This window comes from Echiichthys vipera, assembly GCF_963691815.1.
Source record: "Echiichthys vipera genome assembly, chromosome: 4".
Lineage (NCBI taxonomy): Eukaryota > Metazoa > Chordata > Actinopteri > Perciformes > Trachinidae > Echiichthys > Echiichthys vipera.
The window spans coordinates 9,060,151-9,132,239 of NC_139829.1; the positions used below are offsets into that span (position 1 = coordinate 9,060,151).

General features: G+C 41.8%; 3 protein-coding genes across 3 annotated transcripts; 1 reads left to right on the plus strand and 2 right to left on the minus strand.

Annotated features, from left to right (window-relative positions):
• Window positions 1-16,508: 16,508 nt before the first annotated feature.
• LOC310946024 (transcriptional regulator protein Pur-beta) lies at window positions 16,509-19,714 on the minus strand (the record flags this gene model as incomplete). Its single annotated transcript, XM_083912308.1, has 1 exon — window positions 16,509-19,714. The coding sequence occupies one exon, from the start codon at window positions 19,712-19,714 to the stop codon at window positions 18,776-18,778; it is 939 nt and encodes a 312-aa protein (XP_083768434.1). The 3' UTR covers window positions 16,509-18,775.
• Window positions 19,715-20,489: 775 nt separating this feature from the next.
• On the plus strand, window positions 20,490-23,757 carry h2az2a (H2A.Z variant histone 2a). Its single transcript, XM_083912309.1, has 5 exons — window positions 20,490-20,606; window positions 22,225-22,302; window positions 22,422-22,535; window positions 22,660-22,789; window positions 22,910-23,757. The coding sequence occupies exons 1-5, from the start codon at window positions 20,604-20,606 to the stop codon at window positions 22,969-22,971; spliced, it is 387 nt and encodes a 128-aa protein (XP_083768435.1). The 5' UTR covers window positions 20,490-20,603; the 3' UTR covers window positions 22,972-23,757.
• Window positions 23,758-30,556: 6,799 nt separating this feature from the next.
• hs3st1l2 (heparan sulfate (glucosamine) 3-O-sulfotransferase 1-like 2) lies at window positions 30,557-58,775 on the minus strand. Its single transcript, XM_083912251.1, has 3 exons — window positions 58,450-58,775; window positions 32,823-33,225; window positions 30,557-32,017 (listed from the first exon to the last, which is right to left on the minus strand). Exons 2-3 carry the CDS (start codon window positions 33,075-33,077, stop codon window positions 31,352-31,354), a joined length of 921 nt encoding a protein of 306 aa, XP_083768377.1. The 5' UTR covers window positions 33,078-33,225; window positions 58,450-58,775; the 3' UTR covers window positions 30,557-31,351.
• Window positions 58,776-72,089: the final 13,314 nt, after the last annotated feature.

Sequence of the window (72,089 nt, forward strand, 5' to 3'; positions counted from 1 at the left end):
CTGTATTGCTCAATACCCTAACAACACTTTACACTTGGTTTATGAGGCTGTGGTGCTGTACAGTAACTTATTAAACTGTGAAGATTAAACACATGCGTGATTCAATTGTCACTCCCAGGAAGCAGATTGTAGCCCATGCATCCATGTAAACAAATGATAGGATCTTTTTTTTTTGCCGGAATGTCCATATACCTAAACGCCACTTGTGTGTGTGTGTGTGTGTGTGTGTGTGTGTGTGTGTGTGTGTGTGTGTGTGTGTGTGTATGTATACACACACACATCGAACGTTTTTGCCTGTCTCCGGCCACTCAACTGCTAGGACAAATAACACCCCTTCAGTGAGGCTCCTAAGCAGCTGCAGGATTGGCAAACTCCATTTCACCCAGTGCCAGCCTACAGTAGCTGCACCCAACAACAGACAACCCTGGCAACACGCAATGCCGTCCGCTATTGACTGGTACAATGTAAACAGAATGTGAAAGAAAATCATTGTCAAACCCATAATCATGTACCCCTCAAAACTATGAGTGGGTTTATTATTTTTGAAAAAATATATAGCTTTAATAAAGATTCTACATGTTCAACCTTTAATGGTTGGGTTTTGATTGATTTTTAAATGTTACGTTTACTGCAGGCCAAATCAGTAAACTGTAATTTGTTATTGGGATGTACTAACATACTGTACAACAAGGAATTCAAGTACGAAACATGAGTTTTGTGGTGGGCAACTGGACTGGTGTGTGTGCCTCAGCTTTCTGACCCAGGTCATATCTGAATTGTCATGACCAGGCTTGTTTGAGTTTGCAAAAGGAGGCTTGAATAAGGGTCAGTTAACCTTGGTCTGACTCAGGTCATTGATGTGACGCAGATATAATAATTTACCAAATGAAGCCTCTCTGAGTCTGACTCATATATTAGTTATGAAATACCAGCTGGGGGAGTTCTCCAACTAGCTGGTTCCTCCCTGATAACAGCTCCATGAAAATCCTCTGCATACAAAATCACTTACCTCGTTGAACAGTATTTTTTGCTTGTTTTTTAATCGACATTTAGTGTTATTTTTCTGTATTCAAACTAAAAGCCCAACTTTATTTTCTAATCGAAGCTTTTAATGTATGTAATCTGTGCCACTGAATAGATGTGGTGGATCTATCTGCAGAACTGAAGTATCCACCGCATCAACAATGATTTTATTACACACAAGCTTTGATTCTCCCTCTTTACAACTTAATGTATCACTAGTTTAGTTTTTTATATCTTACTCATGCTACTCAACAGATCATAGTAGCTACAATTGCTTAAATGTTGGTCTGAGCCAAGAGCTGTCGGAAATGCCAGAGCTCCACACTTCAATACACTAGCAGCTATATCTGTCACTTCACATTAATTCTAACAAACAACTCCTTAAATGGAAATCACCAAAGGCTACATAAGCACCGGAACTCCTCCAAAATGCATGCATTGGGAACATAGACAGGGGTTATCTTCTTGTGCATGTTTCATATATTTCTTGTCACTTCGTCATGTCAAGTGCTGGAAGGATACACTTTTATCAAGTGCAAACAAACCTCCACTGAAAATGTGATCTTTCTTACTTCACAAAAGACTTTACATGGTAAAAGAACAACGTAATTTGTGAAGGGAGGAGGGTTAGGGTGGTGGATGGGTCCCAAAGCACAGGACTTTCATGGTGTTCGTGTGGTCAAACCCCAACTTTTTTTATAATCTTAACCAAATCATTTTTGTGCCTGCACTTAACCATTGTGGTCACATACTGGTTGCTGTTTCACAGAGCCGGCTCGTTCGCCACAACGTAATCTGCATCATGTCCTCCCTTCTGCAGACTCTGAACCCTGCGCCTAAGGGGCTCAGGAGGTAGAGCGAGTTGCCCTCTAATGGAAAGATCTGAGGTTCCTCGGGCGGGACACTGAACCCCAAATTACTCCTGAAGGCTGTGCCATTGGTGCTTGAATGTGTGTCTTAATGAATAGATTAGATTCTGATGAGCCGGTTGCACCTAGAGGCCACCAGTTTGAAGCTGTGGGTAAATGTGGCAAATAGTCTAAAAGCGCCTTGAGGTAGACTAGAAAGGCGTTATGTAGTACAAGACCTCATGGGATGAAAGGGATCTCTCACATTTGACTACCCTACAGAGAATTATTGGTTGAATTTGCTGCACTCCTCAGTTTTATTGGGTTTTTATAGTTCATTTCTGTTCGTTGTTTATCTGTCCAGGCCACAGGTTTACTGTTTTGGTTCACTCTCACTGCTCTCATAAGCCGTTCACACATGCAGTCTATCCCTGAAATATTCAGCAAAATTTGTTGCATTGGGAAAATGTGAGACCAATATTCAAGGAAATCTGTCAGCCAATTTCCCACCTAAAGACATGCTACGTTTCAGGGAAAATGCCAGTAGGGCTGTGTTGTGAATGCAAGCAGTAACATTGAAGGGACAAGCATGTAAAGTGTTTCGTCCTTACACTTTCACATGGAGCGACCGACAAGACTCTGTTGACGACATATTTAAATCCACAACTTCTTTGCGGTTAATGCTTTTGCAGGTTATGTGATAGCTAACAAGCAATACAAGAACATCGGCACTGGACAAAAGCAGCTTCTTGCCCGCATACATTTCCGTCTGGTGTTCCTCCATCTTCTACAGTTCAGTTTTATGGTGTTTGGCATCCCCAATTGTTGCATTACCATCATCTGCTGGACTGTCCCTTGCCCCCTCTATTCCAGCATCGCCGTGGCATTTGTGGAAAATGTGCATGATGGAAATGGTCCTGAATGTAGTGCATGTGTGAATAGTGAAATACACTACCTGTGACTGAAAGGTTACAGTAAGTGTGTAACAAGCCTATTGTGTCGTTGTTTTCTGTAAAAGCTATACAAATCCACTGTACACTGTACCTGCTAAGCACCAAATTGCAGACAGACAAAGCAACTAGCTGGTGAACAGTATTTACTGAGCTATCCATCTCAGCTGAGACTCCCAGGGAACAAAAGGGTTCTAGCTTTTGTTTTATTGCCACAGTTTAGTTCCAAAGTAAACATTCATACATCCTGTAACACTGTGTGTGGGTGTTTTAATACAAGAAGGCAGGCATTTCTAGTTTAATATTTAATTTATGATGGTAAAGTATGCCCCAGATGGGCTGGGCAGGGCACGATCATTTTCAATAGTTAACTCAGCTCTGATTTAGGCCCTGTGATCAGAAAAAGCACAAGCATCTCTCTACTTTGAAGAAAAAAAGTGGTTTACTCTAAAATCAGTGCCACCAGCTTTATTTAACAACCAAAGCTGGCACAGGCTGCATCATTGTATGTAATGCTGCCTTTGATAACTAGAAGATACTGTATGTTACAACAATACTAATTTAAGAGCATTGAATTACAATAAGTTCTATTACATTCATGTCGCCAGCAATACAGCCATGATTTAGAAAAACCTTTAGAAAAATCCTCTAGTTCTCCCAAATAAATGATTGAGAGGGCAACTGTAGTGCTGTTGTGATTGTAGAAGGTATCCTCAGGTCATTGGATTCACCTAATTCCCTGAAACAATACAGAGGAAATGACCTCGGTGTCCTCAATGTTATGCCCCTCTCAAAATCAGAGGTGTATCCCTTCTGATCGATCAGCTACAGTGAAAAAGAGTTGTATTGAGTATTTATAGCAGAATTAGCACTAAACACAAAATCAAAGTACATCTGTTTAAAGTGGGTGCGTGTCAAGTAGCAGGGAAATAATTCCAATGCAAACAATCCAGGCAAACTGAAGCAGCTCAGTGATTAAATACTCTTGTGTGTCGTAAATACAGACAGAAGAAATCCACGTGGCAGGTGTGAATATCAGTCAAGGTTCTAGACCAGCCAAGGCATGCAGCAATAGACAATATGGCACTGACTGGAGAAAAGGGGCTGGACTGACTGGGAAATGAGTGGACAGAGCAGGAGGCAGTGAAAAATGGAAAGAGGAGAATTACAGTAAAGCGTAATAGATTTTATTACACACAAGCTTTGATTCTCCCTCTTTACAACTTAATGTATCACTAGTTTAGTTTTTTATATCTTACTCATGCTACTCAACAGATCATAGTAGCTACAATTGCTTAAATGTTGGTCTGAGCCAAGAGCTGTCAGAAATGCCAGAGCTCCACACTTCAATACACTAGCAGCTATATCTGTCACTTCACATTAATTCTAACAAACAACTCCTTAAATGGAAATCAGAGGTGTATCCCTTCTGATCGATCAGCTACAGTGAAAAAGAGTTGTATTGAGTATTTATAGCAGAATTAGCACTAAACACAAAATCAAAGTACATCTGTTTAAAGTGGGTGCGTGTCAAGTAGCAGGGAAATAATTCCAATGCAAACAATCCAGGCAAACTGAAGCAGCTCAGTGATTAAATACTCTTGTGTGTCGTAAATACAGACAGAAGAAATCCACGTGGCAGGTGTGAATATCAGTCGAGGTTCTAGACCAGCCAAGGCATGCAGCAATAGACAATATGGCACTGACTGGAGAAAAGGGGCTGGACTGACTGGGAAATGAGTGGACAGAGCAGGAGGCAGTGAAAAATGGAAAGAGGAGAATTACAGTAAAGCGTAATAGATGTGTGTGGGGGTGAAGACAGAGGCAGATGGAGTCATACAAAAACTGGCAGATGTTGTGACAATATTATTGTTAAGTTGTGCAGATATTTGCTCATACCATACTGGGCAAAATTCTTTTTTTTGACCTGCTGGTGACGCTAGTTGAAAAGTAAGGGGATCATTGAAGTCAGTAGGATTTATCTAATCGGACCATTAAAGGCTCTCTGTGTAACTTTCAGAAAACCCTCGTAATTAGCGACACCTGTGGCCGCTAGCGGAGTGCAGTCAGCATCCTGTTGCTCGCACCTACATGCTCAAGCACTCCATTTCCGCGAGCAAGTTCTGGTCAAAGCTGCCAGTTCGGCTCAGTAGTAGGATTTTTATCTGCACCAAGGGAAAGGGGTTTGTTCAACCACTCAAACACGGGGTCTGACCCCGGACAGCCCTGAGTCCATGTTCCCGTTTGCTGCAGAATGTTAAATGGAAGAGCAGTCCACAGGCTGTTATAGTAAGTAAGTCGGTAAAGGTCTCAGTTTTTATGTTAGGTAACAACCCTTTTAATACATGTGAAACATTACACAAAGTACTTTTAATGATTGTACAAAATGAAATTGCAAAAATTATTATTGGGCATAGTGGAAGGGAAGAATAACTCCCCCAGTGTAAACCCGAAAAACCAGACAAATGTGGGCAGTTAAGGAAGTCAGATCATCGTAGAGCAGAAAGACCACATATGGGAGAGGCTGGGGTGGATGTATAGATCCACAGAACTTTGGACTTCAACACAGTAGACAGCTGTTCATTTCCTGTTTCCGACAGCAGTAAGCTTTTTTTTTTTTAATCGTGTGAACCTGCTGACACCTAAACTTTTGTTGCTTAACCTAACCGCACTTTAATCACACAGATTCATTTTGTTCTCCTGCCGATGAGGGCGTCACATCACACATTGTTTTAATGTGTTGATCTAGTGGGTCATTTTTACCAACTTAAGCCTTTGGTTGTTAGTGTCTAAACGCATAGAAAGTAACACATTAAGCAATAAATTCAGAAAATGCATGCCAACAATTGATTCTTTCCAGTCTTTAATACGGTAGGAATTATGCCCACATTGCTACCATCTCTGTGTTACATATATTTACATAGTATAAATATATTTAAATCTGTAGAGTTGCTTGATGCTTTTTCTGTTTCTATCAAAGCTCTGAAATGATCTGATACACTTGTAAATCTCCCAAAACTGGTTTAAATGGTTACTGTACTGTGGAGGCGTCACCTTTGCTACATAAAGTATTTGTCTGTGGAGAAGGTTTCCACAACTCTTCACTCTATTAACCCTAAAAATAACATCATATCAAGTCTGAATGTGTTTGCTGTTATCAGTGTAAAGATATATATAAAAAGTTATGTTCAAGTGTTGGGACAACATGATAATAAAAGACAGAACAAGGAAATACATTTATTATCAATGGTTCTGCAGTTTGCAGAAACATACAATACCAATGACTGGGCTGCTCTTTGCCTTTTTGGCATTCTCGAGACACCCTGACGTTGATGTTGTTCCAACCACACCCTGTAGCATCAAACACATGGTAACGACGAGCTGAAAACTTGGCTTGGTTGTGGGCCAACAAAAACGCTGAGGCTAGCTTTCTCCTTGTGGTTAATCAGGGATTGCGATCAGGTCATAATGTTTCTATGATATTGGTGGTATGGGCTCCCATTACTGTGCATTCCTGTTCACTCCCTACGTCTTGTTTCAGAATTGAGTAATGAAATGATATTTAATGGGTATATGGGTGCAGCATAATTCTTCAAATTCATTTGAAAAAGCATCCTTTTAGCTAACCTGTATTTACACTATTCTTACACTTACACAGAGACATAAATAAATAATACACTGTGATGCATCTTGTGCAATAGATGTGTGCACAAGATTGCTGGATGATTACTGTATATAATAGCAATAATAATATTAATAATAATAATAATAATTATTATTATTATTATTATCAGAGAAAGTGTGACTTGTTGCTGCTCATGGGGGAATTGTTTGCTCTCTGTACTGTAAATCATGAATAAGTCATAGAGTGTGGTCTCCACCTACTTTATATGGAAAGTGTCTTGAGATAACTTTTGTTATGATTTGGCACTATAAATAAAATTGAATTGGATTGAGTTAAACTAAAGAAAGCAACATTGGCTGTGGGGACTCAGCTCATCATGTCCAGGGGGGGGAAAGTGCCCTCTGGGATATCCCTATGGTAGATAAAACATTATAACGTTCCCTCTATGGTGGCCTAATGTGCCAGAGTGATAAAGCACCCTCTGTACATAACTGTAAGCCTTAATGTAATTTAACCGGACGGGTTATATAAAGTACAGGTTAAATCATCGTCAACGGGGAAATTATCTATAGCGACCAGAATAATTTTTTTATACCAGGCTGTAAACATGTTTATTTCTGCTGATAGTTTGCACATTTTAACATTGAGGGTCTTAGAGGTTTGACCCCTATTCTGGAGCCAGCCTCATCCAAACTCCAATTTTGGCACTCCCGCGTTGGCTTTATTGGAGTTTGCTGCTCGGCTTAAAGTAATAGATAAACTGCTGTAGTGGTGACCTTACCAGCCTTAATATTGACAGTTCAGTTGTATGAAAACATTGACCAAATCCACTTTAAGTAATGAATAGTGTCATACATTCAAAATAGGAGATGACAAAAGCGAGTTCATCTGACAGGGTTTAGGGTGCTCTTCCAGTGGAGAAAACACTTTGCAGTCTTTCCTTTATGCTAGAGAACGATGAAAACGCTGGAGTGGAGTCCTCAACCTCAATGGCCTCCCTTACTGCACGTGAAATGAACAGGTTGTGTGATGCAAGCTGCCAGCGAGCTCTGCAGTCACTTGATCTCTGCTGCTGACACGTGGCGTTCATGTGATATTGACACTCCGGCTAATGTTTGAATGTGAAGTAGATGCAACAAAAAAGGAGTGAACCTACTATGGGTTTTGCAATTAATTATCCAGTTATTTCTGTCTCTATATACAAGTTATATAGAATAGAATAGAATATAGAATATAAATACTTTATTGATCCCAAGCTGGGAAATTGCAGGTTAAAATAGGATTATAATGGGAAGGTGATGCTGAACAATCAGGCAGAATGTGTTGAGTGTTTATAAGTGGGTTTGAATATTTTCCATTGGAGGATCTGAGTGTTGCTGGACATTGCTAAATGAAACCTGAAGCAATTATTCCCTTGTTTTTTTTGTTTTTTTAATTTATTTTATCCTCAGGACCACAACTTAATTATCATGTTATCTCAGAAGGTCATTTTTTTATTGTAACAAGATCATTTTATAGAATTAATATGCTGTTATTTTAAGAGTTTTTATTTGGGTGTTGGTGCTGCAGTCATATTAGACATATGGAGGATGGAATATCCCCTATAAATAAACACCAATATAAAAAAAAACAATAATATGAACATAATGTATAATCATAGTATGATTGTAGCTATCATGGTAAAGTCAGCCTGTGATCACCATTGCAGCTTTTAGACACGTACTTTCATGGTGATTAAGACAACAAAGAACGGAAGAGAAGAAGGACAAATAGAAAGTGAGACGGCTTTGGTTTGACTAAATCACTTGTCTTCAGCTGACATGCAAGAAAAGCACAGAGGATTGAATTGACATTGAGAGGGAGGAAGAAATACAGAGACAATAAAGAGAGAGTGCGTGATTGTGTGTGTGTGTGCATCTCGCAGCAATTCAGTTCTGTGGAACTGAGCTGATCATTTCCTCCATTCATGCATGGGAATGAGATGACACTGTGTCATGCACATACAAAATGTGGTTTGCCTCAAAGCATTTCTCACTCATGGCAACACGGGCTAAAAATAGCTCTGAAGCTGTTTATACGCCACTATAGGATATTTGCTCGGCAGGCGGGATTCCCGGCTGCTCTGGTCCAGATTCGATGTGCATCGCCATCCGTCCTCCTCAACCCTCCTCTCATCATAGGCTCTGTCCTGTTTTCTCTTTATCACACTTCTATTTTCTGTGTCTCTTTTTGGGTTTTGGGTCAATTCTTTCAGTCCCCATCATGCGTACACACCCTGAACATGTGAGAGTCTTTCTCGGTTCATTGAACTGTGTAGGGCTGGAACAACTCCGAAAGGGTTATTTTGAAATCACTTGACTTTCTGCTGAGTGTTTTACTTTTCTTTTAACACTGCTCATGCACATCTAGATTTTCCACACATAACATATAATATTCTTATGACTGGCGATTCTGCCGATTACTCGATATTAATAAAGCACCAGATCACAAATGCATCCTGGGCATGTTTCGACTGAACCTTATAACAGCAACCTTCAGGCTGAACTCATTTACTGTTTTACATTGCGACGAAATGTAATGCACTTGAATTAGTTTGTAATCCACATATTTATTACTGTGGAAATAACGTCCAGAGCAATGAAAGAAATCATGTCATGTAGTATAAGGGCGCACTCACGCTTGGTCCGGTTGATTCGTGTCGGGCTTAAGGCCGATTGTCTCCCTCTCTCCTCCCCAAGTGTGAGTGCGCCCTAAGAGTGCCAAAATCCACATAGGGGGGGACTTTCACAGTCGTGTCCATAGATGGTAACTGTAGATTGGCAAAACCTCTTGCTTGACTCGCTTCCTGACCACCTATACTAACCTTACCCACTCAAGTTCTATGCCTAACCCATATCATCTAATCATAAAGCTGCAGTCAAAAAGTCTGGCGTATCGAGTTGACTCAAATTTTGAATGTTTACAAATCTCACGCCCCTCCCCCCACCAGCAAGCTTCTCTGCTCTCTTCAATCGAATGCTCGTCAGTGCCCGTGCACCAGATTTCTTTTAACGTGCCCGTGTCTTCTCTCATCGATAAACAGCATGGAGTACATGCTACATGGAGGTAGGCTGGCTAACTCACTCATAGATAGAAACTGCTTACGTCATTTAGCGTATGCCTAGCTTGAGGCGTGTGTCTGTGATATTGTAACATGCGGGGAGGGGGGTCTGTGGCGTGTGCACAAACTGCAATGAGTGGACAGGATGAAACGGGTGCTGTCGATTTTTGCAAAACAAACAACAGGCTATATGTGCACCTAGAGGCTTGTTTTTTTTTCTAAAACTGGATGATTTATGTTGTTCTATCGGAGTGTCGGCTTCAATGAATATGATCAAACAAATTTTGCCGATTGGGACTTTAACCATTCAAAGTTAATGGCTGACCTTAAGCATCTTGCGGGAGTTCGACAAATCATGGGTTACCATCTAGACACAAGTTACTTTAACCCGGGGGACCGGAGTTGATTGGAGGAGAATGCCTCCTGAGCCACGCAAAAGCCTTTATAACTGCTCTGTAAGACAGACTATACTCACAACCATCTGGGAAGACTCGATGTAAAGCATATTTTATTGTACAGAAGTGAAGTGAGCATCGTTTCGTACAATACTTTCTGATAACTCCAGGGATTAAAAATGGTCAAGTCCATATTTTTTAAATCCAATAATGCAAAATTCTAAATGCAGTTTTACCCACTTTGTTGTTTTTTTTTTGCTAAGGTCAGGGACTTTTACACATGATCAGCAGCTAAAGGCTCTTTCCTTGAAACAAGGGGAGTTTGATGATTAATGTGTTCTTGCAGTGAAAAAACATAAAGACAGGATGTGATGGAAATGTGAAAATGGGTTAAAGGGTGAAAATACCAAGCCTTCATGTGTTTCCTTCTCCATTTACCAGTAACATCTTGCATAATCATGCATTACTCATGAACAGTATGGATGCATGTAGCTGAGCACATTCAGCACCCCACCAACTCATAGAGATCCAATCCTCAGTCTTCACTACCTCGCACTCATCGCCTGCTCAGCATGATGGATGGGCAGCTTAGCATGGCCATCAGGACACCAAGGCCATGTTAAATAATCCCCTCTTTCACTGGCACCCGGCTGAGCTTGGTATTACGTGCCCTTGAGCTGTCCTCTCTACACCCACTCTTCATCAATCACCACTCAGAGAGGTCACAGAGGCTGTGTAACACAGGGTAGTGGGTGGTGCTTGTATATGTGAATGAAAATTTGTGTGCGTGTATGTGCACATATGGTGAAATGAACAGTGTTTGTACGGGTGAATCACAAGACTTAGTAGAGGAAGTGGAGTACGCAGTAGAGGATTTAGCATCATCCTCACAGGGCACACAAGAACCACAGAACACACTGATGATGGTGAAACATACACTGTCAAAGAGGCAGTCATGTTATCAGCTCGCCTGGAGCTACTGGCTCAAAGATTATTATTGTAGCTGTACTGCAAGGGTGATGCATGCAGATGAATCATGAAGGTCATTCATTTGCCTTGTATTCTCTGCTGATGTCCTTGCAAAAAGCATAAATGTTTCTCATCACATAAAATGTGAAACTTTGGCCATGACCCTTCCTGTTAGCGTCACTACACAGAATTCATGATGAAACCAATTCAGACGCCTTCCTCAGAGGTCTGAGCTGACGTCTTGTCTGTATGAAGATGTATTGTGAAATTGTGTCACAGTGCATTATTTCTTTAATTTATTATTTGTATGTATGTTAATGCCAGCTCAGCATTTGGTTCACCTTCTCTACAGTTTTACAGTCTTATTGACTTTCCCAAACCCTTAAATGTAGTTGAAAAGCACAGACATTGTAGAAAGTTAGGTTTTTTAAAAACATGGCACTCCATATAAATCTTGTCCAGTATGGACGGAATTCTACATCAGAGCTGAGAGATAAACAGGCATTGGATTTATATCCGTGAGACCGAACACACAACACCAGTGGGGTGCAGATGTGGCCCAGATGTTGCTAACAAATTAACTGGAAATCAAAACAGCTTGAATGTTTTTAAAGGCTGTGTTGCTGTGTTTGTTCTGCCCCCTAGTGACCAAATAGTTTTTAAAAAAGCACCTAAATTTGGATTCACATTACTTTTGTATTACTGGAAAGCTCAGTTTAGATTTGTGGATTTGATCCAAAGCTGAGCCAAAATCACTGGGCTCTGAACTAATTAGCGAGATCCGACCGGAGCTGTCTATAGTGGTTTCATCAGGCCTGGTACGGAGGATGTCCACATCCACATCCACCGCCTCAGTGACAAAGTGGTAGTTATCTGTAGTGAGTGGGTTAAGCATTGGACTGTCATCCAGGAGGCCGTGATTTGAATCTAGTCTAATTTAAAATTGTGTTGACTTATTATTTTCACAGTTTGGTTAGGTTTAGGCAACAAAACTACATGGTTAGGTTTAGGCAAACAAAAAGATTGAAAATAACATTGTTGGCTACCGACAACCAGGTACAAATAGAAAACACTGATATTTGTGCCCAGGTGTAAATAGACTTTGCTTAATTATTTTGAGGAATGAGTTGCCTTTGATAAATGTCTCAAAACTTATTTTTTTGCCATCTTTGTACTGGACTTCTGTTCCATTTAACACCAGGAGACATGATTTTCTATGCATTCAATTGCTTTGATGAAGGGTGTCAGCGGTACAACTCCACAAAGTGTCACGTGATGGCATCCTGAGACTTAATGTTCTGATTTACAGCTGATAGGGACACAGTTTGTCAATGTTTGTCTTTATATACAAGTTTTTACCTATTTTTTTTCCTTAGAAAGTTAAATTAAGATTCAACGAGCAGCCGAAATGGGTTTCCTCAGGAGGGGGGCTGGAGTCTCCCTTAGAGAGAGGGTGAGAAGTTCAGCCATCCGTGAGGAACTCGGAGTAGAGCCGCTGCTCCTTTGCATTGAAAGGAGCCAGTTGAGGTGGTTCGGGATCATCTAGTAAGGATGCCCCCTGGGCGCCTCCCTAGGGAGGTGTTCCAGGCACGTCTAGCTGGGAGGAGGCCTCGGGGAAGACCCAGGACCAGGTGGAGAGTTTATATCTCCACACTGGCCTGGGAAAGCCTCAGGATCCCCCAGTTAGAGATGGTTAATGTGGCCCGGGAAAGGGAAGTTTGGGGTCCCCTGCTAGAGCTGCTGCCCCCACGACCCGACCCCGGATAAGCGGATGAAGATGAGAGATGAGATGAGATGAGACAAGTACAAATTCAGTCATTTCCCAGCTTGAGATCAATAAAGTATATCTATCTGTCTATCGATCTATTTATCTGACAAAATGCAGTTCATTTGCAAAAACAGATATCTCTGTCTTCATTTCACTAAATCATGTTTTTTTTGTATCAACTCAACTCTTTATTCATTTCTAGAATGGCTTTTTATAAATTAACTCTTTATATAAGCAGTAAGGGGTACCTACATATGAATATGCTATAAATACAGTATGAACATGTGCAACACAGCAGGCTGATATACAGTGCAGGTATAAGTACAAGTAATGGTAATATAGTAATAGTAAGACATTATACAGAATAAACAGCTGGACGAATGATATGTTGTATGTATTTTCATTTCAGTCCACAATATTAAGCCTCAAACTAAACATTTAATTTAGCAACAGTAGACTGAAAAGGTGAAAGCTGAAGCTATAGTTTATTATACCTTTAACCTTCTTACATTTAGATTATTGGTATAATTTAACTGAGATCAATTAGTCAAAGGAAAAATAATAGAAAACAAACAGAAAACAGATATGTTTCCTTACATTGAAAACACATAAATAAACATGTCACAGGTTTGTATTTACTGTTGATAACCACATATTTCATTATTTTTTGTGAATTGAGTTACATTTTTTAAGTCAAGGTTGTTCCATAAATAAACAGATACACATCTATTTTTTAATATTAGTTCTAACTCTTGCTTTTTTTTTAAATTCCCCGCTCCTCTGATTTGATAAGGACTTTCTCTAGATTCAAACCGGTTCTGTGGACCTTTTGGGAGTAAATGATGCACGTCCAGCTGTTTATTCTGTATAATGTATAAATGATACATTATAGGTCAGATTTCTACAGCATAGACAGTAGTATAAATGTGTATGGGGATGTGAGAGCATAAGAAATGCAGCCGAACAGATCCGATAATTCAATATTTTACTGGTTTTCTTTGTGCAGGGTCATTTAAAGTGCACTATAAAATAATATGTCTATGTCGTCACCAGAAATCCTTGTCTGTGCTTTCATTAGTCGTCAGCAGATTTTTCTGTGAATCATCTTTCCTCTGTGTGTGTGTGTGTGTGTGTGTGTGTGTGTGTGTGTGTCTGTAGGTGTGTGTGTGTGTCTGTATGTGTGTGTGTGTCTGTGTGTGTGTGTGTGTGTGTCTGTGTGTGTGTGTGTTTGTCTGTATGTGTGTGTGTGTCTGTGTGTGCGTGTGTGTGTCTGTATGTGTTTGTGTGTGTGTGTGTGTGTCTGTATGTGTTTGTGTGTGTCTGTGTGTGTGTGTGTGTGTGTGTGTGTGTGTGTGTGTGTGTGTGTGTGTGTGTGTGTGTGTGTGTGTGTGTGTGTGTGTGTGTGTGTGTCTGTGTGTGTGTGTGTGTGTGTGTGTGTGTGTGTGGGTGGGCGTGGGTGGGTGTGTGTGTGTGTTGAAAGACTGCAGACAGCTGGTTAACTTACAGTACCTCTAAAATAAAAGCACACACTGCAACCCGCCCCCATCGGGCCGTTCACATGTTGCCCTGTTGACCTGCAGCATGAAGGCCTGTATACGGCGGGGTATTTTTAGGTTTCAGATAAACCTCGAAGGATACACCAACCTCTAGTCGGCTCAGCTTTCTGGATGTTTGGTTTAACTTATATAGGGATGAAGCCAGTGTTACAATACATATTACATACTTCATATTCCGTCAGTGGTGGAAGGCAATTCAGATAATTACTTAAGTAAAAGTAGCAATTATACGGTGTTGAAGTACACAAGTACGAGCCTAAATTAGGAGTAAAAGTACTCATTATGCAGAATGGCCCATTTCAGAATAATATTTTTTAAACTGGATTATTATTATTGATGCTTTACTGTGGCAGCTGGTAAGGGTGGAGCTTGTTTTAACCGCTTAATATAATGCGGGGCATCTTTACCTATAATATTACATCATCATTTATTAATTTAAGTACCTAAAATTGGTCCTTAAGTGTACTTAGTTACATCCCTCCACTGTGTAGTATTTCTTGATTAGAGGTATATTTTCAGAACAAATCAAGCACTGAGCCATTCACCAGCTGATGAAAAGTATTCAGATGTATTATTAATCCGTGCCATTGACAAAATATCACTGATTATAGCAGCAGATACATTTATTGAAGAGTAATCACCTCAGTTTTAATACCATACTGTACGTATGCACATGTGTTTTTATGCACCTGCTTTCAATGTTATTTTCTTCTTTTCTTTTCTTTTTTTTACTGTTTTGTGTGTAACAAGTACATTTATTGACATATTGTACTTGCTACTTGTACTTTACTTGTGTATTGCCATTTTATGATACTTCATACTTCTACTCCACTATGTTTCATTTCACCGCATGTATTTAATGACTTTAGTTACAAGTTACTTTGGTTTCCACATATAAATACGTACGTAAATATAATTACAAAATATGATGCATGATCATCGATTAAAGTTTATCTTTCAGAGGCTTTATCATTTGAAACATCTGAAATGGGCCACTGTGCTTAATGCGCATCTTTACTTGTTTATACATTTTGCAGGTAATCAACCTTTTTCTGTTTCTCCCTCTTTTCCCCGCGCTTTTGTTTAAATAAAAGCCGTTAAAATAAAGTTTTCTGTCTAATGAAGTGCTTTAACATGTTAACATTTATGTAATCGACCCCTCCAAGTTGCACACTGCATCTTTAACGTCTTCCTCCAGTGGTGGAATTAACTAAGTGCGTTCACTTAAGTACAGTTTTCAGGTAATTTATTATTATTCGGATTTCCAGTTTATGAAACTTTCTACTTCATTACATTTCAGAGGGTGATAGTGTACTTTTTACCCAACTCCACTGCATTACATCTGATAGATTTAGCCACTTATCATTCTTATGCACTTTTAAGTAGGGTTTGGCATACTTCTTCCACCACTGTCTTCTCCTCTGTCAGTATCTGAAACACAAGTAGACGTCTAAGTAGCGCCAAGACGGATGTTTGGAGCCACTCTACATCTGACCTTCTCAGTAAAGGTGTCTTTAACGTGTAGTCTTGGAAAGGAGACCATGTGCGACGGAGCGCCAACAAAAATTAGATTATAGCAAGTCATTTCACTGACACACCTTCCAACCACACAGTATAGGATCTGATCTGTGGCACTCTGATGGTGATACACTTGTCTGTCATTCTTCCCCTTTTAAACTCTGGGAAAAGCAATGAAAATACTGTTTGTGTGAACAAATAATGATGGCCAAATCTGAAAATTAAGTGTCAAAGTTAACTCTTGATTTTGGACACAGCACTGAAAAAAACTGTACGAGGACTCTAGGGTTTATTTTTTATCAAACTACTTTGTGTAGTGTAAAGTAACCAAGAACATTTACTTAACTAGGATGTGCTTGTACTGGCATTTCCATTGTACGTTGATGAAAACTCTTTGTACACATTTCAGAATGAATGATATTGTTATTTTTACTCCACTATGTTTACACACAAAATGCCAAAACATTAGTGGTTCCACTTTCTCAAAAAATAAATATTTGCTGTTTTTTTTAGACTGTTTTATGATGTAAATTGAATATATTTGTGTTCTGGGTTGTTGGTCCAATGATTGTTTGTTAGGAGCATTTTGTGCAATTTTTTTTTTGACAATCTATGGCAGAATTATAATTTTATTTCAAAAATGACCCGTTTAATATATGATAAATCTTAAAATACCTTTTTTTGTTGTCGCACTGATCCTGCAAAGATAAGAGAGACCTCCACCCTGGAGTGGGGAGGATAAAAAGACCACACCTCTCCTGAGCAAAAACCTTTTTTATTTCTCGTTGAAAGGAACTTGGTAGAATATTACAGCAGAACACACATGACTGAAACAGCTGCCATTTAACGTAACACAGTACAGGAAGAAGGATGTAGTTCAATCTCATGTGTAATAGTATATATATATTTATATATCTATATAGATATATATATATATAGTATATTTATATCAATAGAAAAGAAAAAAACTATTGCTCCCATGTGTTTATCTTTTTTTTTCATATGGCATTTTCTCTACTGTGCTGAAGTGGGTAAAGTAAAATTCAACGAGAGATTTACACATCAAAAGGAAGTGGGACAATGAAAGTGACATTCCCCAAAGCCCGGGAACTTTGTGGCTTTTTTTTTATTAGGCTTAGAAGTAAACTTTTAAACTTTTTCCATTGCAAGAAATAAAACTTGAAATCGCTCTCAAAAAATGGATAAATACCATCATACAGCAATCAGAATATGCTAAAGAAAAGAACACAAGGCAGCTCCGCGTAAGAGCACGCATGCAAAAAAATCCATAATTATTTTTTTTTTTAAAAAGGAGCACTAAAGACAAAATGTCGATGATTGCAGGTGTTTATGTTCGCGTCGTATGGCAACTGATGGAAAGCCAACTTGTGACAAAACATGTTAAAATGGGTGGACTGAAACGAGGGGACAGCTCGATGCTATGTAAAGTGAACTGGAGTGCTGAGTGTTTTGCTGACAAACCACTTCAATGAAGTCGTTTCTAGAAATTGCTATGACATACTTTGTTATCAATTTGTTTGTACTCTTCTTAAATTTCCTCTAAGGACTAAAAGAAATGTTAGGAAAAAAAAGCAGGTATGAAATATCACCCTGGACAGATGCATCCAAGTTTAGTGTTTTAAATAAGCCACTTTAGGCAGCAGTATCTAATAAATGTCTCATATTTATGAGACATATTTCAATATATCTCTTTTGAAAAATAATTCTATTTATACTTGATCTTTTTAGTAAGTAAATCTCTTGCAGTATATACTTTTTTTTTCTTCTTCTGGCGCACCCTAAATAAGTCAACAGGGTCAATTCCCCTTGAGACTATTAGCTCAAGCTCTGCAATATTAAGCTTTAACGCGGAAAAATCGTGACCAGTGCTGGAGGCCTGAGCTCGCCGCGTCCCCTTTGACAAAAAAGGTCACAGGGGTCAAACGTAGGACTGCGCCATATGAGACATCATCAGTTGCCACAGACGTCTCGACTGCAGCAACTGGCTGACCAGATCTGCACCCAGAACCTCTTAAGGATGATGCACAGGCACAGGTAATGCTGATATACCCCAAAATACAGATTGGACTAGCCAGCCCTGAGACAAAACAAGTCACGTGTGTGTGTGTGGAGGCCTCACCACGTGTCAGCTATAGGAGCAGGAGGTTAGCACCTGAGGGATGCCCAGGAGAGAGAGGGAGGGAGAGAGAGGGAGGGGGAGAGAGAGGGAGGGAGGAAAGAGGTAATTTGGACTCGTTTGGATTGTCCAGAGAATCCAAATGAGTCGTGTGCTTGTAACAGATCACCTTATGGGACCTCGCTGGGCTGAGTGGATGTCCTGAGATGCCAAGGATGCCTCCTTATAGCTGAGACCGTGGCTCTGGGTGTTTGTGGGTCTGTCTGGACAAGCCGTTCGTTACAGGTCATTTTAGACAAAAACACACAGCCATAGTGAGTGACGCAGGCGCTCTGTCTCACTCCCACTCTGCACCTGCTGGTATGAGTATGTCAAACGTTTCCTTATTATTATTATTATTATTATTATCATCATCACACAGACTACAGGTCAGCACCAGGTGAGCTCTTACCATTGGATATCAAGCAGGAAGTGGGTCTGGTAACCTATAAGTGTATCTCGAGCAGTCAAACTTAATTTGCTGGGCTACATGTGAGGTTATCAAATAGAAAATCTATCTATCTATATATATATATTTATATAGAGAAATGTATATAGATATATATTTATTTTTTTTATATCAATGGGGGATCTCATACAGGAGCTGACTACTGCAGTCCGCACTCATTTAGCTATAACATCCACCTATACTTTAGGACATGATTCTCTTATATAGACAGTAATTTCTCAAGTCAAATATATATTTTTTTATATTTTACTCCGTTTTAGCATTTTAAAGTTCGATTCGTCATGCACAGAACAGTCGTTCCTCTCTCTGTTTAACGCCAGGCTTTTGCATCATGTTGTCAGCTTCATCATCACAAGTAACCACCTCTCTCCATCTCCATCAATCGTCGTCCACGTCGTCGCCCTCCGACTCCTCTCCGGCTCTCCTCTCGTACATCTTATCCCGGTGTCGCTCCTGGATCTCTTTCATCTCCTCGGCGTAGCGGCTGAACGCTCCCCCGAACTTGCCCCACGCCTTGAAGGGGATTGTTATAGAGTTCCTGTAACTGGGCTTCACTTCGCTCACCCGCAAGAAAACTCCGTATTTGTTGGACCCCACGTCGAAGAAGAACCGCTTGGAGTCCACCATGATCGAGGTGCCCTCCGGGAGCTCGCTGTAGCCGCCGGCCCCTCCAGCACCGCCGGCCAGCTCCTCCTCATCTCCCCCGTAGTCGTCTATCAACTTGGCCAAGGCATCGCGGAACTCTATCAAGCCTTGGGCCGGGAGAGCGATGGTTTGTCCCGCCTGCAGTCCAGCCCCGGGGATGCCACCCGCTCCGACTCCGAACCCGGGGCCTCGGTTGACGGTCTGTCGGATCCGGAGAAAGCGACCCCGCTGGTTCTCCTTCAAATCGAGGTAGTATTTTCGGTTCTCACGCACCAGGAACTCGCTCTTCAAGGCCCGTCTAGGCCCGGTGTCATCTCCACCGGATGACTGAGCGATCTGCTCCGGGGTGCTAGGCCCGAGCTGGGCGTAGTGCTCTATGAAATCCCCCAGGTAGTCGCGGAACTCTGCCGCAACTGACATAGAGAGGGTCAGTCGACTTTTCGAGCCCCCGGCGCCGACCTCGGCGATTTTGATGAACCGGCCTTTGGCGTTCTGCTTTACATCAAGGTAGAAGCGTTTGTTCTGAATGTCCAGTCGCTTCGATGCCAGCTCCTGGGTCTCCGCTTCCCGCTGGTAATGCTGAAATCCGCCGCCGCCTCCTCCTCCCCCTCCACCGCCGCCACTACTGCTGCCTCCGCCGCCTCGCTCACTGCCACTGTCCCCATCCGCCATCTTCGCCACCAGCAGCCCGTTCTCTGCGTATCTTTGACCCCCACCCCTCTTGCTTGCCTGAGCTCGCAGAGGAGAACCGGACGCTTCTTTCTGGGCTGCGATTAGTCGCTGCTGCTGTCAATTACAACATCAGATAGAAAGGCTCGCGTTTTCATTGGCCAGTTCTCCTGCCTGTCATTAAAACGTTACCGCCCTTCTGTATGACATTCAAGTACATACTGTATTTACAGTCCATAACAGCTCTCGTTCGTCAGTATCAAACGGATGTACAACGACCTAGATGTTGTTGAATTTGCTGTCACGCGTGTTCTAATGCAGTCAGTGCACATGTATTTGGATCTGGAGAAGTAATGAATGTCCTTTGAATTTATATTCAAGAGTTAGTTCCAACTATAGCCGCCTGGTTATGTATTTTGCACATTTTAGGATAGATGCCCCTGGAAGGACACCACACACACACACACACACACACACACACACACACACACACACACACACACACACACACACACACACACACACACACACACACACACACACACACACACACACACACTCACCCTCACAATCACACTCACACTCACACTCACACACACATACACACACACACATAGAGTCCCACACAGTCCCGCCTACTTGTTGGTTCCGTGCGCAAAAGGCAAGCAAGATGAGAGTGGGGGATGGGTGAATGTTCTGTAAGTCTTTCGGCGATTGGTCGAAACAGGGATTCGAAGTAACAAAACACAATCTGATTGGCTGTCTGGGTTTCCCAGGTGGGGGTCGAATGCAAAAAGATTTGCGAAAGGGGGTTTATTGTTTCTTTGCTTTCGGGAGCCAAAATTGTTTTGCTATCTGTTCGGTTCTATAACCAAATAACGAGACGGGAAAAATGGTATGTGCACTTCGGCTTATTCTTAAATGCTTTACCCGGGGATGCCCTTACATTTGTACTGTAATCAACGTGCAACTGTAGAAAGTGCTGTTTGGAAATTCGTCCAGAGAACGCGTGTGTGGTTTAAAAAAAGCTTGATAAAGAGCTAACTGTCAGCTAACATGTTAGCATTAACCGTTGGCGTGAAAAGTCCCGAGTTTTGTTATTTAACCGGCAACGGTGACATTAGTCTGAGCTGTGTTTCGGATAGTTAATGTTTTACATTAGTGGAGATTAAACTGAAATTCATAGCAAAGTGTTTTTCGCTTCGGTGTAGCATCTCTTAGCGGTGGATTAGCAACCGTTGGCGAGCTAAGTGTAGCTACGCCATTAGCTCAACGGTTGGTTAGCTGTCGGTAGTTGACCGTTATTCTTTCAAGATAAGCTTTTGTACGAGACAAAAAACCCGACTGTGATCTCCACGCGCACAGGTGGGCTCCGTGACGTGAACCCTTTTTTAACTTGTTTGAAATTTATGAATGAAAACTAAAACCGCGTTAAAGTGGCGCGTGTGTTTTTGTGTTTGTCGCGTGCAGCATACCGTTGACAGCTTCTCAACGGCCCTGTATTAGTTTTCTTATCTTTTATTCGGTTTATTTCGAGTCGTGTGAATGTTTATTTCACTTGACGTTAACCGCTGTCGTTACAACCATGTCATATGATTTACTTATGATTGGCGGGAAAGCGACACCAGTTTAACCGGGCATCTGTGACGTTAACGTACACATTAAGCGCTAATACTGGGCATCTGTGACGTTAACGTACACATTAAGCGCTAATACTGGGCGTCTGTGACGTTAACGTACACATTCAGTGCTAATACTGGGCATCTGTGACGTTAACGTACACATTCAGCGCTAATACTGGGCATCTGTGACGTTAACGTTCACATTCAGCGTTAATACTGGGCATCTGTGACGTTAACGTACACATTAAGCGCTTATACTGGGCAACTGTGACGTTAACGTACACATTAAGCGCTTATACTGGGCAACTGTGACGTTAACGTACACATTCAGCGCTAATACTGGGCATCTGTGACGTTAACGTACACATTCAGCGTTAATACTGGGCATCTGTGACGTTAACGTACACATTAAGCGCTTATACTGGGCAACTGTGACGTTAACGTACACATTAAGCGCTTATACTGGGCAACTGTGACGTTAACGTACACATTCAGCGCTAATACTGGGCATCTGTGACGTTAACGTACACATTCAGCGCTAATGATGGGCAACTGTGACGTTAACGTACACAGCAAAGCGTTAATACTGGGCATCTGTGGCGTTAACGTACACATTAAAGCACTAATGGTGTGTTTTTGGGGTTCGCCTTTCTCATTAGTTGAATTTTCTCTTTGTAATTTAACCACATCCTGCTCTTAAAGTCAGTTTTGCAAAGTTCCCTGCTTGCTGATTTGAAAATATGTTGCAGTGTTTACCTTTTGTTATGCAGGAGGTATTGTGCTAAATCTAAAATCATTTATTTCTGCCTCAGTTTTTACTTCTCTTACTTTCCACTAAGTTCATGACCTATGTTGTTTCTTGTTGACATTTACCTAAAATCACCCCAACAGGCTGGTGGCAAGGCAGGAAAAGACAGTGGCAAAGCCAAGGCAAAAGCAGTGTCTCGCTCCCAGAGGGCTGGGCTGCAGGTAAACACCCTTCAAGCTTCTGTGGCTTTATCAGCATATGTTAAGTGTCACAGACCTTTTTTGAAGTTTTTCCCCTTTCTGTTTTACTATAACCATTTTTTGTGTCCGTTTCCTGCTAGTTCCCAGTGGGTCGTATTCACAGGCACTTGAAGACTCGCACAACCAGTCACGGTCGCGTAGGAGCCACAGCGGCTGTGTACAGTGCAGCTATCCTTGAGTACCTTACCGCTGAAGTAAGCGCTCGCCATTCCGTGCATGTTTGTGATTAACAGTGGCACTGGAAGCCATATCGTGCAGTGTTTCCATGTGGGATGGTGGAGCTTGCATTGATCTGTTTGGGGTTTATTTTGTTCTCAGGTACTAGAGTTGGCGGGCAATGCCTCCAAAGATTTGAAGGTGAAACGTATCACTCCCCGTCACTTGCAGCTCGCCATCCGTGGTGATGAGGAGTTGGACTCTCTTATCAAGGCAACAATTGCTGGAGGAGGTGAGCTTACAGCTTTGCAAATACATTGTTAATAATAATTTTATGCTCATTCAGTAAACATTTACGACTACTTTTGCATGAAACAATTTAATCTTTACCAATGTTTTGTTTGTTTTTTAGGTGTCATTCCCCACATCCACAAATCCCTCATCGGGAAGAAGGGGCAACAGAAGACTGCATAGATTCCATGTTGACCAGAAATTTCAGGGCTTGGGCTTTGATTGGACCAGGAGTTCACATTTGTTCTTTTTTACTTTTAATATTATAGCAAACAAGGAGGGATTGTTAGGATTTGTGTTGTAATATTTTCCCATAACTAGAAAAAAAAAGTACAGAAAACCCCTTAACAACAAAAAAAATCCTTTGTATGTTATTGTAGAACGTTTGACTGGTGGTTTCAAATGGTTACAGTGAATTATTATAATTTTTTTTGATTGGCCTGGGACTCTGTAATGTTTTATACTGAAAAAGAAGTTGTTAAAACCGTTTTTATATAAAAAAAAATCTTGCGTTGTGGTTATTTTCTTGAAGTTACACTTGACTATAATACAAGTTTGTTTTTGTTTTTTCAGGAGATTTTTTGGGACAGCAAATTGGGCAACAATTTGACTTGTAGTATTGAATTGCACACAGATATTGATGTATTAAAAGTGAAAATCACTGCAACCTTCTGCTGCAGCGTTCTGTTTATGGCACTCCGACAAATGTGTTAAACTTTAAAGTGTGATCAGGTGACAGTGATCGGCAGTTTCCACCTCACTGGCGCACCTGTCAACACATCCGTATAGTTGGCACCCTGATGGAGTAGATGGATTGAACATCTGCCAGATCTGAACCAGTGCTTTAAAATTGTACCCAGCGTCCCTAAATGTGTGAACCTTATGTCCATTACGTTTTTCAAGTAAAGAAGTTAGATTTTTTTTTTTAAAGCTGTGTGTTCAGGTGAAATACATACTTTATCTTTGAATAAATACCCATTTCATGTTGTCCTTGGTTTGGAAGAACTACTTGAGATTATTTTTGAAGTTACAAATATACACTTTATTAGGCACACCTGGTGCTTAATAAAGTGTCAGTGTGGTCTTCTGCTGCTGTTCCCTTTCTGCTAGAAGTAGGTGGTGTGTGTTCACAGATGTTACCAGTGAATATTTGAGTTACTGTTGCCTTTGCCTTTGCTCCAACCAGTCTGGCCATTCTCCTCTGACCTCTGGCTAAAACAAGGCATTTGAGCCCACAGAACTGCCGCTCACAGGATCGTTTCTCTTTTTGGGTGCATACTCTGTAAACCCTAGAGATGGTTGTGCGTGAAAATCCCAGTAGATCAGCAGTTTCTGAAATACCCAGATCAGCCCGTCTGGCACCAACAACCATGCCCCGTTCAAAGTCACTTCAATCACCTCTCTTCCCCATTCTGATGATCGGTTTGACCTGCAGCAGATCCACTTCACCATGTCTACATGCCTAAATGCACTGAGTTGCTGCCATGTGATTGGCTGAATAGGAATTTGCGTTAACGAGCAGTTGGACAGGTGCTCCTAATAAAGTGGTGTGTAAGTCTTACATGTAAGGTGCTGTGACTGTTCAAAATACATAAAACCGTTTTTTTGTGTTTGGTTTTTAAATAGTTTACAATTTGGGAAATCATTAAGCACGGGATGTGGCACCAAGTGAGTTTCTGCATTTGACAGTATTGTTGAAAAGTACATTGTGTATATTAAGGTCTGCTATGTGGAGTTTCCGTTTAAGCGTAGCCCCACGTCCGCACCCCTGACCACACATAGATTCAGCCTTTTGTGCAGTTTACAGCTGAGCAGCAGAGGGAGCCACTGACATTCACAATAACGTCTCTGTTTGCCCGAATGGTCATAATGCATTAAATGGTGCGAAGAAAAAAGGACACAACTAGATTTTTTTCAGAAATATTCAGGGAATAAAGTTTTGTAATGTGTGACCAATCTTGTTGCACTGGCATTTTTTAGAGAACTAGTGAGCGTATTTAAAATTCCTGTTACATAGCTTTTTTAATACTGCTATATAATATATAAACTTTCATACAGTTTAGATTATATATCTGCTACTTCCAACACTTCAGTGCAGCTAGAGAACGCGTTGAGTTAGTGAATCAACTCACATTCGTGTGGGGATCCAGGATGGGAAGTTGGCTGTGAACCGTACTCATTGGAGACTGTACTTGGCGTTTCCTCTGCAGTTGGTAGTTTGGTGGTCGATACAAAAGCAAAAACCCTGACCATCATTAAGGATGGAGATGGTATGTCAATATATTCATTTCTCATTAGTTAAGCCGCTTAAAATGCGGAAAAAAATGAGTTTTACCGAGAAACACAAGTAAATTGTGACTGAATTAGACACATGGTGTTAGAAACTGCTGCGGAGACCCTTAAGTGGGTGTTGTGTGAGCAGCTGTTGGTTTTCAAGTACATCTGGTCTTTGTTTCCACAAGATGGTGCAAAGATTTAACATGGAGTGATCTGCAGCTCCACTGGGCTTTGACACTCAACTGTACAGAGAAGGCTTGATTGCAGTCATCTGAACAACTTCCAGTGATGGCCTGTGGCAATTTGAACAACATGATCAAGGACATAACATAAACAATTTCTTGCTGGTCTGTGTTTTTTGTTTGTCATAATGCACTGCTCACACGGGGCATAAACTTAGGTGGGAAAAGCGATGGGTTTATGGAGTAATAGAAGCCAGATTTTCAAAAAACAAAGATGTTTTTGTATGAATTCAATACTGTATGTATGGATATTTTCAAAATACTGTAATAACCTAAACCTGTATGGTAAATATTGGTATCACCTATTTTAACTTACATCGACTGTCATTATGACAAAAGGAGTCACTGGCTATTACACCTACCCACATTATTTATGTATAAAAAATGTATTTTCAAGGCTGAAATATGTCAGTTGTGTCGTTGCTGTTTGCTTTTTGTTATTCATTTTGCCAGATTGTGTTGCTTGTAGTGATTTTTCTGAAGGGCATTAGGGCAAATGTTAACTACACAGCTCAACAACAAGGGCAACATTCATCCCTTAGACCCTGTTTGGGAAGGGAACAGTCATGGAAGGTGAATTAAAATCCTTAAATTTGTAGTTGAAAATGACTCCTTTACAATTACACATGGTAATAATTTCAGTCTTCCAGGTGGAACAATGTGTCTTTTGTCCAGACATTCAGCAGAGGGTGTAATTAAAAGTGAAGTATTGACAATACCCACAGTATTGTGGTGAGAGTTTTTGAAAAGTTTTCTCATTTAACCCTCTGCAAGAAAGCAAACAAGCATATTTTCCTTCAAGGGGAAGCAATTAGCAATCAAACCCCTTTTTAAAAATGTCTTTAACAACCTCATTTTTGCAGCAATCCTTTTTTCTGATTAAGTTGTGTTCCCCAACAGAGACCCGAACAGAGATTAATTATGGCTTTCTCTATCCCAACAACACCTCGGCGTCATGCTCATCTCATTACTTCCTTTTTCCGTTCCCACTGACTGAAGTGTCAGAAAACTCTTTATTACATGAGCTGCATGAGTGATGAAACCGCAGAAGAACAAGCTGCGCCGAGGGTGACAGGAACAGAAAACTGGTTTATTAAAAGTTTTGTTTACTCGTGTCTGACTCAGAGGTGTAATGACTCTGAAATGATAAAACATGCTGTTTCAGCTACATGGTGGCTCACAGCCCGACGTTGAAGCGAGGATCTTATTACACTAACAAGCCTGACCTTTACGAGAGCCGGAATATTTCCACGATCGCCCTGAGGCCCACAGTTTTCTTTTTATGAGAAGACCTCAGATCTGAGTCATACTGTTGTAATATAAACATTTTTTCCATTTATCATCCACAAATGGACATATTTTCGACACAAATGGGCATTTATCTTCTAAATCCCAGTCAGACTACTGCTGTTTTGCTATATTTCTGTGTTTGCATTAGATGTAAGGTAGATCTCCTGAAAAAATGACCTGTTTTACATTTGCATCAGCAGCTGTTTGTTCCAGAAGCAAGAGTGAACAGTTAAGATAGGCTCTGTGAGTAAATGCTGCTGTTTAGCATGTTCGACGAACTCAATCAAGTCCAAAGCCAGTCGAGACCAAGTTAAGACTGAGTCCTGAACAAATAAAGACCATAATGGGTAATAGTTTCCTTCCAATGTTAATATAGTGATTGTGGCGTAAGGATGGATCTATAAATGAGACTAATACATCTTCTAACATCAAACTAATCAATGCGCAGAATTTATGCAACGTTCTGTACAACTGATCCTGGATCAGCAGCAAAGAACAACTGGACCAGTTCTTAATATCCGAGTCCAAGACAAGTCCGAGTCCAACCACCAGGCACAAGACCAAGACAGGTGCAAGACTTCACAACAAGTGGACTCGAGACTCGACAGCTACAGCGCTGATGTTCACCGTCATAGTGAGGTGACATTTGTTAATACACCCTTTTCACAACAGACATTTTGACTTGTCAAAGCCGGAAAAGCCCAGGTGGAATCAATACAATAATGATGCTCGCTCGCTGACACGGCTTTACTGGAACACTTAATGGAATTGAGCCATCCTTAATGCGGTTATCGACACCTGTGCGTTTCCTGCTTTGACAGGCCGAAATGTCTGCTGCGTCTGCAACGTAAGCACAAAGTACAGCTGACATGCAGGTGCATGTGATGGCGCAGGGCAGAGAAATACAACGATATGAATCGACAAAACAATATAAAAATGTTGATTGTATATCTTATTTCTCTGTGTTGATTCTATCACAATGTAGAAAAACCAGCAGCCGACCTGCGTAACGGCAATATTTTCATCATTTGGATGATGCTTTATATTCTGATTCTTGCACATTCTGTTAATTTTGCACTAAAGTTCTTAATTAAATGAGAAAATACTCACACAAGACTGAATAAAATAGGGTTTTCCATGTGGTTATTTCATATGGACAAGGGATCTTTAACGTGGCCATGGACCCCTTGGCTGAAAGTGAGACAGACACCCTACTATATATAATATATAATAAGTAAGTTTTATATTAAACAGGGTTTACAATAATAGCTGTTTCATTTTACTCCAACAACAAATGTTAGTCTCTTGGTGGTGCTGGAGGAAGAGTCAGGGAATCACCCAAGGACTCGCAGGACTCGTGTTCTGGGAACTATGAATGTTTGAAACATAAAAAAACATCTAGTCCTGCAGGTGAAGCTGACGCTGAGAATCACTCCGAGACAGAGTTGGTTATGAAACTGCTGCAAACTTAGGAGCCCCCTACACACAAACTAGAAATTCCTCTGATCAAATATGACACGAGATGTATTTGTCCATATGAGCGCCAGCCTCAGCGGGAACACATGAAAGACGCAGCTGCCTCACATCTTCAAAGAGCCAGAATCATTTGTTTATTCTTACAGCTCACTCTCCCTCTGTCTTTTACAGTCCTCTCTTGAGGACGGTGGGAGGGTGACAGCCAGAGGTCAGCCTTCAACTCCCATTCTCTTCTGCCTGAAATGCACCGCACAAAACAGCCACAAAGTTTAAGGTAACCCAGAAATACTTGTTTAACTAATTTACATCTGTGGCTGATGTAACAAGAGTAACCATTTAACCTGTCAAAACAAGCTTTTCTTTTTTACTCCGATCTCTTCAAACAACAGAATGGCCGCATTGAAGACATACAAGACTTTGTATCTTCCGAAACATATTTTGAAAGGGATTTATGTCACGACTTAACAGCCTGATAGGTCGATTGTACAAGCAGCTTAGTATGACCATAGACTATAAAAAATTCTCTCAACTTGACCCAATCATATTCGCCTCTTGGAGCCGCCATCTTGTCAGACTTTGACTCCTCATTTCCTCTTACCAAAAAAGGGCATTGATATGACTTCTGGGGGATTTTCACAGAATTAGCCACATTAGCTAGGCTAACAGAACACGTTACTAGATAAAAGGGAGTGGGAGTCGCATGTCTCTAAGAGAGACTACACCGGCTCTGGGAGTGAAGAGCAGGCAGCCAGCGTTTATGATCTATGATTTAAACTGTTATTCAACGCAGTACCATGCTCATAAACACCGACCCTCACAGCCTGAATCCTCCCACTGCTCCAGATTAGTATCTAGTGTATGTGCCATTGATAGCAGGCTGTAGTGCAAGTAATGGTGCAAGTGCAGCTATTTAATTAGCAAAGAGCAAACCATCTTGTATCTTATAGTAACACCACCACACGAATGACCACAGTCCAGGTCGAGATGACGGAGTTAGCATGCTAATCCTGGCAAATAGCCTCCGAGGAGAAGTGAGGGCCAGCGGCTAACTGTCACTCAAGAGGCCCCGCCCCTAATTATTCATAAACTTTAACCTCCATTAAAATAAAAACTAGCCTGTTCCAAAAAAATTCACCCTCCTAAGTGTTGTCATGGAGATATGACCTAAACATACAAAATAGAATGTTTTTTGTAAATAAGCCCTAAAAAGGTAGTGCAAATTTCTCCTACTGGACACAGCAAAAAACTGCAGTTTTTGGCACTTCCTTATTGGATCAACCAGGAAGTCGCTGTGGTGGGGGGGTTGAATACGACCCATATTTATGTTTGTTGTTAGGTGGCGCCGGTGACCTCTACTGGCTGCAGTAATTAACGCGGAGAGAAAACAAATAAGTTGTCAGAGCCCCAAAAAATGTTCTAAAAAAGGTAAGGTTGGGGTATAGATCAGGTTATCATCATTCACTGTTTGTAAGTATAACTATGAGAAGTAATGCATAGTCATTCGTATGTATTCCACATATTTATGACTGTAGAAATGACATCCGAAGCAAAGAAGGAAATCAGGTGATGTCGAACAGCGACAAAATCCATGCAGGGAGGATTGTCAGAGTGGGGGATGGGTCCCAAAAAAACAGGACTTTCACCAGGGGGACCGGTGTTCGTGTCCTGAGGTACTAAGGCAAACTGCAACCTTTTTTTGTCGAATCTTAATCGTAGTGGTTTTGGTGCCTAAACCATCACATTTGGTTGCTTCAGTTTAACATGTCATGAAACGTTAGTTTTCGAACAAAAATGCCCCAAAAAACCTTTTGGACTGTTAAAACAAGACAAAACATTTGAAAGGCGTCACTTTGGGCTTCAGGAAACTGTAATGGGCATTATTCACTATTTTCCAACATTTTATTAATGAAAAAAGAATGCCCAGTAAATGTAAACAATCACGCAGCAAAGCTAGATTCAAACCTGTTTTTAGAGGCGTAAGAGAGTGTCCCATTCAACTGGTTTAACTTTACACCCCGTCGAGTGGATTGAGTCTCACTTAAAAACCAATGTCTCTCTTAAAAAAATCAACTTATCCTTTAATTCTATAATTTAACCTTTTTACTCCGATGCCATGACATGTCAGTCTGATGAAGCTCCTCCAGATGAACTGAATCAATTAAAAACCTATTCAGGGAAGACAGGATTTAAACAGCCCTTCAGATGACCTGCAGGTGTGATTTGTTACAGTGTGGTGGTGAAACGGGAGGCAATTCCTTGACAGTAATAACTTCACGATGAAAAGAACGGTAGGCGTCCTTTGATCCTCGATGTAAAGAGTATGTTAGACAGACACTGACAGAGAACATCTTCATACACTTTGAGAGAGAGGGGCTTCGGAGAGGCCTGTCACTGACTCTGTGTGTCTTTATGCTTGATGTTTTTAAACCCATACAACCTTAAAGCTGGCTTCAATGCAGTCTGGTAAAAGGCAGGAGACTATAAGGACTCAACACATTTATTAGGGCGTCTTTAAAAAAAAATCTACAACACAGACTAGCGATACTTGAGCTTTGAAAGTAAAAAGAAACCAAAAATCATTTTTCTAGGTGTCTGCTTTCAAAGGAGCTAAAACGAGATAGAAAAGAAATCACCGAACATCTAAAAGTCAGCCTTGTAAACGACAAAATAATAATGTCTACATGAAAACATTTTTACAGACACACAAACTTGATACAACAGTTTAGAAAAATCAAAGAAAGAAGTTGGTTTCTGTTTGAAATTGTCTACATTGAACCTCGGTTGGCTTTTTTTTCTTTCTTTTTTTTTATAATGCAATTTGAGTTCATAGTGCAACAATTCATCAACTTCACCACAATTTCTACATCACTTCAAACATCTGCACCTCTTCTTTTAACACCCCACAAACGAGCACTAACATGTTAGTCGTGTTTTCGGTTTCAAACTCGTGTATGGCACGTTTGTTGTTCAGCTTTGTCAAAGGGAGTCTATCCATCCAAGGAGACACCGGTATGGTCACGGTTAAGGTTTGTGTTGGCCACATGTTCAACACTTCAGCTTCACACACTTCAACGTGCTGCTTTTGTTGGCCACATTTATACCTGAGTAGGTATCGTCGACAACGAGATGTTTATGACTTCAACTGAACTAAATCTTTCCACTCAACTATGAATAAAAAAACACACAAACCACCATTTTCTTTCTGCCCCTGTGTCCCTGAATGTGTCGGCATTGTGCAAGAAATGTTTGGCCTCCACAGTTTCCTTTCCACCGGTGGATCAGCACCAGGAAAACGACCTCCCCACCATTTCAAAGAATAGCTTGTTGGGCTTCCGGAAGTAACGACAAAGCTTCTTAAAGGCCTGGGTGCTCAGGGGCGCATGTGGCCTTCCTTTCGACTCGTCCAGGCACTTGTCGTGTCCGGCAGACAAGAGGCAGTAGAAGCCCTTGGTGGTGTTGTAGTAGAAGTTGTTGGGGCTTATCCTAGGTGGCAGGTCCAGAAACCTCTCAGCCTTTCTCAGCTCGGGGAATGGATCCCGAATGAGCGCGTCGCCGTCCACCACGTGGATCTGCTCCCTGGGGAAAACCTCTAGCCAGCGGGACAGATGCTGGTGGTACAGGCTCCTCTGCAGCGCTTTGTACCCAGGGTCAATGTGGCCCTTGTGGATCAGGAGCTCCTCTAGCGACTGGTAGGGTTTGTGGCGGGTCAGGCGGTTGTGAAGGACCTGGGTGTAGTCGGAGACCAGTCTCTCGGCCGGGTCCCGGACGATGAGCAGCAAGCGGACGGCGGGGTTCATGTCAAAGACACGTGCAGGAACCAGCAGGGATGCAAAGTAGCCCGGGGTTTTCTCCACCGTCAACTGACTGGGGATTGTGAAGGGCATCTGGGCTCGGTACCAGGCCAAGCCTCTGCGGTAGTGCTCCTCCACATTAAAATAGTGCACCTAACAGAGGGACAGAAGGTGGTGTTAATGAAGAAAAGGAAACAAAATGTAACTTCTTGATGTTAAAAAAGCCTGAGACACTGAGCTCTTTTCTTTTTGTCCCTGTCTTGTCCAAACCAATCAACTCCTGCGTGCCAGCTTCCTAACTCTGCACTTCTCACCCTGATTAAAGGTTTCTCTCTCTGCATCTTCTTCGGGACAGGCCTGTCATCATTCATAGTCCTGTACACTGCAAACCTTATACAGTCTGAGCTCATTTTATGTGTGCCTCCCTGCATTAATAACAATAACGGGGGAAAAGTTCAGGCATCAGAAGGTGACGGGTAGGGTTTGGAAATCAAAAAGACTTGTTAAGGATTATAAAATAGGTTGTAGTTTGGTTTAGTACTTCTGGGACACTCTGGTCACTTGGGTCAAAGTCCTGTGGTGGGGGGACCACCACCCTGACCTGTCTCTCTAAGTGATTAGTAGGAGATAAGTGGTCTTATACGTCACCTGATTTTAACATGTGGAATACACACAAATTCCTCTGCGTTACCATTCGTAGATATACTGTATGAACAGTGAATGAGCAAAGAAGAGAAACATGAGAAAATATAAAATCTTAATCTGAAATGTAACTTGTAAATACACCTATGAAATAAATGTAGTTGTAGTGGAGTAAAAAGTACAATATTTCACTGAGAGATGTAGGAGTATAAAGCACACTGAAGTAATTAAAAATTGTACTCAAGTACAGCACTTGAGTAAATCTGCTTTACTTTCGACCTGGTTCAATTATTAGGTGACACTGATGCTCCTTTACCTCGGCCTTTGCCACTTCCACGTCTGGGTGCAGGTTGAGCATCTCAAGCAGGGCTCTGGTGCCGCCTTTCCGCACGCCAATAATAATCGCTCCGGGCAGCCGCTGCTGGGTGGCATTGTAAGAGGAGGAGGAGGATGATGAAGAGGAGTAGGTAGGGGAGCTGGAACCCCCGCTGCGTAATTCCCTTAAGCACACAGACAGCTGAGTCTGCAGCAGTAGAAGAACCAGCAGCGCTAGTATCACTGTCCACAGCATGGTGCCACACACACACACACACACACACACACACAGAGGTGGAGTGGAGGTTATGTGCACACACTCATGAAGCTCCCGCTCTTGTACAGAGTTTTGCCTGTTATCAGTCAGCAGGGGTCCTCAGGGAAAAGCTCTTCAATTGGACAATCTGTGAGCCGAGAAAAAAAAACAAAATTAAGGTTATGTCGATTTTTGCTGTCTCACACTACCTCTGTCTTCTGTAGTACCGGCCGGTGGCAGAAATACAGCTGATAAACAAACAATATGATGTAAATCAAATGTCACTCTGATTCATTTTTTTGTACTCAAATTTTACTGCAGACTTTAGGTCTTAAAACAAGGAAACTGCAGCGTCAAATCATAAGAATCAATAAAAACAAAGATGAAAACTAGCTGCAAATCCAGCTGCTGGGCCTGTTTCCTAACCCCTGACTTTCGGCACCCTTCCTCAGACCTCACCCCTCTTTGAACTCGACCTTCATTTGAATCTCAGCTACAAACCTGTTAAATTTCCTGACCTTAGGTGAGGTGAAATCAGTCGCTGTTGCAGCTGGTAAATAATATCTTCTGTCCGCAACATCATAATCTGTTATTTGTTTATTTGATTAGATCAAATGCCAGTTGCTAATCATCCTAACAACTCCTAAAACGCTAATACACAGATTAAAATGTATTAAAAGAAGAGCAGAAATCAATTAGACAACAAATCAATGCGAACACAAAGCTATCAATAATATAAATCAAATGACCACAATAATATAAACAAAACAAAGATAAAGACTGTGCCAAACAACATACAACTAATAATACAGCTACAGTTAAGCCTCCATAAAATGTATGAAAATCAGAAAGATAATTCTATATATATATATATATATATACAAATATATATATATATATATATATAAGAGTATATATATATATATATATATATATATATAATGTTATATAATGGGTCTAAGGGCATCTGCATTGTTTAAGTGTAAACGCTTGTTTTTATTCCCTAATAATAATAATAATAATAAAATAATGGCAACTTGTTCCACAGAAGAGGTTTTAAGAGGTTAGTCTTGGCTCTAGGGACAACAATTGTCTACATACTGAGTGGGATATGTGTTTGGTCATAAAGATGGAAATTATTCAGGTTTATCTAAAAAAATAAATAGCTTTCCTCGTGAGAAGAAACAGACTGGAATGTAATCTGGCTTCAGCTGAGAGCCATGACAGTCTGTTATAAAACTATAATAATGAATAATGGATATTGAACGATAGATTAATGACTTTGATAGAAGAAATTAAACTGCTTAAACAGCAACTTTAAGCGCTGGAATTAAAACATTATCTCCAGTCAACGATACAGCCCTGTCACTACATGACAGCATGCTTTTGTTCAACTCGTCTTTCTGCATTTCTGCAAGTGAAAGACACACAGTTTTGAAAAACAGGTGTGCCCCCTATACACAATAAATCACCAAACCATCTGCACACAAAGAATAAAGATGTGAAATGTTTCTTTTCAGCTGGGGGAGGATGCGGTGTTGGCATCATAGTGTTTCTTTTCATCTCACGTAGCTACAGCAGTGGCTCCATGCACGCAGGCTTGCTTGACTGATTCATGATCCCACACTCTAATGTGCCATTTTACAAAGTCCCAGTCCAAGCAGTGGTGGTTTCAGCCCAGAATATAGGGCTGTGATGTGATTATGGCCAGAAGATATTGAAATATTTATCTTCATCTAGAGCACACACAGAGGAAATGCATTGAAAATTAATGCCGCTATGAGGTTTAGGGCGTCCCACAGGAGCACTCACACCCCTCTGAGTTCAGCTGAACCATTTCTTTTACAGTATAAAAGACAAGCTACAGTGAATCTACAATGTCTGAATGCCGCAGTACGTCTCACAGAGTTGGGTTTACTTATTCAGGGAGGTTTTAAAATGTTGTGTCCACAAAGTGATTTTTCTTCAGTTGTTCCCAATGAGGAGACATCAACCGCCTTTAAAAAAAAATCACTTATAGTTGACCATCCTTGAACTTTTCAGAAAAGATCTTAGAAAAAGGTGAGTCGAAGATATTACATTCATTCAAGATCCAAGGTTCAAAGTGGTAATTGTCATGAGCACAACAAAGAAACATGTTTCCCTGTAAAATGAAACTCTTCATTTGCTGTCCACAGAATCCAAACAAGTATAAAAATAAAAAATAAAAATACAAAACAAAGCAGGTTTAAGAGGCAGCTTATTCCACTATAGATAAATAAATTAAACAACAATAAAAAAACAATGTAATGCAATTATGAATGTGCAAAATGTGAAGTTGCAGTTGTCTATGATTATACGACTTCTTTTGCCTGGTGGTCCTGCATTTGACTCTTCTGTACCTCCGGCCTGATGGCAGAAGTGAACAGTTATATATGGATTGATGAACAGCGGTGGTAGATGCTCTGCCTCATCGACGTAACCACAGCGGTGCAACTCAGCAATGTATCTGTATCTGTGTCACACGTGTTACTCCACGGCCTCGCCTCTTTAGGAGACCAGCGGCAGGTCCTGAGTGTAGTAATTCCAATGGGTGTGATCGTGAACACAGATTATGAACAATCCCTTTGCCACATAGTCACTGAAGTAAATATTGAACCCTTTGTCACAACTCACATATCTCCAGAATGTTCTCACAGATGGACAAATCAGGATAAACTGAATTTAGTTTGTGACCTGTTACTGCCTCAGCAACAAATTCTTGCGAGATCTGGCAACGCGGCTAAACTACTGTCAACTAACGTATGCGAACGCCTCAGATGACACATTTTTTGTAACACTAAATATACTTAGCTGTTAGTTGGCTGAACATAAACATAGCTAAATGATGCAAGAATAACTTCTCGTCCATCCACGTGACGTTCACCACATTTTCAAATGAGGCCACGCCCACTCAGGAGACAGGAAGTGTGAACCGCATCGTTCCATTGGCGCTGCCTGAAGTGCTTTAGTGTAGAGGTGGGTGCTGACTATAATACAGGTGGAATGACTCACACTAACAATGGCTGCAATGGTGTTGTGGTTGCAGGGCCATCATTAATGTCATTATTTACACCTATAGGAGGTGGAACTGCAGTAAGAGCTGGAGAGTTAGTCACTCCAGTCAAGAGAAGGTAAGAGATTCAATGTATGCCACATGTATCTCATATCATTGGGTTAATTACAAGCAGCCAAGCAGGGAAGGAAAAAAAAATGTTCATGGAAATACTGAGAATTTACTTACAGCTGCACAATTCCCTCCGATCAAAAAGATCTGCAGAAACCACAGTCGTTTATATCAGGTTTCACTTCAACATTATGGCTGCAGTCAGTGGCAGCTGGTTGAATTTATTTCAGAGGAAGCTTTGTGAAAAATGAAGCAGACTTTCCCTCAGAAAAATACTCTGGTTAGAAACAGTGAGAATGTCAATATAATGTGTACACACACAGTTCATACTGTCCCTGTTTGGTTTCTATCAATAGCCTCAAAAACATAGTTTGAACTGAACATAAAGATAATTTGTTCATTCATTCATTCATCCATCTTCAACCGCTTGTCCCTGTCGGGGTCGCGGGGGGCTGAAGCCGATCCTAGCTGACATCAGGCGTGAGGCGGGGTACACCCTGGACAGGACGCCGGTCTATCGCAGGGCACATAGAGACGAACAGAGACAGACTTTTTGCCACTAATTGTATTTAATTTTCAATGAGTGATCTCTTTTATTTTTATTTTTTAGAAAGGTGCTTCGGTCATTTGCTCCAGTATTTAAGGCTTGATCGGTTTCTTTGATTGGAGAAGATCCCTGAGCATCACGACAGGCAGATAGCTATGAAGTTTTTACAAACCTCTTAAACGATCCATCGTATTCTTTTCCTCTCTCGCTATTTGTCCGGTCTACTATAACGTTGCGCCGATGAGGACCAAGTTTTTTTGACAGCAAGATTATTTGATAGCGATCATCTCTCCATCTAATGGTTCGCTCGGCAGTTCTGTTGCAGCCACTTCCTCAAAGGAAAATATCTTTTTGCAGTCGTGTAGCTTTTAGTTAATTGTCTTGCAGAAAATGCACTGCAAGCTAATCGTCAACCACACAATTTTAATCATGGAATTGAATTAATAAAGAAATCAAATGAATTCATTTTTAAGTAGAGCAGGAGAGGCAGTGCACTTTAGTGCCCTCTATGGGCCAGCCGCCAATGGCTGCAATGCATCCTGGTTTATGAAAGCTGCTTTAAAAGGGAGAGAGATTAGTATGTTGACTTCTTATGATTGTTTTATTCCCTGCAAGATGTGGGGAAAAAAAATAATTTTGAAAGGACTGGAAGAAAAATCTGACATGAGAAATGTGACTGAAATGTGATTGTAGCTTCCATGTTAAGTATTGTGTTTTGTCAGTGCCAAATAAGATGATACACCAATGATGGTTAAATTGTTTGCAGCATATAACGTTTTACACCGTTGTTAGCAAGACATCGACCCCTTCCTCTTGTTCCTCTGCTTTTCCTGTTATGGTTGTTGTTGTGTTGAAGCTGCCCTGATGCGACTGAGTTATCAATTAGTGTAACAATGTTCAGGTTCAGAGGAGGAACCCTGTCTAGCGTTGTTCCTGTATTGGAGCGCTAATTGCACCTTCAGGGAGCCTCGCTGCACCCCCTACCTTCTGCGCTGTCCCCTGGCTTGGTGACACTGTCGTCATCGCAGGGGCTTGTTGATGTTGGTGTTCTGGGTGTGGTGACTGTTCGCTCACAGAGTTGCAGTAAGCAGCAGAGAGGAAATAGACTTCAGCAGATTTGTTCTAAGACGCACCTAACACTGAGTTTTTGTGAACTCAATTAAGTTACAGTATAAATCCATGACACAAGATTACTCCTGAGAGGAGGATTAAAAAGGTCCTTCTTTTTCTCTGTTTTCAAGGTTGTGTTGTTGTTGTTTTTTAAATATTTAAAAGCTCCCTGCATTTAGTTATGAAAAGAGCAGAAGGTTGTTTCGTCCCTCCTGACTTTTTAACTGCAACGTCATGGTTGAAAAAGTAAGAGGCTGCACTTGATGACATGAAAAGTTTGTTTTTTGTTCTACCGTGGTAAGTAGCACCAGACACACTTGCAGATATGACATGAAAACTAAATCAAATCCATTTCCATCCTTAAAAAAACAAAAAACAACCCCAGTTTGTAAAAAAGAAGTTGAAACCATGGATCTAACAGACCTTTTGAGTCACTTAAATTGACTATTTCAAGACCTTCCCACAATGATGCTCGCCCCCCACAGTCATCACTCACTGTGGTCTGACGAGGCTCCAAGTGCAGACCGAAATTACCGGAAAACACTTTAATCAATCCGTGCGGCAAAACCAAATACAGCGATTCATTTGAAATGCCACATGTGGCTTGTTGTCATCATCTAAACTGCTCTACATACTTCACTGATGGTCTGGCTCGAAACTGCGCAGCTCAACACGATTCTCAGTGGAGGTTTCCTTCACATTAAAAGTGCTCTGTTTCTCATTCACTTCAATTGAAGCCTGCACGACCACTGGATCCAAGAATGCACGTTGTGTTTCGGTGCAGGCTCTGACCCGTTCCAGAGAAGAACCACTGAAGAACATGTTTCTGGTTTTGTGCAAGCTCCGACAGATGAGCAGTAGAATCGAGTACAAGGTTTCTCTCCTCACCCACCAGTGCATTCACGGACATGCCCCTCTATACCTGAAGGAACTGCTCACCCCCCAGACCTCCTCATGCACCCTTGTTCTTGTACCTCAAAAACCCTCCAAGTCCCAAAAACCAAGGTCCTCATCATGGGTGATCAGGCCTTTTCCTCGGCTGCTCCGAGCCCTCCCTGACCACCCGAGGGCCCTGCAGACCCTACAGATGCTTTTAAAAAAGACCATAAAACCTTCCTGTTCACCAAAGCATTTTTCTAAATGTCTTTTAGATGTTCTTCTTTTAACTCATTTTATTTTATTTATATAGTGTTTCTATTCTGATCTGGAGCCCTTTGAGATTGTTGAATGTAAAGTGCAGTGTCCAATCACTGCACCTGACTACAAACTGCAGCATAATCGACGAATGTTACACTAGCTCTTTTATTTCCCCTCAGAGCAATCCTGAAAATCGACAACTTTACAGTTTTGCTATCGATAAAAAAGTGGCTCACTGAAGAAATAAGTGACCATAACAGGTTCACAGGTTCGACCATTGTTTGTCTAGTTCGACGGAGCGCTTGGTCCCGTAAATAGCATTTTGAAAGGGTGTTACGTCAGACTTAAAGTGGAAATCAGCTGATTTCTTTTTTTTAAACACTTGGGATTTTACAGTTGAAAAAACAACTTCTTAATGCCCTCTAGTGGACAAACTACACAATGGAGATACTGTTTCTTGATAACCTCAAACCTATAGTTCCTTGTTGCATATTGGCCGACATTTACTGATACAGCCAAGTGTACATGTCATTTGAACACTTCCCTGTGACCCAGCGTCAAGCGTCCTATACGTGAACTCTGCCTCATGTACATTTAGCCGCCGGCAGAGAGTACGATTCAGAGCACCTACAGTCATCATTTTGACGTGAAGTGGGAAACTATTTGCTGATGCCAATTACAGCGCGGAGTGTGTACAGTTTGTGTGTGTGTGTGAGAGAGCAACCGAGACAAAGAGAGATCTTTTGGGTGGTTTGTGTATAGATGTGTGTTGCACAGCGAGACACATGTCATGTGTTAAGTGGCTGCGTGAGTCCCTTGTGACTCTTTTTCAAGCTGGAATATTCCCCTGCTGTCAAGTCGCGTCACTTTCACCTCACCTCATGACCTTCCTCTCTCTCTCTCTCTCTCTCTGTCTCTCTCTCTCTCTGTCTCTCTCTCTCTCTCTCTCTCTCTCCTCGTCCTTTTCAACCCTCACCTTTGTTCTCTGTTCCCTCCTCAGCCTGTTCCTGACTCTTTCTTCATGGAGTCGTTTGAATCCGTCTCTGTTTATGTGGATCCCCGACACCACGCTAATGGGGATGCCCTGCAGCAGCCTCTTAGCTGCTCATAAATAAAACACAAGGGCACCTTTCTGCCCTGAAATGTTGTTTTTTTGAGAGAATGAACTTTTAATCTTGACGAACTGGAAATGAGACAAGATTGGATTTTATAAAGCGAGAAACGGCTCCTTGTACATGTCAAAAAGTGACCTTTTACGTACCTCACTCGTAATTTTGCTGCAATTGAAACATTTTCTGGGAGATAAATAGACATTTAAGTATGATTTTTTCTTTCACTGCTTTTTTAAAAAAAAAAAATTTTTTAATTAAAGATTCAAATTTTTTTTGAAGTCAGGCTGTGTATATCCATATATTTATTACACTATAAATTACGTGAAGAGCGAAGAAGGATATCCGGTGACGTAGTATAAGCTTGGTAAACTCTGTGTAGGGAGGAGGGTCGAGGTTGAAAAGCACAGGACTTTCACCTGGGGGGGGCGTTGTTTGTATCCTGGATGTACTAAGCCAAACCAGGACCTTTTTTCATTTTGTTGCCTAAACTTTACCGTTGCGGTCGACTTCCAGTCGCCTATACACGGCATTAAATGACATATTTCATGAGGTAATAACTTGAGTTCGTAAATTTTGTTAACTACACGACAGTAAGCGTCTAAAAAACTCAGATTGCACTTTGTCTAAAAAGCAAGACTATGAACGTTGTCATTGCTGGTATGCTTGTACATGTTTATATTCATTTTTCATTTATTTTAAAACATTTTGAATTGTTTTTGTATGAGATACAAATGATTACAGGTACAACGAACCATGCTTCAGGATCATAAAGGTTTTTAGCATACTTATTCTTGTCTTTGTTTTAAGCGTAAATGGCAGAAGAAGGTTGACTTCATTTGCCCCACTTAACGCTGGATGGGTCATTTTATCATCGCCATATGAGCTGTGAGTTAGCCTCTTAGCCCGCTCAATGAGGCAAGTCCTTGTCTTCCCCCGTTCACCGCTCCTTGTGATTCACATTAGCACTGCACAGATAGGGAGAACAAGAACAACAACAATAATGCCAAGATTGTCAATGATGCGTGAGTTCTCCATACTGACAAACGCGAGTATCTACAGGCTGGAAAAAGATGGAGAGAAAAGAGGGGAGGGTGGAGTGTAATTATCTGTGAAAGGCAGAAGCTGTCATTTGCCTGTTGGGAGAGTCCGCGTATCTTACAAGTTTTGGTGTGTGTGTGTGTATGTGTGTGTCATCTCATCTACATGTGTGCGGCGCCTTTGCCTTTTGTGTGAGCACGCAGCATGCGACCGCCTCCGATCCAAGCCCTTGGAAATATCTTTTTACTGAGTGATGGTATTTGGGGGGTTGGGGGAAGGATTATCCTGTACAGAGAGGCGCAGGGTGGCAGGGAGGCAGGATGGGGCTGAGGTGCAGTTGTGTGTGTGTGTGTGTGTGCGTGCGCTGCAGGAGGGTGTGTGTGTAAGGCAGCAAGGAAGATTGTCCCTGGTAGGGGGTGGCATGGTGAAACGCTTCGGATTGCCAAGCCTGTCATATCACAGAGGCTGTGAGAGTCAGATAAAACTCTCTCTGTCCTCCTTCCTTTCTTTCTTCTTCCATTCATTCCTTCTTCCCTCATCCATCTCTTCTTTCACGCTCTGGACTCCTATTATTTGCTGGGTCTCACCTTCATTCCCTCAGCCATTCGTCTTTCTTTAGATGCAAACTTCCAACTCGGTCGCGTTCTCTCCGTTTTCTGTTTTGTCTCCATACACCTGCTCGTGTCCCGCTCGACCAGTCACGCTTTGCCGATTGCGGTGCACATGCATCACATTCGCGGAGGACGGAGATTGCCTTTCAGAGTAAAAAAAACGAAATGTAACAAGGCTGGTCCTATTTCCCATTTCGTTCCCATTACCCGCCTGGAGAGAAAATGGCTAGCACTCGGAGGGGGGTCTGTAATCAAAATAGATGAAGGCATCTGAGAAAGTCGAGAATCAGTCATGCTTTTCAGATCAGGCCGACCGCGGGCGTTCTTTCAGTGTCCCCTAGTTATCGCACAGAAATGATGGAGGACAATGAACAGTGAGGATTTGGATGGTAGTTTAACATGTTTGATGATGCATGAATATAGACAAGATACTCTACAAGTCCGGTTTTCTCTTACAGAACCTTACCTTTTTAAGTCCAAGGAAGCCTCCAATCTGCTGCCAGATCGAGAGTGAATGCAACTCTCCTGTCTCTATTGAAGTCTATCTGTGTGTGGAGTTCGAGGTACCCTGCACCAGGTACTGGGGCCTGGGGAGACACATGCTTAGTTATCTGCATGAGTTGAAGACTTAATCTTTTCTTGAGAGAGATTCAGAGTAAAGAAGAAAACCCAAAGAGGGCGGAAAACAGATGTAGAGCCTCTTCTCTCTTCATCTCTCTCACTGGCATTCATGTCAATATCTTCTGTGCAATAAAATACTACAGAGATTATTATTATTATTATTATTGAACCAACAAGTCCTCCAAATATCTAATATGTTTGCAGTTTGTCCAACGCCTTAGAATACACATGCAAGCACTTTCTGACGCCAGTGGTCATGATCAAAAAGAAATCCACGTTGGCTGTCTGTAGGGAACTACGCTCTTCTGTGTGCAGCATTTTGTTCTCCTGACCATCCGCTCCAACCCCCTGCCTACATGGAATCCTTGGTGAGTTTACAGTAGCGTCCAATCAGGGCCCAGTAGACTGATGGAGGCCTCTCCTCCCCTCCATGTAATTTTGAACATTTCTTTGTGTCTGTCTGTCTGTCTCTCTGTCTGTGTGTGTGTGTGTTTATCTCGCTCCCTCTGACCTTTGCTGAGTCCTGTCCATCTTTTACCCATCAGCCCCCCGCTGGCTTTCAAATTAGACTCTTTTGGAAGTAAAAACTCTGAGCATCCCTCACCCGCCCCTTTCATCCACTCATCATCTTACTCACTCACACATGCATAACATCCAGATACCCGCCCCCTTCTCCCCTCCTCCCCCTCTTTCTTGCATCTTCAGCCGTGCACGCTCCAAGATCTGGGTCAACCGTATCAAACACCAAAATGCGCCTGCTCCTCTCTGGTGTGTGTGTGTGTGTGTGTGTGCAGGATAAAAAGCGGGGGTTCGACAGTGTTGTTGTTTTATCAGAAAGTGCTCAGGGGGGGCGTCTGATTAGGAAATCCAATTTTATCAAGGGAATCTTTTGTGTGTGTGTGTGTGTGTGTGTGTGTGTGTGTGTGTGTGTGTGTGTGTGTGTGTGTGTGTGTGTGTGTTTGCGCATGCATAAGAAAGCAAGCTGTTTCTGTAGTGTGTGTGTGAGAGAGAGACAGAAGTAAAGCATGCTGACAGTGTGTCTGAATTTTGCTCTAACTAAAAGGGGTTTTGGCCTGAGTGTACGGGCATACATCTACTCTTATGCCTGCGTGTCTGGGGTGTGAGTGTGTGTGTGTGTGTGTGTGTGTGTGTGTGTGTGTGTGTACAGGGCCCAGCACATGCCATTTGATTTTAGAGAGGTGAGAGAGAGCTTGGTCATGCCTTCAGTCATGATGTGGCTTCTTCCTTTCTCAATTTCACTTTTTTGTCGGCCTTCCTCTTCTCTCTTTATCTTTCCTCTTCTTGCAAAAAAAAAGTTTACCAACCATTCAAGGATGAAATTGAAATACAGTCACTGTAAAGCCATAATAGTTCAGTTTACAGCGGTGCTTCAGTCGAATACTTTCTGAAACAAGAAAGAACGCGGAGAGCACATTTCTCCACCAAGGTCACAAAATCTTCTAAACAGGTAAATGTAGTGTATTTTAGCAGCTGGAAATCCCAACAGTTGGGTTTTGGTAAGGCCTAAATTTCTTAGGGTTTTAGAGAATACTGAGTCAAATCTGTGACCACTGAGTTATATCTTACAAAAACATCTGCACATTTGTTATGATATCTTGTGAAACATGACGTTCTATTTAACACTGTGAAAAAGGCAAACGGTACATGACTGTGACCATTATGTGACAGTTAAGTTTAAGCACCAAAACTACTGTTACTACGGTTATGTTTAATATGACCGTTTATTTAACGCAGTGGATGACGACCTTTTCCTGGGAGTGGCCATTATGTAACCGGTTAAGCTTAGGCACCGGAAGAACTTGGTTAAAGTTGTAGTCCATAAGATTTTCATCTCGTTAATTGTCGAAGAAGAAGAAGAATTCCTTTATGAATTTAATTTTTTCACTCCATTATTATATCATTCACACAGGCCTGAAATACACACACATGCACAAACAGGACCTACATACATGCAATCAATGGAGAGATGTCAGAGCGAGGGGGCTGCCAAATGGATTGGCGCCCCGAGCAGTTGGGGGTTCGGTGCCTTGCTTAACAGCACCTCGGCAATGCCCAGGAGATGAACAGCCACCAGTCCCCACTCCATTCATTGTCCACACAGGGACTCGGATCCTACAGTTCCCAGCCGAGTCACCTAGGGACTGAGCTACTGCCGCCCGTCTAAGTTTCATATCCGTCAAAAAGTGAGTTAAAACAATGGTGATTGATCACATGACCCACTAATGAAAGTGCTGCTTTGCTGTGAAATACAGTCTGCGAGTCTGTGGAGACTTTCCTGCGTTAAAATCAAATGCTCCACACAGTTAGAGATGCTTTTTACGTTGTTCACCTTCTCTCTTCAGACCTCCTATCAGTGTGGAGCACGTGAAGGCATCACGCTGCATCACCACTGCAGGAGAGAGCTGCCGATCTACTGACGTCATACAGTCGACACTGTTCGGTTTCCAAAGGAACTCAGGGAGATGAAGTCCCAGAGGCTCGCCTGCAGTTACATCTTACCACCAAAGAGTCGCTAGAAACAACGTATCTCAATTTTTACGAGAACACCTTCAAGGTTTGTGTTTTGGGTTCACATAAGTACTTTAAGTACACGAAAACCGGTCTGCTGGGAGAAAGTCACATATATTTTTAGACCCATTCACCACCCCGACCTCCTCCCCTCTCTACAGTGGATTTTGCCTGATGTCCTTATTTTTCATAATGACTAAAGTTCGCTGCCTTACACAAAACCTCACTATGGGCCTTGATGAATATGTTGATTACGTATGAATTACAGTTAATTTCTTTGAGAGGCACAAAATAAAATCATGTTTTGCAGGATCACCCGGAGTTTGCTTGTGTGCAACCGTCTTCTGCATTTCTGCATTTGCACAACATTTTAAGAGATGTAAAATAGTCCACAATTACAAGAATAAATATAGTAGTATAATATGTCATAAAAAAAGGTCATAAATCTGATGATTCTATTTTTGTGAGGTAGGAAAGTTGATAAAGTGTTGTTTTGCAAAATCTGGGGAAACATCTGTTGTGGCCTAAACAGTAGAATTGTCCTGAAGGAAAGAATCCAGGAATATATTTTCATTCTTGGTTTCACGCTGCTTTATAAGTAGAGTTTTCTGCTCCAAAAACTTTGATGTATTAATTTATTCCTTGGTCCATGAACTGACCCTCCACCAGGGTTCACTGAAAGTTTTTAAAGTGGTAGTATGTCTGCAGTATTTTGGCAACAAACATAAACAAAAATATATTTTACTTTGCAGACCACACAAATGCTTAATTCACAACCCTGTCCCCACCCCAATGATAACATCCCTGTTTATACACACACACACACACACACACACACACACACACACACATAGACATAACCCATGTGGTCTCTCTCACAGTGACAGTGGTCCGACAGCTTGGCCTGACAGTGAGAGGAGACTGACCCGTCAGAGTGGATTTAACCCGACTGTCACTGAGTGATGGGACACTCGAGGGGTGCGTGTGTGTGTGCGTGTATGTGTGCGTGTGTTATCGGGGTAAGAGGGGTGGGAGGATTGGAGTGAGTCCCTCTTGGCACATCAGCGAGGTCAGCAGATCCGGGGCTACAGATGACATTGACATGTTTTATCCGGGTTATTTCAGTGTCGTTTGCTGTGCCATTGAGTATCATACTTGTGTACATATGGGCGTCTGGAATGAGGCCGAGCTGACAGATGGGGGCGGGCGAGTTGTGTCTGGTCAATATCATCACGGGCCATTGAGCCCAAATATTATCTGGGTCCTGAACAGTTTTTTCTGGGTTACATGCTGTACATGCAGAAGGAAAACAAACCACAGTGAAAGGGGAGGGGGGGGGGGGGGGGGGGCAGATGGTGTTTATGCAGAAAGAGGAGAATTTGTGGAGGAAGTAGATTGGAAAGTGACAGAAGAAGAGAAAAGATAGAGAAGAAAGAAATGATGCACCAGCATCATCAGGTGTGTTTGGGCTCCTGCTGCTGGCTTACCATGGCAACGATTGTTTAGATGTCACCTGGGCAGTAGACCCCGGGGACGAAGGATTATTAAAGCCAGGAGGTTGGTGGAGGGATGGAAAAAGAGAGACAGAGAGTGAGAGAAAAGAGAGGGTGGTGGTGATTACAGATGATGCCACAGTTGGTGTGGTGTTACTGCCAAATGGTGCCCTACGGCGATGGTAATAAACCAAACCGGCTGCTGGTGACTTTGTCGGCCAAAATGGACGATTAGTCTGATTGGTGTCTCAACTGTTCATCTCTAAAGTCAACACCGACATGCAGAGACACACACCCTGGTGAGCAGCTTTAATTTGGGCCTCAATTCCAGATCCAGAGTGTTATTGGTTTAAATCACAAAGGTCACATGAGTCTGAATAATGTTCATGTCTGCAAACAAAGGAGGTGATAAAATAAGGTAATAAATATGACAGCTGACATATTATTCAGCAGAAGTCAAGTAAAAATAAACAAACATGTCAGAGTGATGATGGTGTCATTGCTCAGCCTTTTAAACTGCTCCTCAGGCAGGTGAGCTCCTAGCTGTCAGCCAGACGCATGTTATTAGTGCGTTTTTGTCAAATCTCCTCTCTTTGCACTCAACGTCTGTTTTTTTCATATGCCCTGTATGGGGCAGGAGGAACGGATGTTTTTGGCCAGTTGGAGCATCAGAGATTTATCCAAATCATCGAAACACAATGCCACACTGTCATGATACAGACCTGAATTCAAGTGGGTAAAGTATCCCTTTAAGTTTGAGTGTTAAACTGTGAGTGTATATTTATAGAAATGGATGCATAATGCGTGTGTTTTCTTTAATGGCAGGCACATTCGAATTTTTTAATACTATATTATTTCTGCCTCTTTATGCTTGGGTGAACTGTTGTATCAGTTGTGTTGTGTCAAATGACACCATTAAAGTGTTTAAAGGAAGAAAATCAACAGAAATGTCCCTTCTGTTTTTGTGGATAATTAGGCAAGGGGCTAGCTTTAGCACTTAACATTTGCGGGTCATTTTAGATTCTTCAATTTGACAGTTGCAAAAAAAAAAAAAAAGTGAAACTGCGAGCCAAACAGGAAGCGCGTTATGGACATGGAGTCCTGCAGCAGCTACAAATTGAGTCCAAAAGTCTGACTCACAGTGCAGGCAGAGACGTAGGTGCAAATGCATGCACATGTATTTACACGCAGACGGCAAATTGCACTCTAATCACTGTATCCGCTTCATGGCTCTTTGCTCCACTGGTGGTACATCTTTTCTTTCTTTCCCTCTTTGAGCTCCATATCCCACTGACTCTCCAGACTGGCTCGTTCACCCCCTTGGTGTGCACACAAATGACACAGCGACACACACAGATGCACAAATTCAGTCAACCCATAGGCACAGAAACATGCACCTTCACTCTGTCGAGCTTATTCTCACATACACACACACACACACACACACACACACACACACACACACACACACACACACACACACACACACACACACACACACACACACACACACACACACACACACACACACACACACATGTGCACACAGCAGAAGACATGAGGTGCCTAGCAGGGGGTGGTTTTGATTGACCAAGCACTTTATGGCTCTTAAATGGCTTTATTGCCTTCACACTTAACCCCCACACATCACCAGCTCCTTCCTCTTCCTCCCTGTCACACCACAACACACAGTCCGTCTCTGCAACTGGGAATTAATGAGAGCCATCACTAACCTCTCACACACTCACACACACACACACACACACACAAACACATATTGCCACCCATCTTGTGATTTGAGCTCCCCCCTATTGTCTGGTATCCGTCAAGGTCACCCCGCAAATCTAGGGCGCCGCTCCTCCCTCTGGAGTCTTTTTGTTTGCCCTTCATGACCTTGCTTTGATTTTCTTTTTCCTAAATCCTGGCCTGCTCCCAAAATATGTCTAATGACTTTGTTACTGTACAGAAGAGGTCGATATGGGAGATTAGGTTGATTGATTTTAATTGACCGGGCACCAGGAGGCGGGAGGGCGGTGGATGTGCTTAGACTGTCAGTTAGGTTTGATGGATATGAGAGTTTGAAGGCTGCTACTTATCACCGTTGTTCAAAAGAGAGAGAGAGATCATTTGTGTTTGAGTCATCATTTAGATTTTTGGCAGGAAAAGCATCAGAAACGTTATAAAAACCACCAAAAACATCTGATAAAATGCTGCTTAAATGTGTAATCTGTAACTCTCCTTTAACTGCTCTCTACAAAACAACACATTTTCCAGTATTCTCACTCAGTCAAAGTTCCTCTGTTATTAGTATTCGTCTCAGGTGAGAGTGATGTTCCTGTTCAGATCATCCCCTAGCCTGAAAACTTTGGCTCGGGCGCAGTGTCGACAGGAATGGCGCTGTTGTGCTGTTGAGCTTGACACTGAAACCCAGCCAGCCGCAGGACAGCTGCTCTTCCGACCTCTGAGCTCCGTGTGCAGGAGGGCAAGTGAAAGGAAAATTCCCCCCAGGGATCAATGCAGTATAACTTCATTAACAGAGCTGAAATACATCATGTAGACAAACAACCCAGAGTCCATCTCGCCCTACAATAAATTGTGTGAGTTTTCGGCCTTCAGTGTTTGTCTTGACTTGTAACTCTGGATGTTAATAATTCAATGTTTGGAGAGCTCAAGCACTATTACATCACGTTCATTTAGCCGACGATTTTATCCAAAGCAACTTACACTATCAGTGCATAGAAGCATGAAGACATTCACCAAAAAGTGCAAGAATCATGCAAATGACAAAAAATGATCACTATAAAAATGGTCTTTAAGCTGTATGTCTGTGTCAGCTGTGTCTTTCCGGCATACGCCCTGTAGCTGGTGTGAGCGCCATTCAGCAGCCAGTCGTTAGAGCCACAAACAAAGAGCTTCAAACGCAACTTGCTAACCCAGGAGCAAGAGCTACATGACGGGTGCTACTGTATCGATTGGCAGGTTTAAAGCCATTTCACACACATTTCCCGCTGAAAAATCAGCTGGATCTCGATTCCAGTCAAAACAGATATTTAACCACAGAATAAAGCAACTAACAAATAAATACTGCATCATGTAGAGCCGGCGCACCCTGGACACCTGGCTGGAAAAGAAACTACTGGCTGCTGTTCAGAGACAATCAGTTACAGGTGCTCATGTTTACTGTCACTCAGCTCATTTAAGTTTTGAAAGGAGAGAAGTCGTTTGCGCCCGTGTTATTAACATACTCGAGCGCAGCTTAAAATTAGCCAGAAAGCACAATTGTTATAAAGTCCTTTTTATTCTAGCCTCACTAACAACAGAAATGATAATTATACAGTAGGATGGAGCTAAGCTAAACCTGCTTCAGGTAACCGCTCAGTTTCATTCATTTGAGCAATGAGACCGCGGCTCTCCCGTGAATACTACCAGGGTACAATGTCTGATTCGCTTTATTTTCTACGCGTGACGAAAACGGAACAAGGCAACTCGGATAGTTTGTACCACACCCAGAGCGCATAGTTGACTTGATGGTTGGCAGTGAGAAACAGCTCAGTTGCCCACCACCAGATGCCGCATCACACCAACGTGAATCTTTCACCGCCATTGTTGTTGTTGTTAAATGTTCGTGCATGGTCCCTCCTTCTATTTTCTATGTCCGAACAGGCGCACATAAATGACGTCAGAACCGTCGTAGGCCTCGTGCTCGTGCTCGTACACGTGCGCACGCTCGTGCTCGTACATGTGCAAACGCGCTCTACAAAAGCCCACCTCTCTCAGGCGGGCCGGGGACGGCCCGCTGTCCACAGATATGCGCGGAGCGGGTGCACTCACACTGGTCAAACACACTAGGCTTTAGCTGAAAAAACGGTTTTGGCCCGGTGCAGAAGGACAGTGTGAGTGCGCCCTTAGTTTTGCGCAACTGAACTCAACTTTAATTGTAATCAAGTTTTGATGACCGATTTAAACAACAGTCTTCAGAGGCAGCCTTAATAATCACAGCCTGAAAATGAGATGAATGAAATGTTGACTAACTTGGCGAGGTTTAGGTTTAAGATTCTCTCACTCTGTCTTTGGGTAAACGATTAACAAACTCACAAATTCGGTCCGCGCCTGCAGGTCGTCCGCACCTGCAGGTCTCGTCCAGAAAACAGGGTGGTACCGTCATAACACAAATTATAATTTTGTGGTCGTGCTGGCTCCCTCCATCTGCCATCCACCTGGAGTTCTTGTCCCCGCAGAGCTGCTGAGGTGTGATGGCATCAGCAGTGTATGTGTGTGTGTGTGTGTGTGTGTGTGTGTGTGTGTGCGTGCTTCCATGCTAAGCTGGAGTCACTGCGGACTTTCACCCTGACAGAGCAGGCTGCTGCCGTGCTGATGAACTCCTACTCCAAGGTTTTACAAACACAGTTAACATTGACCTCCTGAGTGCAGACCTCACTCCAGCACCAGCTCTTCATGCACCACCACATCCTTAAATGCTTAAAGTAACATAAGTAAAGTAACTCCCTTAAGTTACTGAGAGAGCATTATTTCTTGTGGGAAACCCCGACATCAAACTTGAGTCCCCGTCAAGCTGCCACCTTGCAACACAAGTGATGACCAGATTTCATTATGCTTCATGCACGTCCCTGACTGAACCAACAATAGTCTTCAGCTGTGTCTCATTTGTGGGTTTTGCGGCTCCTCGATCCTCATGCTTGCAATCCGAAAATGGTTGCAGCCCTCCATCTTGAACGACACCCCAGTTCCTTAAATGTATATTGAGATGAGAGGAGGCTCACCAGAGGAGCTGTAAGCAAAGACACACCGGTGTCTAGTTTAAGAGGAGGTGTTTTTTGGCATCTGTGGTATAAAAAAAGACTATAGGGATGCAAAAAACCCGAAAACGACCATAAAGAGCTGTTGAATGATTGAAAATAGACACAAAACAACCGCACAAAGACAAAAAATTACGACAAAGACACACAAAATCATTTAAAATAGATGTAAAATAACCAGGGAGAGAAACAAAACAATAACATAGAAACGTAAAATGACTAAAAATAGATGCAAAACAATTACAAAGACGATAAATGAACGTAAAATGACCCAAAAAGGAAAACAAAATGACTACAAAACAACTAAAAGTAGACTCTCGGGTGTCTTGTTGCTACGTAGATAGAGTGGGGGGGCCTTCTACATGTCTGTGCCCAGGGGCCTGTGTCCCACCATCCGGCCATGCTTCACGCAATAACATATCAACATGTGTGTTAATTTAAAAGATAAAAAGTATGGCATCCGTAACATTCTATTGTGCAAAGTTGTGAATTGAATGTATTTGAATTCAAAGTAAATATATGAGTTGACGTGAACACTGTACTTCTCCTCTGACAGAGATCGTCACATACAGCTGTATGATAAAACAACGGACAGCCCATGCAGCTGTGCCACACATCATATTTAATTGACGCCTCCGAGGCACGGATGTCTCATTTTGTCAAATGCCTGTTGCCTCGACGACTCCTCTCCTCGTGTCTCTTCCTCGCCTCTTCGTGGGCGGGACCAAAGACGCCTAGAGAGGAGTCGAGGAGAGGAATCCGGGGTGTACACAGTGGAAAATGGGAACACACTCTTGTCTTTAAAAGCATGATATACACTTGAGAAAGGTGAGCATGTTGTGCACTGTGATGGATAACTGATTTTAGAAAATCAGCTAAAACATGCAGAAACATCTAATCAATGTGCACATTTTAATGAACAGAAAGAAGTCCTAAAGTTAACTCTTAATTGAAAAAAAAGTAGACAAAATCCCCCTTTTTTTAGGATGTGACTGTCTTCCGCTTTCATAACTGCATCAATTTCCGTGAAAGTAAACGTGAAATAAGTCACTTTGGAACAAAAGTGTTGAGTAACGGATGAAGCTTGAAAATTCAGCACGCCGTGATAAAACTCTTGAGGGGAGCCAGTCGGAAAAATGACACTTAAAAGTTTTGATTGTAGGAAGTCGTGCGTGCGTGTGTGTGTGTGTGTGTGTGTGTGTGTGTGTGTGTGTGTGTGTGTGTGTGTGTGTGTGTGTGTGTGTGTGTGTGTGTGTGGCTCATTGGCTTCCCTGTTAGACCTGAAGATCATTCAGTGAAGCTCTTCTCCTCTTTATGTCACACACTGCTTCTCACACACACACGGGTCATGCTTTCCTCACACACAAATAAGCATACGCACGTTGCCAGTTTTGTGATTTTGAGAGTGTGTAAGAGTGACTGAAATAGGGGGACTGTATGTGTGTATGTATGTGTGTGTGTGTGTGTGTGTGTGTAGCCCGGTTCAGTGCGCTTCAGAGGACGTATGCACTCTGCTCATAAATAAGGACCATGCATTATTCAGGGCTGCTCCTCCAGCTAATGCCCCTTAATGTGCCCAAACAGCCATAATGTACTCTGCTACCAAGGTGGCAGAGACCCCTTCACATACTCCCATATACACACACACACACACACACACACACACACACACACACACACACACACACACACACGCACGCACGCACACACACACACACACACACACACACACACACACACACACACACACACACACAGGCAGACATCAAACCTCCACCCCTAGATTTGACGCTGTGTCTTTGTCAGTGTCGCTCTCAGGCTCTTATCTCCTTCACAAATCGTTCCATTTTCCTAATTCCCCCCCCAAAAATCCATTTTTCTTTTGATCCAGATTGCTCTTGCTCACACTGTCTCGCCATATTTCCATCGAACTCTTGCTCCGTTTTGTCCCTAATTCTCCGTCCTCACCATATCCCACTTGTTCCCCCCTCTCATACTTCTCCCCACTGTCTCTTTGTTTTATTTGAACAGAAAATACATCTGAGTACGGTTCTTCCTCTCCGCAGGCCCCCGGGGTGCCAGCTTTCTGCAGAATTAGGATTCTTTCTACAGGGATTTGTGGCAGCGGAGCTTCCTAAATGCGTAATCTTAATCAGTTTTTGTGAGGAAATTAAAAAGATTAAATTCGGAGGTAAACAGAAAAGCGTTTGGAGCCCCCCAAAAAAGACATGAAAAACCATAAAGTCAGTTTACGGTGAAATGTTTATCGCTGCTGCTTTGCTCGTCTGCATTTTATCGGCAGTGTTTTATATTCTAATCACTTTGTAATTGATTCGCTTGTTTACCCTCTGTGGTTTTTTTGATTGCTTTAGTGTGTGTGTGTGTGTGTGTGTGTGTGTGAGTGTGTGTGTGCGTGTGTGTGTGTGCGTGTGTGTGTGTGTATGTGTGTGTGTGTGTGTGTGTGTGATCATCTTTGGGAAGCCCTTTAACTCTTCTGAGGGGTAATATAATTTAAGCTTTATATTTGTTATAAGAAACTACGCATGAATGAGGCATTGTTTGTTTTTCTCTCTCTCTCAGGAGACACTTAAAGTTGTACTCTGTAAGATTTTCATCTATTTAATTGTCTTTTAAGTTTCTGTCTATCACAGTGTCATTAAAACAGTGGTGATGGATCATACGACCCACTAATAAAAGCATTTCTACTCGCATTTTTGCTGAGTATTATAATATCCGTGTCTGTGGAGACATTTCCACCCTAGATGTTAATAGGCCGCAGCAACGGTTATGCTGCGTTCACTATTAATCTGAAATCAGGAACTTCTGATTCAGGCTTGTAGTATATGCAGACGTGTAATAGCGTAACATATAGGGGACGGACTGCAAGTAGAGAGTTGAATGTGTTTCAATAAAGTCTGCTGCTTTAATTTGAAACATTCAGAGCCGGAAAAAACATACAGACTGGCGCATATTTGATATGTTTTGTCTTCGTAAAGTCAGTTAAACTTGGCCAGTCAATGCTCACGCTAACTATCCACTTCTCAACAACACTGTAAAACACACGTGACCATGTATTTCTGCATTAGCATGACAGATTTAAAGTAATTTAATGCGATCTCTTTGTTTACAAGACGCGCCAGGTCTCAGTGTAACCTCTCACATGACATTGATTGCTCACAGTTTGTTTTGAGACACACAAAACACACCCCCTTAATCCCCCCCCCACTACACACACACACACACACACACACACACACACACACACACACACACAGACCAGACAATGACTCCATTCATCCCTTTGCTCTCTCTCTCTCTCTCTCTCTCTCTCTCTCTCTCTCTCTCTCTCTCTCTCTTCGCTCCTCTTTTTAGAAACACACTGAAGGTCAAAAACACAAAAACACACCCGATCCGTCCCTTCGCAGCCTCTCTGACCTGGATCTGCTGCGGTTGTTTCGTCTTTTTCTTTTTTTTGTTTACAGTCTGTTTTGAGTTCTTCATACGCTCCAGAGAAGGTATCCTCTTCTTCATAGTACAGACTAACCAATTAGTCATGTGGTAGTGTCATTATAAGTGGTGTCGGTGTTGAATTACTACTGATAAGTGTTCAAAGTAGATACAAATGATATTATTAATCTTGTGGCCAACATTATTTAACATCTTTATGCTCCCACTAGGACAAATCATGCAAAATAATAACATTGAGCACCATTGCTATGCCGATGACACCTAAATCTTTGTAGCGCTATCATCAAATGACTATTGCCCCATAGATCGTCTGTGCCAGTGCATTGAGCAGGTCAAACACTGGATGTGCCAAAATTTCCTTCAACTAAATGAGGATAAAACTGAGATAATTGTTTTTGGTGCTAAGAAAGAAAGGTTTAAAGTCATCCAACACCTTCAATCACTGTCCCTGAAAACCTCAAATAAAGCCAGAAATCTTGGGGTTATTATGGATTCTGATTTACATTTCGACAGTCACATCAAATCAGTAACAAAATCGGGCTACTATCACCTCAAAAATGTAACAAGACTTAGAGGGCTCATGTCAGCTCAAGACTTAGAAAAACTTGTCCATGCCTTTATTACCAGTAGGCTAGACTACTGTAACGGTCTCCTTGCAGGTCTTCCCAAACAAACTGTCAGACAGCTACAGCTTGTTCAGAACGCTGCTGCTCGAGTTCTAACAAAGACCAGAAAATGTGAGCACATTACACCAATTCTTAAATCATTACACTGGCTTCCCCCTCACATCAGAGAATTGATTTCAAAATCCTCCTGCTCACATATAAATCACTACATGGTCTAGGGCCGAGGTATGCCACTGATATGCTCCCACTACATAAGCCTTCTAGATCACTAAGATCCTCTGAGACCAATCTGTTAGTGGTTCGCAGAGTAAACTCAAATCAAGGGAAAGCATCTTTCAGTCATTATGCAACAAACAGCTGGAATAAAGTTCCTGAAGATGTGAGACTTTCACCCACTCTGACCCCTTTAAAACTAGACAGAAAACTTTTATGTTCACCTTAGCTTTCTGCTAAATCTTTGCACTTTTAACGTCCGCACTGTTTTTATTATTGTCTATGTTTTTATTCTCTTTGTCTTTCTGTAATGCATTTTAATTCATGACATGTTGTGCTGTGAAGCACTTTGAGTCTGCCTTGTGTATGGAAAGTGCTATACAAATAAAGCTGCCTTGCCTTGTCTATTAGAAGAAAGATGCAACTGATAACCCAATAAAATAAATATAACTTCCCCATTCCATGTCCTCTAGGATGACCCGTTAATCTTTGCCCTCCGAAGCCATTATGTTGGATCAGTCTAAAGATGTGACGACGCCGTGGTGGAGGTTTTGTTAGATTTGGGCCTATGAACGCGTCTTGGTTAAGATTAAAAGACAGATTCTTGGTTTGGGTTAAAATTAGTATTTTTTAAAAGAGACTTTCAGAGTCACGGTTACAATAATAGCCACATGGTTCCGGTTAGGGAACAATCGCGGTCATGGTTAAGAAAACAGTGTTAACTGTTTGTAGGAAACAGGAAACAAACTGCTGCCTCCTGTGTTAAAGCCTGGCGTTTTGTTGACCTTGTCAATGCACGATCCCTTATAGCGGATGATTGAGGTTAGGCATCCACCTCGAATGGGGTCAAGATAGTCTATTGTCAGGGGAGAGAACAAACCACCTATAACCACCCTGACCTTCCTCCCCCTTTGGACTTTGCGGCTCTACAATAACATCATCCAACTTCCAGCTTTGCAGACGGACAAAGAACACATTATTATTATAGTGTCTGTCTGAATATACCTGTATTCACCAAAACACTCTTTAAACCCAGTCTGCTCTGATTGGCTTGCAAGAAAAATTAAAGTAAAAGTACATAAAAAAAGAAATGTATGAGCACAAGCACTGAAAAAGTGAGTTTTTCATAATATGTCCCCTTCCAACAAATGTCACCCAACATGCTACTTTGCTAATGGACAAGACTCCATTAGCAAAGTAGTGTTTTTTCCATGATTTTGACAAGAGAACTGGATACAGTGTTCGAGACGGAGCCCTGTTTAGTTGTTCAGTATGAAGCAAAAAAAAAGTTTTAGTTCAATTTCCTTGTCTAAAAATACCCAGATGTTTGGCATTACTTCTCCTGGTCAAGTTGGCTAGTTCACTCTGCTAACTTGAATTAATTCTGATAGAAAACACATTTTGTGAAGGCTGTGACACTCAAAAACGTGTTTCCACAGAATGTATTGATGGCATCACAACCCCGACACAGAAGTTGTAATTCCATCGTTTGTCCACTATGTCAAATTGGCTTCAAAGCGTGTCACTTCCTGGGTTCCTGGTCACAGTCCATGCAGCCACTAGAGGGCTTTGCTGCTTTCCTTTCCCACTGGAGTTAAATTTGCTCAGATCTGGCTTTCGTCTTCAAACGACAAACGACTCTGCAGTAGTCACGGGTATTTATTGGCTCCAGCTTCGATGGCACTGATGGAAACATGACACCTGGGTAGACATGATGGTTTTCACACCCCTTTTCTAGCGGGCGATGATGTGCTCCGTCTGTGACTTCTGCCACACTCCGTCCGTCTCCATGCAGGCAGCGCTCGAACATCAGTCCACATTAGACGACACCAAGTTGGAGAGTTTGAAACTGAATGTTATTTGCTTCATTCTTAATCTAATTTTCTACTTTTAAAATGCTGTTATTGATGCATCCTCTTATGATCTGTGAATTAATGTATGTATATTTCATATTACGATTATATATTATGATATTATTGTATATTTGTAATGTAATGTATTTCTGTATTTTTACTGTTAACCTGCCCTGTTTTCTAGTGCAGTCGTGATATTGAACTGCCAATGGGAAAGGAGTCTATCGCCTAGGTTTTTAGGGTTTTTCCAGTTTTAACTAAACCTGCATTTACACGCCGATTTTGGTGTGATAAGGGTTTCAGAATGCTTGAGGCTAAACAAAATTATCCTGCAACTCAATTACAAAAATCCTAAATTAACATCACTAAAGACCAACAAGTCTAACAGCAAAAAGATTTCATACAAACTAAACTAGAAGTAGAATCACTTCCCTATAAACCAAAGATTTGCCTTCTTTTCCTGGTGTCGCTGAAAGTAAAGGAACAAGCGCTGGTGTTCTGTTACTTCAAACCTCACCAAATCCTCTGCAGGAGCATCCCTGCGACTCTATGAAAACGAGATACTCTTTTGTTAGATTTCCAAACTTCCTTCTGAAGCATTTCCCTTCTGCCTTCGCTCCCATCTCACTCTGCCTCTGACTGTGTAAACCCAGCGCATGCTTGGATTCACACACAAAAAAGACCTCCTCAACTTCATCTGCACGGATCAATGAACCTTATACATTTCCCCCATTCTTTCCTCACGTGTGTCAGCATTTACGGCTCGAGCAACTCACTGCTTACTTATGTCTTTACTGTACGCTCTCTCACAGATACAACAACAAGCCTCCACAGAAAAGAAAGGGGCAAAAAGTTGCAGTAAAGCGAGGGCAGATGAGGTGAAGTCCAGGCACCCGGCTGTGCCTTTTTCACCTGATGCACACATTGCACTTTGTGTAAATACTGGCTGATTCACACAGTGTAGTGGCTCTTTCAGATTCAGTGTGCTATTATGAAGAAGATAAGCAGTGAGTGAATGAAAAAGATTCTTTTTTTAAAAAAAGAGGTCTTACCTGATTGAGGTTTTCCTCAAATGTATTTTCTCTTCTTCTTCTTCTTCTTCTTCTTCTTCTTCTTCTTCTTCTCCTTCTTCTTCTTCTTCTTCTTCTTCTTCTTCTTCTTCTTCTTCTTCTTCTTCTTCCTCTCCTCTTTCTCCTCTTTGCCGGTCTCTTTCCTCCTTGCTTGCTTCCTTCCTTTCTCTCATCAGTTTTGCTTCAGGTCCCCAGAGGAGGTGAGGAGGTGTGTGTCAAGTGTCTGAGCGTGCGTGCACGTGTGTGTGGTATGTGTGTGTTTGCGTGTGTGTATGTATGTGTGTGTGCTGGTAAGAGAGCGACTGCTTTGTGCTGCCGACCTCAGTGAGCGCGTTGTTGCGACTGAGTGACTGGGAGAGAGGGAGGGGAATGTGTGTGTGTGTGTGTGTGTGTGTGTGTGTGTGTGTGTGTGTGTGTGTGTGTGTGTGTGTGTGTGTGTGTGTGTGTGTGTGTGCGTGCGTTAGAGAGAGAGAGATTAGTTCACAAACAGATCTCCGCCTCAGGGAAACACCCCACTCCGTCTCCTCCTTCCTCCCTCTTTGCTTCTCCTTCTTGTCTTTCCTATTATCAGGTCTTTTCTTTCATCTGATCACCTTGAAGGACTCATGGAGCAAAAGCATTCCCACTCCTCTTCCTCCTCTTCCTCATCCTCTCTGCTCCCATTCAACTCCGTCTGATCCTCCTGCTTGATTTTTTTTTAACCTCCTTTTTGTTTTTTTTCCGCCTCATATTTTCCCTTCAGTCTTGCTGTTGCGAGTCCCCTGAATCATAAATAAGTTAAAGAGAGCTGGCACAAAACAGCACGGAGGAAACAAAACAACCCCAATATCTCTGATCTCTCTCTCTCTCTCTCTCTCCCTCTCTCTCTCTCCCTCTCTCTCTTTCTTTGTTTGACCCCATATCAGTGAAAAGTATGTTATCTTTTTTTTGCACTTTGCGTGTTTTTCCTGCCTTTGACTCCACAGACATTTCATTTAACAGTGAGGCAGTGGGATTAGAGAGAGAAAGGAATCTTTTCAAATCATTTCAGGGACAAACGGCTTATTCACGGTTGTTGAGTGTGACTTGACACAAAGTTGTTATAGCTGCAACCATGCTCATGCGTTTTCCTTTTAAAATCCATATCTTTCCCTACGTTTAAAAGGCGTGGCGTCAACACCGCTCTGGCGTTTTTGAACCTGTTAAAACAGATGTTTGGAAACGCTGCTGACCTCTTAGTCGACCTGTTCTCAACTCGTCACATACATGCGCTGTGTGTGATCCTTTGGCGAGTCCGGCTGTGGCGCTGCACTGCGGTTGTGGTTTTTAAACACGGGGAACACGGAGAACACATGGTCAACGTCACGAATTCAAATAAAACTGGGGTTTAGGTTTCGGAAACAAATTCACTTGGTTAGAATTATGAAAAGATCATGGGTCTGGGTTTAAGAAGTGTGTTTGTAAAGCAACTACAGTCTTAGAGTGTCATTATGCCATGGACGGGTTTACAATTGGAAGCCCCTGGTTCATTTCATGCAGACGCTCAAGGGTGCCTAGTCTGTTGGTATCAAACTCAAGGTCTGAGACAAAACGGCGGTATTTGGGAATGAAAACTCCAGGGTTGCTTTCTAGGAAACGGAGACCTTTGGAAACAATGATGCAGGCACCCATGTTGGCTTCCTGATTTGGTCTTAGGCCCAAAAAAAACGTGAATGCAATGGAACTGGAGCTGCGCTGTTACAGATGAAGATGAAGCCAGAAATAATGTGATGGTTTCCCCTCAGGTGCTCTTTGTTTTCACTGTCTGACAGAACCTTCAGATGGTTGGCAGATGTAAACATTACAGCAGAACACATACAATTGTAGATTTGAACTGCACGTGTCATAAATGAACTGAAAACATAGTGAAGTGGATTTAGCCTTCGAGAACCACATCATAAAGAGTTTGAATGAACTCTGTCTACCTTTTAAAGGTCTGATGACAGTCATGCCCTTCACATTTCTTTTCTATCAACAAATCATTTGCAACCACTTGAGCGCAAATACTGCAAAAAAAATATCCATCTCATCCAGTAAATTCTAGTCCTACAAATCTCATGTTGTGGTGCAGTGAAATGTGTATTTAATAGAATAAAAGAATGTCTCTGAACCTGTATCTTAAAATAAGACCATTCATCTTTCTGAAAAATTAACATGGGATAAAATATTTGCATTATTCCCATTTGAAAAGAAAAAAAAGACCTTTGGAACAAAATAACTAACAAAAATGACTCAATTGAAAGAGGAACTTTCCAAATAAACCGTCAAAATCAATAGCTTGCTGATCGCCTGACTGAACACTGACAGGTGATAGAAAAAGACAGCATCTGTTTAACCTTGAGGAGACCCCTGCTCAGTTTTGTTTAAGCCCATCACAGCGATAACAGACTTTAGCTTTAGCCTGCTAATCTGCTCTAGATCCACATTAAACTGCTCCTCAGGAGGCTGAGCAGAGGGCTGTTTTTGTAGCTGCACCTTTGGGTTCTGGCTCTGAAATTAAAACAATCACTTCAAGTTGAAAGTATTGACTATCAACTTTAATTTCAGGGTTTTTACATCCGCATCTGGGAACCCTTTTTTATACAGAACACCCCCCAAATGGTACGACGGGCTACGAGTACTGTTCCCCAAGTACGGATATAAACAACCTCAAACACGCTGAAAGCAAAAGATTTGTATTTTAACCTCACATTCAGCCCGATCTCATAACAATTTATTTTATGTACAACTTCAACCGCGTCAGCAAATATCACCCAGCTTATGTTTTTATTGTTTTCTCTACAGTTTCTACTGCTTTGAGCAAAGCGTACAGCTACGATTGTATTTCATATGTAGTTCACATATTTATGATTGTAGAAATTACATCCGGAGCAAAGAAGGGAATCAGGTGATCAGGTGCCCGTGGTCCAAAATCCCAGGACTTTTCGGCGCCTAAACTTAAACAGTCACATATTGGTTGCTGTTGCACAGCGTTGAATAGAGCGTCATATACTGTATCATACGAACCCGTTAAGGCGAATGTGTTGAGGCATTTAGTTTAAGGATTAATCTGATGTGTTTTAATAGTTTTGATACTTCAATAATGTTGAAATTAAGAAAAATATCCTCTAATAGTAATGATAATTTCATTTATGCTGCACTTTTCAAGCTTACCCAAGAACTGCTTTTTCCAAAATGAAATGTAGCTAAAACATTAAAATAAAAAAACATTAAGTAATGAAACATGAAACAGATCAACTCGAGTGCACAATATCAAATGCTATAGCATAAATAAACACAGAGAATAAAATATGAAATAACAAAAGACAAAGAGTAGCCCATGTTATATAAATGGGTTTCCCAGAAGGCGTTTAAGGGGAGAAAAATACAGTTTATATGATAAAAGCCCTATTCTGACAGGATTAGTTTGACGTTGGGATGTGGGTTAAATAATTTTACCTCAGGACGTCTAATATAAATGGCCAATTAGCACAGGGTTAAGAAATCCCTCTATTCTACCAGAGGTGGAAGGCGTTACTCAATTTACGCGCTACGTCACATCCTTATCGCCATGTGCGTGCTGCGTTACTTCCTGATGTCACAAAACTAACTCAACACGAAACTGAAGGACAGAATCGATTATCAAAAAAAAGTGATAAGAGTGCTTCTTCACGCACCTCCATGCTCAAAAAAACCCAGAAACTACGTATTGACGAAGAATGACGGAATATCTACAACACACTTTACAGAGGGTTGTATTCAGATGGCTAGTTTTACCTGAGGGATTTTTTCCAGAACGTTTTACAGAAGGTGAAAATCACCATATTTTTACTGACATTCTTTGGAATAATTACTGACATGGCTCATTCGGACAGGACTTAAACCTCTGGTAAATATGACCTTACCCCACCTCCCAACATTAAACCAATCCTGTCTGAATAGCCCTGAAGTTGTCGGTCGAGGTTCCATACATACTGTATGTAGAATACATTTGAATCACAGGGTGAAGTCTGTTTCCATTGAGTCTTTATTTCTAGCATTACTTTTATGTGCAAACTGTATTTATTTTTTTTAAATGTGCATTAAAGTAGGTGGATTGAAACTTTCAAAGTCCCAATACTGACACATTTGTATATATTTTTGAGTGAATGTGCGCTAAACATTGGTGTCAATAGGTGGCCTCTGTGTGTGTGTTTGTGCGTGTGTGTGTGTGTGTGTGTGTCGGTGGGGATGGTACATGAGTGGATTAGAATAAACCCCCCAACCCTGAACAAAGCTCCTCCACCAGCTGAAACATGGAGTGTATGAGCTTGTGGTATCATGTGTGTTACTGTCGAGGGTGGTGAGGAGGTTTTCTTCTACTTCTTTTTTTTATTCTCCAAAACAAAAAGCCGACCCCCTGTTGAGTTTCTCTGTGGGGGGGATGCACTCACCCGAACCATCTTCCTCTCCCTCAGAGACCCCTGGGAGACGCTCATCCAGCCTCCACCCCTCCACCCCTCCTCCCTTGTTAGTTTCCAACGCCCCCACCCTCCCCCTCAGTCTCTCCTCTCATTGCCCTCCCTCCGAGTTAACTCTGATCACTTTTCCCTGAAAAAAAAACTGTTCCTCTCCTTTCTGTCATCTTCCCTTTGTGTTCAGCTCTTCATCTCCTTCCTTTCTCTCTATCCTCTCTTGCTGTCTCTCGACCTCCCCCCCTGACCCTCGTCGTCTCTTATCTGTCATTTTACAACTTCGGGGAAAACACTACCCTCACTTCTCACTTCTCCCGTTTTTCTATTTGGCGTCGTTTTCTCTTCTTCCAAGCAGCAAAACAATTTGGCGCTCGCTCGGGCCTGCGAGAAGACCCAGGGGGTTGGTTGCTCTATGAGGCGACGTCTCTGAATAAATAAGCATGGGTAATTTGCTCAGAACCTGCAGCCCCTTATTATTTTTTTTTCTTCTTTTCACCCTCCCAGTTCAGAGAGAAGAGATAAAGACACAACCAAATGGTGGGAGATCCTCACAGAGTCTCATTATATGGTTGTCAGTGAAGTTTTCTCACAGAGCTTTGTGACGGATTGCTTAGCCCGACTCCTCTCCGTCTATTTCTTTTCAGGGTAAATTATCTATATTACATTCCTGTTTCTCCAATGACTGGGTATTTGGATAAAACCGGTCTCATTTAAGGAGGTAATGAACCGTCAATTCTAGCTGAACTAAGGAAGATTACCAAGAACAAATTGCAAAGCTTGTCATACAGAACTAACAGCTATTAGCAGCGTTGCACCGCACACACTCAGCCAATGAGACTCTGATAAGGATTAAGCAATTCATGAGCAATTTGCCTCCAAAAAGGAGACATTTCATGCAATGAACTGGATGTGGTGCATCCACCGTGGATGTTATAACACCAGTTTTATTCTCTGTCTTTCTGGTGCACACACAAGCACACACTCCTCCATTCATGGCCCAGGGAGGGAAGTGTGTAAGCTCCAGGTCAACTGTGAACATCAGGTATCAATAATGCAGAACAGGAAGCAGCCCGCCCGACTTTAAGTTGTGCACTCTGACTCTGCGTCTGTGCTCTCCATCCCACCGCTGAGAGCTACATAACCCGACACAGACTGGGAGGAGACCAGGAGAGGTGTGTGCAGGGGAGGAAACCTGCCAAAACAGAGTGAAATGGACTAAAAAAAACATATCCTTTATAAAAATTGGATAAATCTGACACAATATGTTCCTCTAGTCATCAGTGGCCTGAACATGCTGCAACTTTTTCAATAAAGTTGTGGTGTGATTTTTTTACTCACTGAAAATCAAAAGGTGTCAAAGAGGGTAAAATCAGTTGTGTTTTTGCAGGCTATAATCAATATTTTTAAATTAAAAATGGATTATAGGACTAATGTGAAAGATGTGCCTTATTATATACAGAGAACTATAGGGTTCTCAGAGTGCAGACCTATAGGCCTTTTAAATTGAACTCCATTGCTAGGCATCAACCTTGGTCCTTGTTAACTTATATACAGTATAACTTCCTGTCATTCACGTTCACTGCAACAGGAAATAAACTAGGACGGATTTAGAATGTTTATGTTTACATCTCTGAAGAGGTCCATATCTGCTCCTGTGACTGAGTTACGCTCCCACGTTGAATAAGTTCTTCCTTGACCTATGCTGCACCCTTCCACTAAATTTAATGAAAATCTAGTCAGTATTTTTTCTGATAGAGGAACAAAAAACACAGAAAAGTGAAATCATCCCATGGTCTTTTTTGGCAATTACATAGATCAAATAAGCCATCGAGACATTTTTTTTTTCTGTGTATTAACCAGGGGTCTAGTGCACCTATGACGTATGCGTTTGTGTGCACGCACATCATTAAAATGTTGCACCTTTTCCAAGGTTGTGTAACCGACTGTGACAAGTCTACATAGACCTAATATGCAGGGGCGCAGATGAGATTTTTGAACTGGGGGGGACCAAGCTGTCAGCAAATGCTTTCAACTCAATAAGTTATTTTTGTGTCACAAAAGAGCCATTAGAGAATTATTATTTAAAATCATGGATAAACGACAACGAACATTGTTAATCAAAGGCCGACCTGGGGCCTGTTTCACAAAGCAGGTTTAGTGAAAACTCTGAGTCTGTTAACCCTGAAATGAGGGAAACTCAGAGTTTTCCGTTTCACAAAGGGAGGTAACTCAAACCAGAGAGAGAGGGGTAACTCTAGCCTGTTTCACAAAGAGAGGTAACTTAACCTCTCGGTCATTTACCATGGTAACATGCTCTCTGAAACTACTTTTTTTCAGAAAACCTTGAGTTTCTCTCCGTCTCCGCCCTCTTTCAGCCACACACGGTGTTTGATTTCCTCATTCATTCAGTCAGCACGCGAGTTTTGCCGTAGTATAGTTCCGTCTGTTTTTTCAGAAAATCACTGCAAAAATCAGACATTAGAAGTTATATTAGGTGGCGACTATTTCACTACCATGGCGTGTCCTTTTGATAACGATCCCGTGGATGAAGGTGCAGAATTACTGCACAGAGAATTAAATATTCGTCGGGAGATGATTATCAGACCGAGCATAGACGTCCTTAATATACTGCAGCCATAATTACAAAATGAATGAAATGGATCTTTTGAGCAAGTTGAATGTATTTGACTTAGCGTTTCCTAAATATATTCCCAGCTTTTCTTGCAATTCATAGGTTCAAATGTGTGTTCTTTTAATGTGGTTACCTGTATATAAGATACTCCTATAGGTGGAAACAACAGCCTTCTGATCCAGAATATCACCTATAATGCGAGGGGGTCCATTTCACGGCAGGGGCTGAATACGCACAACACCGTTTCATGTCACAGTCCATCTCATCCCTCCTTACATTTCCAACATTAACAACCAGTCATGCTCTCACATCACAGCAGATATTGTGTGTTACGCTGCGTTTTTTTGCTTACGGTAATATTTACTTTACCATGTAAAACATGCTTAAAATGAGGCGTCACCATGAGATTGTGCCGATGTTTTACCTGTTTGAATATCTGTATGTTTTTATGTTTCATCTTAAGCTGCTGCCAAGTACGCTTCTCCCCCGTGGGAATGCACTTAAATGAAATAAATTAATAGGCTCCCACTCATGCAGTTCCCCCTGTGATATTACTGTGATTGCAAAGGACTACATTTAAACTTATGCACTGACCCGAGCAGCAATGTCCTCCCGCACCGACTCCCTCTCTTTTGCTGATGCAGCGGTGTAAACCTGCTCAAACTCACCGTATGAGCGCATTAATATTTCCATTTCCAGTGGTAGCGTAGCCCTCCGCTTCCCCGTTGCCATGGTGACTCGTCGAATCAGGGCTCCATTGATGCTGTCTTTTTTTACTTGTGGTGCACGCGCTTAACTCCAGGTCAAACTACTCTGAGTTAATCAACCTAACGCAAATCTGCTGTTCTGGAACCGAAAACTCAGAGTTTCCTATCTCAGAGTAGATCAACTCAGAGTTCAGGGTTAGACTCAGAGTTTTTTAAACCTGCTTTGTGAAACGGACCCCTGATCAACACTAGCCATGTGTGATGAAACTGTTATTTGTCTGGAATGCCAATCACCCACAACATTTTCATGCTCTATGCAAAATATCTTTTATTTAAACATAAACTTAGTAGTGTAAACAACAACATATATTTCCATAAATTAAAATAAATATGCATACTGTAAATGAAATTCCCATTTAAAAGACAGAAGCAGAACTATAAGGGATTCCCTATAGTGCAGCCAAACAAATTTACTTTCATCCGGAATTCCCTGCAGGACAGGATAATGTTAACGTTTTCAATATTATAATTTCACTGAACAGTTGCTTATTAAAATAACATTATACATAAAATATATTTTTTTAAAGCTATTCACCTACGGAATATATATGTATATATTTTACATTTAGCCTACTTCAGGTAAGAGCAAATGCCGTTTATTAATCTCAGAATAGCTACTGAACATTACATAACGAATAGCTGCCACAACTGGTAGAGTCAACAGGCGTAGGATCGCCTACTTACATTGTTTGTTTTTTGAAAAAACGCTCAGATTGTTTTTTGTTTCTTCATTGAATTGAAATAACCTGCTCTGTCACAGTAGACAGTGGTCTGATCACCGCAACAACAGGCACAGGTGCAGCTACCAGTTCCTCTTTAGGAGCCTGGGGGGTGAGACACGTTATGGTGTGTTCAATTTACACTGAAAGTCAGAACTTGGTTGAATTGAGTGCTCCCAGCGCTTCCCAGCCTCTCAAGTGTACAACAAAACATGGAACTACCGTTTACGTGAGAAGCAGATAGCATGAATTCAATGTCTGGCTGGTGAGATCAATCAGACTTTCATTGTTGGATATCCGACTGCACAAACACGGGGGGTTCTGAATAAAAATTCTGACTTGGAGCTTGGAAATTCTGGTATTTAAGCACAACTTGAATGCACCATTAGTCGTAGCAAACAAACACTTTCAATGGGCACTGCAATGTAGATTAGTCTAACTGATGGAACATTAATCGTCCATTTACCGGCAATGTTTGTCGCCTTATGTGGGGAAAGTAGGGGGGGTCACTGTGAATCTGAGGGGGTCCCTAGTGCCATGTGCAAGCATGCTAATATAAGTCAACTGTATAAAGGCCTTTCCACACTGGGGGAGTCTTTTTCCTGCGATTAATTTGCACTTTAATATATTTATATATTAAATTTAATTTTAATTCACAGCATTTCACTAAAAGGCAACTCATTTAAATATCTGATAGTAGTTTAGTGTTAGCTGTTCCCTGCTTCAGCATTCTGACTGTGTTCAAAAATCACAGGAGGAGACACTTTTATCTGTCTCCTGGCCGGAGTCTCCAGTGCTAATCTCTGTCACTGCATTCTGCAGCAGAAACAGGACAGGGTTTCTCCTGAGCTGCTGTGAATATTCAAACCTTTTGTGACGCACATTCACATCGCTGCTGGTGTGAATGGTGCCGTTGTCATGACTACACCCCTGGTATTAACGAAGAAATCCAGGAGTCGCTTACAGACGGACATGGTTACGTAGCTCGGGTCAGTGCGGTGAAGGCATTAAAACAGCTTTTTTTAACCACTATTACTGCTCAAAATAACACCAAACTTCTGTCCCTAAAACGTAGTTGGTGAACCTGGAGTTTATTAAAAGAGTGTTTTGAAAGACTTAGCTAACTTACTGGCCCCTGTACCAGCTCCTCTCATAGTCAAGTCAATTCAAGTCGATTACCAAATGCAATCCAAAAGGAAGAAGCCCATTGGTGATTTATTCCAGCAAAACATCTAAACTTTGTGGTTTGTCACAGTTTGGTGAAATATAAGTTAATAATAGATGTAAAAGGTTTGAAAAAGGGAGCGGATTTCCCCGCAGCACCAAAATGTCACGCGGGGGGGTGGGGGCGTGTGTTGCTGGAAGGGGCTTCAGGTAGCATCAGACATAGCATCAGTCTCAGTGTGCGGATATATTTTTAGTGTGCCTGTGGGTACTGTGAGACCAAGGGCACCGAAGAAGAATGTTTATGCTGCCAAGAGAGAGATTTTTCGCAATGGCCTGGAATCATTGAATGCCGCAACACGCTGAGTCCTGTTCTGGAAAAACAAACACCTTTCCAATGCAGTTGGGTAGACTGAAGGCCCATCCACATGAAGACGCGTTTTGCTGTAACCGCACAACTTTTGTATCGTTTTGGTCAACCATCCACACAGGGACAGCGTTATCGGAGCCTGAAAACGGTATCTCCACTCCTTGTGAGTGTCTGCATAGTGCTGCTGTATGAGAGGAGAGAGGGGGGTCGGACCTCAGCGGTTGTAGAGTTGGATTACTCTGAGCAGCATGCATGGGAATGAATTAGGCTGGCCATATATTTCTCCCTTTTCCCTGATGCTCTGAATAAGTCGAAAATGCAAAGTCCCACGTTCAAAAGAAGCTCCGCGTCTTTATCAGCAGCCCTCTTGGTTCTAAGTTTGATGTTGTACTTTGAAACATCATTTGTATGTAAATTTATGTTGTAATGATAATACCATTCAGTGTCCCTCCTGCAGCACAAAGTCTGCCTATATTGTGCTTTTTAATATGATTGTTCTGCTTGTTTTACTTCATAGCATTTCTGTGCAAACACCCCCCCCCCCCAAAAAAAAAAACTCAATACTAATAATAATTGTGTGGTTCCTTTGGATAAATTTATTCATAAAAAGGAGCTGAAACTGATTTTTTTTCCCTCTTTTTTTTAAATGAAGGTTGACTCACACAAGCACAACTGGTAAGTGTTTACTATCCATCGTTTTAGGGGGAAAAGCACCTTCTAGGACCTTTTATATACTTCCACATTTTGTGATTAAACTCAATTCTCTGCTTCTGTGTCATGCTGCTCACCTCCTCAAAGCTCTATTGTTTCTGGGAAATGCAGCCATATTCTGTTTTTTGGGACACTGAGAGCACACAGATTAGTGGAATATGGTGCATGGTTGTTTGTGAAAGATAATATTATTGGAATGAAGTGTAACCAACTATATTCAAACTGACCGCAAGTCTCTGTTGTTGAGGAGATGAACAAATATTTAAGGAGGAACACCACTTAGCAAATTAAGAATTCCAATATTTATTATTTCAATGGCCGAGGAAAGTTCAGTTAATATTTGTGAAGTCAGAAACCAGAGAAGGTCGTCTCAAATGTTATCAAGTATTAAAGGTTGAATATGTAGAATCTTCATTAAAAGCTTTATTTAAAAAATAATAATACACCCACGGGGCGTTTTGAGAAGTACAGGATGAAAGTACTGCTTTTCCATAATAGAAATATATTTAGTCTGAATTAATTGACAAAGACTTTCTGTCATGTTCTGTTATGACATTGTAGCAGCCGGCATTGCGGGTTGCCAGGGTTGTCTGTTGTTAGGTGCAGCTACTGTAGGCTGGCATGGGGTGAAATGGGGTGAAAAATGGAGTTTGCCAATCCTGCAGCAGCTGAGTGACCGGAGACGGGCAAAAACCAGAGTCAATATAGGCCAAGCATTCACTCCATGGACTAAGATAAAGGAGTTCAACAGCATTAAAACGCACGCCCAAATGGTTACGTTTCTCCTTGATCAGTAAGCTAACTTTCATATTTACTTAGCTGTAATGACTTACGGTAACTGTCAAACTCCTCTGCAATACTTGTTTTTATGGTGCGATGGGTTCAAACAGGCTCAAACAGACTCCGGTCTCCTGTAGGCTACTGGGAAACAAACTTGGCAACCCTACTGCCAGAATTATTTTTTGTTGTTGCGACTACGCTCTTGAGACACTAGATGGTATTGTTCTGCTCGTCCCCCGGGCTAAAGCACCCATTGACCATCCCGGCTCGCCTCCTTACACCAAGTTTAGCACTCTTACATTTCGCTTAATTCTCTTTTTTTTTGCTCCAGACGTAATTTTTACTGTAATAAATATGTGGATTTCACATGAATTACACTGATTGACTTTTCGTAGTTATATGTACAGTATGTATGAGAACAGTCTGTGTGAGGCTATCAGCCATGCGGTCTGGGCAGGCGTACACACCTCTCCACCTACTCGCCGTGGCAATGGTGTGGATTGTTCTGAACACTGAGGGCATTTTCACACATGCCTTGTTTAGTTCCGTTGAATCGTTGAGCGTTTTCCAAGTGTGAACGCAGCGATCGAACTCGGGCGTGGACCAAAACAACCGAATCGAGACCACCACCACCTTCCTCTGGTTTCAGGCAAACTCTGGTATGCTTCAGTACGTTTCATTTGTGGTGAGAACACATTTAAACCCAACTACCAGGTATATTGTACAGGCGGAGCAGAGCACAGTTTTGACGAGCAGACAGAGCGTCACTCGCAAAGCAATGTCTGGAAAAGGATTTAAACAAAATGAGCTTTTAGATGGCAGTCCTACATTTCAATATCAGCATTATTTGCATTTTAGAGTTTGTGCTCATTTAACTGCTCATCTCTTTGTAGAGCTGAGATAAACAGCTGTTCGCTCTCTGCACAGAAAACCCGCTCTGTGAACATTTGGTCACTGCTGGAGCCGCTACACTCCCCATGTGTCGTCCAACACGATTCTCGGCTCTCTTCAGAAGCTGCAGAGGAACAAATGGTGTTCATTAGCCACTGATGAGTCGAGTAGCTGCAACAGGCCAAACTAGAACAGAGGCTAATTAGCCAACAGTTGCCAGCTGGGACATCAAACCTCTGCGTTCTTGTGTGCGGTCTTTGTGTCTGGGCCCAGAAAGTAAGAGAGCAGCAACTATAGAGAAGAGATCCCAGGAGAGGCTGTGATCTCATTCAGGCCTCGGCTCTCACTCGTTCAGGTCTCTGCTCTGAGACTCCAGTAAAGCGAACGGAGCGGAAAACTGACCGCTGTAAGAGAGATACAGAAGATACAAAGAGTAAAGATTTTATTGAGCAACACAGTGAATTAGTTTGATGGATTGATCTACAAACGCCTGTCAAGATTCCAAGGGCTTGAAATGACATGTCAAAGTTTAACTCTGATCACCACAATTCAATTAAAATGAATTCATTTGATAAATTGAGTCAGAATAATTTTCATTTTCTCCCTTAGTCCCCGAGGCTTCAAGTGACCAAAATGTGCAACTGTTTAACCAACTGCTGACTTGATATATTTTAAATCAAACCTCAGCAGCAGGGTTAATGCAAGTGTGTCTGTGCACATGTAGTCTCAGAGTCTCAGACTAATTACCTGCCATGTGAGTGGGATGTAAACGTCTTCTCTGGAGACTAAAAGAGACGTTTTTGCCAGAAAATATAAGTGTGTTTTTTTGCCTGGGACATCAGAGCAGTGGCTGCTTTAAGGATCTCCAAATATCTTCTTTGCACCCTCCATGTCAAAAACATTTTTTAATTGGTCAAAATAAATAAATCTGCATGTACTGTTTATGTTGGTGTGACATATATGTGACACCTCAGCGCAATGAAAACTGTGAGCTTTATTTTGTTCTTTATCTAAAAATATGTGAGACAAGCGGAAGAAATGTAGATACAAAATCAGCTGTGACACCTTTTGTTACGCCGACTCTGCACACACACGTGTGTCTTCTTGACATCGCTGTCACTGCATGTTGGTAGGAGA

Excerpts from the sequence above, each read along its gene's own strand:
- hs3st1l2 (XM_083912251.1), bottom strand. The coding sequence starts at position 33,077 with ATGCTGTGGACAGTGATACTAGCGCTGCTGGTTCTTCTACTGCTGCAG. Across the intron at positions 32,018-32,822 it reads TGGAAGTGGCAAAGGCCGAG|GTGCACTATTTTAATGTGGA; the intron begins GTAAAGGAGCAT and ends TCCCTCTGTTAG.
- h2az2a (XM_083912309.1), top strand. Across the intron at positions 22,303-22,421 it reads CCCAGAGGGCTGGGCTGCAG|TTCCCAGTGGGTCGTATTCA; the intron begins GTAAACACCCTT and ends GTTTCCTGCTAG. Across the intron at positions 22,790-22,909 it reads GGCAACAATTGCTGGAGGAG|GTGTCATTCCCCACATCCAC; the intron begins GTGAGCTTACAG and ends TTTGTTTTTTAG.